Source organism: Zootoca vivipara, chromosome 13 (genome assembly GCF_965207765.1).
Source record: "Zootoca vivipara chromosome 13, rZooViv2.hap1.1, whole genome shotgun sequence".
NCBI classification, from domain to species: Eukaryota; Metazoa; Chordata; class Lepidosauria; order Squamata; family Lacertidae; genus Zootoca; species Zootoca vivipara.
In genome coordinates, this window is record NC_142596.1 from 44,350,407 (window position 1) to 44,409,283 (window position 58,877).

At 47.7% G+C, this 58,877-nt stretch overlaps 1 long non-coding RNA gene across 3 annotated transcripts; it reads right to left on the minus strand.

Annotated features, from left to right (window-relative positions):
• Positions 1-18,945: 18,945 nt before the first annotated feature.
• LOC148683712 (uncharacterized) lies at positions 18,946-30,882 on the minus strand. Of its 3 annotated transcripts, none has more exons than XR_015946757.1 (4): positions 30,722-30,882; positions 26,075-26,174; positions 25,640-25,799; positions 18,946-19,500 (listed from the first exon to the last, which is right to left on the minus strand). It is a non-coding gene; the product is annotated as an uncharacterized LOC148683712 (long non-coding RNA). The 3 variants fall into 3 exon arrangements; XR_015946756.1 differs by lacking the exon at positions 18,946-19,500 and adding an exon at positions 23,559-23,914; XR_015946758.1 differs by lacking the exon at positions 18,946-19,500 and adding an exon at positions 23,559-23,914 and having other exon boundaries at positions 26,075-26,241.
• Positions 30,883-58,877: the final 27,995 nt, after the last annotated feature.

A 58,877-nucleotide genomic window follows, 5' to 3' on the forward strand; every position in this document is an offset into this window, starting at 1 on the left:
CCTAAACAGGGCTGCCTTCAGCTGTCTTTTAAAAGTAAAATAGTTGCCTATTGCCTTGACATCTGCTGGGAGAGCGTTTCACAGGGCAGGCGCCACTACAATAATAATAATAATAATAATAATAATAATAATAATAATAATAATAATAATAATTTATTTATACCCCGCCCATCTGGCCGGGTCTCCCCAGCCACTCTGGGCGGCTTCCAACAGAAAAATACAGCACAATAATCTCTGCCTGGTTCCCTGTAACCTCACTTCTTGCAGTGAGGGAACCACCAGAAGGGAATGATACTTCATGATACTTCGCCATGTATCATGGATGCTAGCGCACTGTCACCCGTGGGCAACACACATCCTGCCAGGGAAACAAAATGTTTAAATGGTGTGAAGACTACGGGGTGTACCAAGAGAAACTCTTGGTCAGGCAGCTTCTCTTTGCCATCCTCTATCATCCTATGTGTACTTTCCGCAACCCCAACCTCTCCTTTCCGATCCCTGGCTTACCCCGGCGGGTCCCACCCTTTGCCGAGATCCTCTTTCTCCTCACCGCTTTTCCTGCCATTTCGAGACACGGAGCATTTCCTATCTGCACCGAAGCTGGCAGAGGACTTTGCAAGTTTTGTTTTCCTGGAAGATCATCCGTATTGCTTTGTCATCTAAAGGTTGAGCACCCAGTCCTGCTTCTCCATATATGCATCTCCAAGGCCTTGCAAGGTCACGTCTAATTAGGATGATAAAAGACCATCTCTCTCATTAGAACGTTTCAAGCGGGTAGCGAAAAATATACCGTAAGGCAAAAACAAAGTGCCACCATGCTTTACGTAAGGGTGTGGGGGCAAAGCAAAGCAGCTCCTCGTTATAAGGAATAAACAATATGTAGGGTATATGCTCCCCTTCATGGATCACTGCCTTGTCGTGGCGAAGGGGCTTGAATAACTCCAAGAAGCTATGAGCTATGCCGTGCAGGGCCACCCAAGACGGACAGGTCATAGCCGAGAGTTTAGATTAAATTTGATCCACCTGGAGAAGGAACTGGCAATCCACTCCAGTATTTTGCCAAGAAAACTCAATCAATATGAAAAAGGAGAAGCTTTGAGAAGAAAGTGGGCGTTTCCAAGGCATGCTGTGGTTCATGGGGTCACGGAGAGTCGAACATGACTAAGACGACTAAAACAACAACAACAACAACAAAGGGTATATACTACTCTAATTGTTGTTGTTGTGGTAGTAGTAGTGATAGTTTTATTATTCATACCCTGCCCATCTGACAGGGTGGCCCTGCCACTCTGGGTGGCTTCCAACATATATAAAAGCATTATAAAACATTAAAAAACCTTCCCTATACAAGGCTGCCTTCAGATGTCTTCTAAAGGTTGCATAGTTACTTATCTCCTTGGCTTGGGGTGGGGGGTGGGGGTCACATAACTCCATACCCTCCAACATTTCTCTGATGAAAATAGGGACGCCCTAAGGAAAAGCAGGATCAAATCAGAAACTGGGACGGATTCTGTAAATTTGGGACTGTCCCTGGAAAATAGGAACACTTCGATGGTCTGCAACAACAACTCTCCCCACTTGTGATTGTCAGCAGCCAGTAGTCAGAGACTTATTGCCTCCCACGGTGGAGGTGGAACAGCCATTGTGGTCAGTTAGCAGCTTTCTCCAAGCTCCCAGTGCAGAGCCTTCCTGAGCTGGGGAAATGGGAGATGGGCTCCCAAAACCTCTGCAGGCGTCCGCTTCCCCTGCTATCCAGAATGTGGGACCTTCTGCACACAAAGCGTGCTTTCTACCGCTAAGCTATGGTCCTGGAAATCCAAACATCACTGGCCCACCAAACCATGGGAATGAGAATTTACATCTAGGGACACTTCCAGACTTTTTTGGGGTGTGGCATTCCATCACATACTGGCAAATTCTGGTTGCGTGGTTGTCGTGCGACAAACCCCAAAAGATTGGACTCTAGAAATTTGGTCTCTGTGCGGGGAATTGGTGTCTCCCAACAGCCCCCTTGACAAACTACACTTCCCAGCATTCTTTGGGGAGGGGGGAGCCATGAGTCTTTAAAGTGGTGTCATACTGTTTTAGATGTACAGAAGGGGCTTCAAGTCTTTTCTCCCAGCTAAATATACCCAATACCTTAAACCTCCATTGGACTCATTTTTCTTCTGATTAAAAACCCCCAATACCATCTCATTTTTCTCCATAAGAGAGTCATCTCATTCTTGGGTGGTGGCAAAAGATAAAAACCTGATTCTGAGGTTGTGTTGGGTGTCTTTCTTCTCATGCTCCCCCCCCCCCCGGTGATGCCTCCCACTCACCTGCCTCACTGGTGGCCTTCTTGCCACATGTCCGCCGAGCGGCTGCCGCCCTGTAAATCTGAAGGAGCTCCTGTCACTCAGCGACGGATCAATAGCATCTTGACAAGCTTGCCAGTAGCAGCAAGAGACACCGGAAGTGTGAGAGAGCAGATTGAGGATAATGGAGCCGAACCGTGTCTTATCGATCCATCCAGGCGAGACGGATCTCCGGGGATCTGGCTGGTGGAAGAGCAAAAGAACAGCAAAATGATTCACCCCACGCTCAGCAACACCCTCCATTGTCCCTATTTAGCAGAGATAGGCCTAGTTTTGTTAGTGCCTGGCCAAGGCTGCCTTGCATTTGTAATTTTAATATTTCTTGTAAGCCACTTAAAGTGCTACATATAATCAAGATAAAGGTAAAGGGACCCCTGACCATTAGGTCCAGTCGGGACAACTCTGGGGTTGCGGCGCTCATCTCGCTTTATTGGCTGAGGGAGCCAGCGTACAGCTTCCGGGTCATGTGGCCAGCATGACTAAGCTGCTTCTGGCGAACCAGAGCAGCGCACGGAAACGGTGTTTACCTTCCCGTTGGAGCGGTACCTATTGATCTACTTGCACTTTGTCGTGCTTTCAAACTGCTAGGTTGGCAGGAGCTGGGACCGAACAATGGGAGCTCACCCTGTCGCGGGGATTCAAACCACCGACCTTCTGATCGGCAAGCCTTAGGCTCTGTGGTTTAGACCACAACACCACCCACATATATAAATTTTGTGGGGTGTTAGGGGTGTATGGGGAGGGGTGGTACCTCCGGTGGGGGGACGACACATTGTGCTGCTTTTGGGATAGTTTGCCCACCTTTGGTCCCCAACCTACACTCACCTCTCACCTGTGGCTTCTAGATGCTGTCAGCCTGAGACAGCAGCCACATCCTGGGAAACAGCTTCGACTGGGTTAGCTAAATCTGGTGAGGTTAGCCGATGGTAGTCTGAAACCCTCAGTGAGTTGAGGGCTTCCCCTGCATGTGAAGCTAGGCTCTGATGGATTGAGTGGATGAGGCCAAGAGTGGGTCCAATGGTCAAGAAGGTGGTTTCTGCATGTGCCAGGAGGGGCACATCAACCTGGGAAGCTAGCCTATCTAGGTGAAGGAAAACTCTGAACCTAAACCTTTGTGGGATATCTTCAGGAGATGAAAAGGCTCAGGAGTAAACTCTACACAAATCCAGAGTGGGGTCCCTAAGACTGTTGGATGGATGGCGTCTTCTTACATCCCTACTTCCGGCAAACTCGTGCAGCTACGCTGGTGCCAAACGTCTTGCTCTGCTTTCCTTTGGACTGCATCAGCGAGGCCGAGCATGGGGTCTTGTTGCCTGGGCAGCCCAAGACCTCCGTCCACACTGCCCAGACTTGCACCCCAGTGCTGCTAATGCAGCACACTCCATTGTTTCTTCAGACAATTGGATGCCAGCAAAATAAATTTTGTGGAGAATCCCAAAGGTCAGGCAGAGAGGCCTTGAGGACTTCATCTGGTCCTCAAGCCTGAGTGTCTCCATCCTTGCTGTATCTTTAGTATCAGAGGCTGAGTAATACCAATTGCTGAAGATTACAACTGGAAGAGGCCTATTGTGTTCATGTCTTGCACCTAGTTGGCCACTGTGAGAACAGGATGCTGGGCCAAGTGTGTCTTTGCTTTGATCCAGCAGGACTCTTCAAATATTCTCATGGATCCTGGCAACTCCTAACATGACCCCCCAGACTTTTGGGGGGTCTGGTCCAGTGTGGGGCATCCCTGGGATATATTGTTTAACAACAAGGCCTTGCAAATAAATATCGTTTGAATACTCAGAAGGAAATCAGTGCCCGGGATCAACAACAAATCAGTCTATGCTAATAATTTATTTACATGTACAGTTTTTCAGACGCCATAAAAATGTAGCACACCCGTTCTCGCCAGCTGAAGACTTCTAAAAATAGGGACTGCAAAATTATTAGATCATCTTTTTTAAAAATAAAAAAATTAAAAAATCCGTAGGCTCCGCAACAGATGAATGCCTTTCCGCTGCTAGTCTTCCCCAATAGCTTGTGCATAATAACTCAAGTCCAATTGTAGAGTGGAAATGATAACAGCTATAAAAAATGATAATGATGATGTAAAGGCTATTTTGATTTGACTTCGATACGCTGAAGCGGTTCTTGCTTTTTGAAAAGTATAGATGTCCATAAATGATCGTAGCTTCTTGTCATTATTATAAATAACTGAGCAGAGGCACCATCTTCTCAAGATGATTGAGGTGGCCTGACGCAACTTTCTGATGTCATGCATCATGAGGAGCCAGTGGATGGAGCCAAATACCCTCTGAATATTGAGGGGGCCCTCCCTTAAAAAAACACACATTAGTGTGTGTGTGTGGGGGGAGTTCCTCGGTCTCTAGGAGTTGGATCCTATGTAAGTGAGCACAATTTATTGCTGATCCCAGCGTTCGGTTTCTCGGGAGGTGTGGTGTTTTCGTGGGTTTGGTTTTTTTTGGACACAATTATTCCAAGCAGGGGTGCCAACTTGAATAAAATATTGGGGGTGTGCATGTTCCGCCCCACACAATCGATCACGTGATGCAGAATGCACACGCCGTTTGAATGGCAATGCCCGTCAACTTTGGGGGTGGGGTGGGGCTGGTCCCCTCAAATGTTTTATTGGGTGAGGCGAAAGGACCTCACCCCCTCGGAGTTGGCTCCTATGATCCCAAGCATGTTTACATCCTAAATAGCACTGATACTTGCCCTTGTCGTGACGGGCAGCTAGGAATGGATGTTTTTTCGTTTGCTTCAATAGAAGAAGAAGAAGAAGAAGAAGAAGAAGAAGAAGAAGAAGAAGAAGAAGAAGAAGAAGAAGAAGAGTAGTTTGGATTCGATATCCCGCTTTATCACTACCCGAAGGAGTCTCAAAGCGGCTAACAATCTCCTTTCCCTTCCTCCCCCACAACAAACACTCTGTGAGGTGGGTGGGGCTGAGAGACTTCAGAGAAGTGTGTTTGTTTTATTTCAGGGGGGGGGGGGAGATCCTTCCCGCTCAAGGGCCCAGTTCCCAGAAGGGCCTCACCTCTGATGGGTGAAAAATAAGGTTTGCATAGAGGGGAACAGATTAGTGGGCTGAGAGCTGGACATATTTTATTCGCATTTATTTGTAAGATTTCATACCAGCCCGTCACCATAAGGTCATGGGTTGTCCTGGACTGGTTGGACACAGAAGAATGGTGGGAGGTGCCAGTTGGGGAACCCCCAAGGGAAGAAGGCTCAGAGCCTGGGGATGGGTAGTGGGACAACCAAGGAGGAGGAGGAGGAGGAGGAGTTTGGATTCCACATCCCGCTTTATCACTACCCGAAGGAGTCTCAAAGCGGCTAACAATCTCCTTTCCCTGCCTCCCCCACAACAAACACTCTGTGAGGCGAGTGGGGCTGAGAGACTTCAGAGAAGTGTGACTAGCCCAAGGTCACCCAGCAGCTGCATGTGGAGGAGTGGAGATGCGAACCCGGTTCCCCAGATTACGAGTCTACCGCTCTTAACCACTACACCACACTGGCTCTCAATAGAGCATTCAGGGCCGTGTTTTATAAGTTGTGTGCACTTGCTTCTCAATTGGAACCTTTTACATGGTTTTGTATGTCTTGCCGTATTTTATGCATTGTGATTTGCTATTACGTATTTCTTTTTCTTTTTTATTAAGGGTTTTCTTGGTTTACAAAGATATGTGCAATGTCTCTCTTAGCATTTTTACGAATCAGTTTCATTTGTTGAGACATTGGGGAGGAGAGGGGAAGGAAAGTAGATGGGGGGAGGGTGGGGTGACAATGTTTCTATTTTGCTTAATAAGTGTGGGGGTTTTTCTGTCAGCGTTGCTTGTGTAGGTTCTCTGCTGTTCACTTGTTTCCCTTTGATGGTGAGAGATGTTGCGATTGGCCTAGGATATGGTTTTTCCTTTGTGGTTAGCTGTGGTGGTCTTTGTTTTGTGTGTGAGTGGGGTGGGTGAGTGTTTTGGGTCAGGTTAACCATATTGATTTGTATGCTGTTGGTGGATTTTTGTCATTGTCTTGTTGGGTTGTGTAAGGGGGAGGGATTATAGAGAACCCCCCCCCCATCAGAAGCAGCCTGTCTCCAAGCAGTCATGAGAGCGAAGGGTCTGAAGGGGTGAGTCAGGAAACGGAGAGGGAGTGCCATGGCTCTGGCAACACTAAAGAGCCCCTGCTCCATAGGCAGGAAGAGAGGGAGGTGGAAAGAGTGGACAGGAATAGGTCAGACAGAAGACCTGTCCCTCCGACGGCAGAATTGAGAAAGAGGAGGAAAGGGAGGCGCTTCTCAGTTCCGAGGCTTTTATGTTGGTCCAGAACGCGGAGGGGGGCAGTGCAGGAATCTGACTCGAGCGGGTAGACATGGAATCAGCAGTTCGTTACACTGTAAATAATGTGCACCAATAAAAACGTCTGAAAGACAAGCATGTGGAAGGTCGTTACTCAAGAGTAGTCACAACAAACCCTGACAGGTTGTGTATGTGATAAAGGGGAACCCTACTGGGGTGAAGCCGTCTTCTTCTATTTGTCCCCGTGCCAGTTTCAACTTATTGGTTAATTTTTCTAGTAAGGAGGTTTCCCATACTATTTGGTACCATTGGTCCATGCTTACTCCTGACAGGTCTTTCCAGTATTTTTTTGATGACAGATTGGTAATTCTTTATTGTGGCTGATAAGCGTTTGATTATTATTTGCTGGTGTGAAATTTTACCCGTTCACGATTAGATTCTGATGGAGTGTTGAACGTTGCTTTGTTTGATATAAGTTGTTTGTTTTAAAGTTATTGTGACTTTTTTAAAAATATCAGATCAGATTGTTACTACTTATGTTTGATTATGCTTTTATGTGTGTTGGAAGCCGCCCAGAGTAGCTGGGGCAATGCAACCAGATGGGTGGGGTATAAACAAACAAACAAACAAATATTCATCTAGAGAACGGGGAGGGAACCTCAGGCTTGGGGTCCAAATGCGGCTCTCCAGGGGTTCAGATCTGGCCCTCGGAATTCCACTTGGTTCTCCCCTCTTCCCCATGCCACACCCCTTGCTGATTCTCTTCTGCAACCTCTTCAAGTGTTTCTGCCTGTCTGGAATTTGCCCTCGACTAGTGTTGCTGCCTCTTATTTGCCTGGATGTGAGATTGAAAGGTGTGTGTGTGTGTGTGTGTGTGTGTGTGTGTGTGTGTAAATCTCTGTTTTTAGCATGGCTAGATTGCTGCCTATTGTGCACAGGTAGCAGTCAGGTTCATTTCTCTGCCCGTTTTTGCCTCTGGATCCACCTACTGCCACCTGCCTCATGTATTACACTGTTTACATACTTTTCAATCTCTGGCAGAGGAAAAAAACCAAGTCTTTCTGCTGACGGCCGTGTAAAGTCTCCCGAATTCATCCTGCCAAACGAAACATCGATAGCAATCCAGTTACGTTGTTTTTTTAACCAGGCTTTAACATGCAGTTGCCTTGCGTTAAGTCAATTTGGCTGGAGCTCGGTGGCAGGGGGATGGAGATAGGGAGCTATCAAGGGCATGAAATGGGTTCCTCTCTGACCTCCCCCCCAGCCAGCATTACCAGTTCCCTACATCTCTTGGAAGAAGGTTTAATAAGTGCATCAGAGATGCAAGCCGGGGAGGGCACGCAACCCAGAAGCATGAAACCACACATTAGCGTGGACGCTGGGAAAGTCTTGCGGCACCTTAAGGAGGAACAGACTTACTACAGCACAAACCTATGACTGTTTCACTAAATGCATCTGATCTAATGAAGTGGGCTCTTTGGTCCACAAATATTTCCACAGCACATGTGGGAATCCTTTTTCAGAAAAAGGGTGTCAGGAGTATGGGCAGGAGTCAGGCTCTGGGGCCTGTAGTGCTTTGCAGGACTGGGGCCTGCCTCAGCTTGTGCTGGAGAAGCAAGGAGTGGCCACTCAGGTGAGGCCACTTGATAACTCACTGCACCTGGTGGCAAGAGCTGGGAGAAAAAAAAGCTCAGCATTTCCCTTCAGCTCTTTGCCACAGCAACGCTATCTCTGCCTTGTTGCATCTGGCCTCCTGTTCCTTGATCCTTCACCTTGCTCCTCGACCCTTGGACCTTCGCCTTGCTGACATCTTGCTCCTCGACCCTTGGACCTCCGCCTTGCCGACGCCTTGCTCCTTGACTCCCAGACCTTCGCCTCCGCCTTGCTCCTTGACCCTGCGACAGCCTGCTGCTGGACCCTCAGCCCTGCACCTGTTCCTGCTTCTACACCACCATCTTGCCTCTGGTCCTGATGTCCTCAGCCAGGGCTTCAACTGCCCGCTGATTGGACCGTGACAAAGGGGGTTTGTGCGCCCTTCTGGTTAATATTCTATGGGTCACATGCCTATGCTGGGCAGGGACAGTGGGAAAGGTAGGTCTGGAAAGAATATAAAGTTGGGCTTTGTACAACTCTCTCTCTCTCTCTCTCTCTCTCATATTGAATTGTAGAGTTGGAAGGAACCCCAAGGTTCAGCTACTCCAACCCCCTGCAATGCAGGAATCTCAGCTAAAGCATCTGTGACAGATGGCCATCCAACCTCTGCTTAAAAACCTACAAGGAAGGAGAGTCCCGAGGGAGACCATTCCACGGTTGAACAGCTCTTACTGTCAGAAAGTTAAATAAAAAAATTCCTTCAGTAGCACCTTAAAGACCAACTAAGTTTATATTTTGGTATGAGCTTTCGTGTGCATGCACACTTCTTAGTTGGTCTTTAAGGTGCTACTGAAGGAATTTTTTTATTTTGCTTCGACTCAGACCAACACGGCTACCTACCTGTGTCAGAAAGTTCTTCCTGATGTTTAGTTAGAATCTCCATTCTTGTAACTTGAAGCCATTGGTTTAGGTCCTACTCTCCAGGGCAGGAGAAAACAAGCTCGCTCCATCTTCCATGTGACAGCCCTTGAGATATTTGAAGATGGCTATCCTATCTCATCTCAGTCTCCTCTTTTTCTAGGCTAAACATACCCAGCCCCTTCAACCATTCCTCATAAGGCTTGGTTTCCAGACCCTTGATCATCTCACCTGACCGCCTCTGAACAGGTAATCACCTCTCTCTATCCTTCATCCTCCCAAGCAAGCAAGATGCGTTATCAGAGGACCAGCCAGGCAAGATCATTCCAGAAGGCGGTGAAGGGCTCGTGGAGAGAGGGTGTGACCTTGGGACATTCCCAAGGGCCAGATCGACAGCCTAGAAGGCAGCATTCAGCCCCCAGGCCTGGCATTCCTCACCTGTGCTCTAACCACTCCACGCTGCTGAGGGTGCAGGCTCTTTGCATGTGCGGGGTCTTATTAAAATGACAGAGGATCTGAACCCAAAGATCCCCGTAAACTGTAGTTTGTTAAGGGTGCTGGGAATTGTATCTCTGTGAGGGGCTTGCCTAACAACTCTCAGCACCCTTAACAAACTACAATCCCCATGATTCTTTGTGGGAAGCCATGACGGTGTTAAAGTGGTATTATGAGTGCTTGAAACATATGACGTAGATGTGGCCAAAGTCTCATTTTCAATAGCATCACTTTGAGAGCTCGAATTAGGGCAGCTAAAGTGCTCTGTGTCCGTTTGCCTCCTCCCCTCTCCATTCCTGCTCTCTGCAATTTTTTTAAATTACATGTTCAGCAAGGGTTTTGCCTCTGCAAAACGGCCTTGTTAATTAAAACGTCGGGGAAGCGAGGGAGCCCCACGCCACCAGGGAAAACAGATGGTGACTTCTAGACTGGTGTCACCACATGTCAGAAAGAGCCAAGCTGATTGAAGGCCACACAAGAAGAGACCGAGAGGAGGAAGCGGAGACCAGGCAGCTCTCCGCGTAGGGAAGCCCAATCCCTGGGCAAGGTGCCTTGCTTTGTTGCCATCTCCACTTGCCAAATTAAAAGCTGTTTTACTTTGTTTAGGGTCCCCCCCCCCTTTGAATCTGACAGCGCAGTAGAATTGACAGCCAACTCTGTGGGGTTGGGGGGGGAATCTTTTGGCTGTCAATGTTTGGCTTTTGTGGCAGTTGCAAGAATATCTAGGGCAAGTGCTGGTTTTAGATGTTAAAGGAGGAATGAGGAATCTCAGACCCGGGGGGGGGGGGAGATAAACATCTCTATTCGGCCCTCCAAACCTCTCTGTTTGGCCCTTGGGACTCTCTCCCCATGCCAAACACTCTCCATAGCCACACCCCTCTCTCCAGGCCACACCCTCTTTGTACCCTCCTTAAGTTTTTGCCTGCGGGGAATGTGTCCTTCAACTCTGATAATGCTTCTTCTTTCCGTGCATGGAGGATAGAGAGGGGTGTGTGAGTACTGGTGGAGGAAGAGGGGTGCGGGGGGGGGAGTGCACTGCCCAGGCAACACGATCCTGGTGGGGTGCCATCATGGCTGCCCCCCCCTGTGCTGGGCACCATGCCCCCGCAGGTGGCACACCACACCATAGCTGCCAAGTCTCCCGTTTTTCGCGGGAAACCCCCGTATTTTAAACCGTTTCCCGCTGGCAGCCCGGATTGTGAAAACCACGCCCCCGGGATGCACGCCAGCCATGCCCCCACCTGCTCTCCGCCCCCCCGGTGCCGGAGCATGAATCTCCAACACTGCGTGTGAGTGCGGGATCTAGTCTACAAGGCAAAATTTACAAGTACTGTTCTGCCAACTTTTGCCTTTGGTCCTGCCCACCACTGCCATGTGCTCCCTGGAACATTGAACATGGCGCTCTTAATCTCAGGCTCATGAGTTCGAGCTCCATATTGGGGCAAGAAGATTCCTGTATTGCAGGGGGGGTTGTATTAGATGACCCTCATAGTCCCTTCCAACTCTACAACTCTATGATTCCGTAATTCTAGGACTTTAAGCTTCTGTTTGGTAAGTGCGTCTAAGAATCACCAGTGTGTTTCTAGGTCGATTCAAGATGCTCACATGAGTGTTTAAATCCCTAAAAGACTTAGGCTCCGGGTACCTGAAAGGCAATTTCCATCCCTAACAACTGTCTCAGCTGTTAAGATCTGCAAAGGGGATTCTTCTGGTAGTTCTGTTGTTGGAGTTTAGTAAATATATTGCAACAGTATGCAGAAATGAATAGTTTGGTAAGGGGGGGGGAAGGTAAAGGACTCCTGGACTCTTAAGTCCAATCAAAGGCGACTATGGGGTTGCAGCGCTCATCTCGCTTTCAGGCCGAGGGAGCCTGCGTTTGTCCACAGACAGCTTTCTAGGTCATGTGGCCAGCAGGACTAAACCACTTCTGGCACAACGGAACACTGATGGAAACCAGAGCGCATGGAAATGCTATTTACCTTCCTACCGTAGTGGTACCTATTTATCTGCTTGCACTGGCATGCTTTGGAACTGCTAGGTTGGCAGGAGCTGGGGCAAAGCAACGGGAGCTCACCCCATTGCAGGGATTCGAACCGCTGAACTTCTGATCGGCAAGCCCAAGAGCAAGGTTTATCTTGCCTGGGCCGGATCGGTTCCACGGAAATCCCGCTGTGGGCTGGATCGCACCCCCACAATTTTCGGCATCTGTGTAGATGCAATTTCTGGTGCTGCGGAAGCGAGTCCCCGCCATAGCTGCCAAGTACCCCGTTTTCCCCGGGAAACCCCCGTTTTTCCCCAGCGGTCCCCCGTATCACTTCGTCTCCTGTTATTCTCCCTTATATTCTCCTGCCGGCAGCCATTTTTTCCCCTGATTTGCCCATCTATGGGCACCGAAAATGGCCAGCGCTGGCTTCGAAAGTCGCATCTACGCATGTCCGGAAGTGCGTAGACGTGACTTTCGAAGCCGGCGCCAGCCATTTTTGGTGCCCATAGATGGGCAAAGCAACACTGGAAGTTGCGTCTACGCAACTTCCGGTGTCACGCGGCTGCCAGTCCCAGATTCTGCAGTCCGGGACTTGGCAGGTATGGTCCCCACACCGCACTGCACCAGTTTAGTACAGCACACGAGCAGGCAGCAGGGGTGGCTCGTGGCCCGGTCAAACGACCTCTGCAGGCTGCTTCCAGCCCATGGGCCTTAGGTTGCTGACCCCTGCCCAAGAGGCTCAGTGGTTTAGACTACAGCGCCACCCATTACTCAGTCTGGTAAGACTGCTGGTTGAAGAGATAAAGAAAACTTAGGGCTTGTCCATGCTTCCATGTACTGTGTCTAGAAAGCACGGGTCTGGGCAGTTTTCCCCTTGCCCCTGCTAACTTCTCTGCTACCCTTTTTGTGCCTCTTCTGGTTCTGGGATACCAGGAGAGAGGAAAGCTGAGGGAGACACCTGAGAAACTTCACCAGCCAGATTCAGCTCTGCCTCTCAGCCTCCCTCATCCCACCCTCCTGCTTCAGTTTCTGCCTCCGATTCTGGCCTTCTCTCTGCCACAGATTCTCCCTCCTCACTGAGCCCTGTTACCCCTTCAGCTTCCGACACCTCCTCTTCCCGGACTTCTCCCTCTGACCACTCATGAGAGGCCAGTGTGGTGTAGTGGTTAAGAGCGGTAGACTCATAATCTGGGGAACCGGGTTCGCGTCTCCGCTCCTCCACATGCAGCTGCTGGGTGACCTTGGGCTAGTCACACTTCTCTGAAGTCTCTCAGCCCCACTCGCCTCACAGAGTGTTTGTTGTGGGGGAGGCAGGGAAAGGAGATTGTTAGCCGCTTTGAGACTCCTTCGGGTAGTGATAAAGCGGGATGTGGAATCCAAACTCCTCCTCCTCCTCCTCCTCCTTGGTTGTCCCACTACCCATCCCCAGGCTCTGAGCCTTCTTCCCTTGGGGGTTCCCCAACTGGCACCTCCCACCATTCTTCTGTGTCCAACCAGTCCAGGACAACCCATGACCTTATGGTGACGGGCTGGTATGAAATCTTACAAATAAATGCGAATAAAATATGTCCAGCTCTCAGCCCACTAATCTGTTCCCCTCTATGCAAACCTTATTTTTCACCCATCAGAGGTGAGGCCCTTCTGGGAACTGGGCCCTTGAGCGGGAAGGATCTCTCCCCCCCCCCCTGAAATAAAACAAACAGATGACTTTCTTGACTTCCCTTGCCAGCTATCTGAGACTTGGGTTCCTGGGGTGATCCATCATTTGGCACACCAAAGGAAATGTCAAGAACAATTAAGAGAGACCAGTGGCTTTAACTTTATCAGAGTCAATATGTCTTCTTTAATGAAATGCTGGGGGTGGGGTGGAAAGTGCTGACGGTAAAAGTATTATTTCACCTCCCAGTCATTTGCAGCCTGCAGTTTTCATTCAGGGAAATGAACAGAAACGAAAGGACCTGCCAGTTTAGGGTCTCTCCATTTCTAACTTTTCCAGCCTTGAATTTAGTTCTCCACATTTTGCAGGAGTCTGCAATTTGGTGCTGTGTTTTTTTGTTTTTTTAATTGAAAACCCTCGTGGAAATTCATCAGCATATTAGTGCATTTTTTATAAGCAGTTTTGACTAATGTACAGATTTTTGCATATTGTAACTTTGTACCGTATTTTCACCAATAGTCTTCACTTTTTATGCATGCTAATATATATGCATTGCTGTAAACCTTGTTTGGTCGGAGAAATGCAATGCAAAGCTTTATATAAGCACAAATCATAGAATTGGAATGGACTGTGAGGATTATTCTCATCCAACCCCCTGCAATGAAGGAATATTTCGTTCATCGTGGGGCTCAAACCCATGGCCATGAGATTAAGAGTCTCATGCTGCCCCAACTGAGCTATCCCTTAGTTCAACATTTCAAAGCATGATTTGCTGGTTTTCAACATTGCAATATATCACCAGCTAGACATTGTGGGATACAGTGGTACCTCGACTAATGAAGGCGATCCGTTCCACGGCGCTCTTCGTAATTCAAAACCTTCGGAAGTCGAGGTACCACTATACTGATATATCACAATGCCTGAAATAAGGATGGAACTATGTAGAGACAAACAGTAGAGCTGGGCAATATCTGGTTTTCAACATCGCGATCTATCATCAGCTAAACATCACAATATACCAATATAGCACAGTGTCTGAAATAAGGATGGAGCTACGTAGAGGCATTGGCTGGCTTCATGGTTTTTTCCACATTGTGATTTTTTGCGTAGCACACACACACATACACACGGCTGGATTTAGGTTTGATGAGGCCCTAAGCCAGAGGTCGGCGACCTCCAGCCCATGGGCCGGATGTGGCCCATGGAGGCCGTTTATCCGGCCCACGAGCCGCCCAGTCACCGAGCCGCCCAATCGGCAAGTCCCCCACGTGCTGTGCTAAACCGCCGCAGCGTGGTGCGGGGACTCGCTGAGTGGTGCTGGAAATGGCGCCTGCACAGAAGCTGAAAATTGCTTCTGTGCAGGTGCCATTTCCGGCGTCTGCGCAGCCGCAGAAGCGATTTCTGGCACTGCGGATATGCGCAGAAGCGATTTCCGGTGCCCCGGACATGTGCAGTGCAGCGCCGGAAATCGCTTCTGCGCGTGTCCGGCCCATGTCCAGCCCACGGACGATAGTCCGTGGGAATGCTCCGGCCCACGGCCGGAAAACGTTGCCGACGCCTGCCCTAAGCCACTGAAGGTAATGGGGCCCTTTATATGCCCAGCTGTCCTTTGTCAACAACAAATTGTCGCTGTTTTTTGTGTTGAATATATGCTATATGGCAATTGATGGACCTAATAGGTATCTAAAGCTATTTGCACATAACAAATGCGCAAATAACAATTTGTGGGGCCCATTACTTACACCATAGGAGCCTACACAACACAAAACACTGTTGCTGTATGTAGGTTTTATTTTATTTGCTTTTTATCTTATATTTTGGAAATGTATATCCAGGTGGTTGTTTTTCCTTTAAATTTTTCGGGGGCCCCCTGAAGAGAGTGGGGCCCTAAGCTATAGCTTTTTAGCTTATATGTAAATCCGGCACTGCACCCACATAATGAATTGTGATATATTGCTAGGTCCGAAATTATGAAACCAATATCACAATATGGACTTCAAACCGGTTTTGGACGATATATCAATATGTCATCCAGCCCTAGAGAAGGTGTGGGCTAAGGAGCATTCCGAGAGTCACATTTGGATCCTGTGCTTGTCCTCCCCCCACATTCATGCTTTAAAGACTAGGAGTGGCTTTCTGTCTCTGCCTTGTCAACAGATCAAAAGTCTTTAATGGTTGCCTTCCAGGTTCCACATTCTAGAACAGGCATCCCCAAACTGCGGCCCTCCAGATGTTTTGGCCTACAACTCCCATGATCCCTAGCTAACAGGACCATTGGTCGGGGAAGATGGGAATTGTAGTCCAAAACATCTGGAGGGCCGCAGTTTGGGGATGCCTGATCTAGAACATCTCACTCAAATCAGGAACCTCAGAGGGGCTGACCTGTTGACCCAGCTTGCCTAACAAGGACGCCCGCTGCTCGAAAATGCCTGAGAGCCGTTTGCAGAGAAAGCTGTGAACGAAAACCGCCCTGCGCTTTTGTTATATTTAGCGCTTACAGATGAAATGCAATCAAAGGAAATATTTGAAGAGTGCGCGTTCTCTCTTAAAAGGAAGGAGAACCTTTCATTAAGAAGGAAGATGAGCTCTTCTCGGCTTTGTTCTCTACAAATGCAGTGTAAATAATGGAGCATCTTGCCTGGCAAATAAGGGAAAGAATCTCCTGTTTCTCCCCGTGATTAGATTCCAACAATAAAAGCAAAATTTGCCTCATAGAGTTGTAAAAATATCTCCAGGAAAGACAGTTTAGCTCTCAGTCCCGGTATTGATTGGTAAATGGGTTCTGTCGTAGCTCATGGAGTATCAAACCTTGTTTAATTTGGGCGCAATTGATTCCTTGAAAGGCTCTTGATGCAGAGTTAAGCGGCATGCTTTCCGTGAGGTTTTTTGGGGGGTGGGGTGGGGGAGAAAATGCTATTTTAAAATAAATCTAACAGGTGTTTGAGTATGAAAACATTTTGCACGTTGGCACACAAGGAGTGAGGGAGCAAGAGGACCTTCGAAGGAGGAGATGCTCTGAAATATTTAACAAACTCCCCTCTTATTCCCCCAACTGCATGTTTTATTTAGCGAATCTCAGAGAAATGTAATTTATATTCTGAGGGTTGCTCTCATCCCAAGGTCCTTGGCCTCAACAAACAAACAGGGCTGCTCAAAGAGATCCATTGTTGTCACTTCTAAATGCGAGGCTCATTAAAGAAAATGTCTGGATTATGGGGGGGGGGAGTGCTGGTGGAGAAGTGTTTTCTTCCTTTTTTTTCTTTTTTTAAGATAACAGCTAAAGAAAGGGGGAGATGAAATATCAGCCCAACATCCTCTTTCATCTTGGCATATGTTTTCATCCATGGCTCAACTGACAAAGCCATTCCTTTGAAAATGTTATTTGATTAAAGAGACTTCATTCAGGTGCTTTGGCAGTGTGTTCTAAGAACATAAAAACACTCTTATTGGATCCAACCCACAGTCCCACTTAACCTAGGATCCAGGATCCAAGCTCCCGAACTCACAGGTGAAAACCTAGTTGTTTCGTTTCATAAAATATATACACCGTTTGATTGCAAAAAGCCCCCCCCCCCGATTTACAAAAAGTATAAAGCAACTCTACTATTGCGTGGCGAGGCCCCAGGGCCCACAGTTCCCTTGGATAATAAACACATGGACACGGATATTTAGGTTAATGGCATAAAATAGGTCACAACTTTATTGGTTATAGATCTGAGTGGTTTGGCTTACGCCATAGCTGCCAAGTCTCCCGTTTTCCCCGGGAAATCCCCGTTTTTGCAGCTGTTCCTAGCTGAAAAAAACAATTTTTTTTGTTTTTCCCCGGTTTATTCTGGTGCGACGGCCATTTTGGAACTGGGCAAAGTAGCATCAAAAGTCACTTCTGAGCATGCTCCGCCCAGTTCCAAAATGGTGGCAGCGCTACTTCCGGCCTGCAATTTCCAGCCCAGTCCCTTATTTCTCTGACAGCAACTTGGTAGGTATGGCTTACGCATTGGGTGAAACCGGACTATATCCTGACTCCTGTCCATCTGCAGGGAGTTCCACTAAGGCAGTGATGGCCAAACTTGGCCCTCCGGCTGTTTTGGGACTACAGTTCCCATCATCCCTGACCACTGGTCCTGTTAGCTAGGGGTGATGGAAGTTGTAGTCCCAAAACATGTGGAGGGCCAAGTTTGGCCATCACTGCACCACCGGAAGGGGGATCCCTATGACATATGTCAAATTGGGGCACCCCCAGGGTCCCTGATGGGTTGTGGCATGGCCCTAGCCCACGACCAGGCTTCGGAAATGATCCACACCCCCTGATCCCTTTAGCAGGATACTCTTACTGAGGAGGGGCAGGCGGAGGCTACAACCTCCCCTCCCAAAACAAACGCTTACCAAATACCTAACCTTAGAAAGTTGTGACGATTGCAACAAGGTAGGTGAAAACTAAATGGCTGGTGCCAATTAGCCAAGTGGAAAAATTCCTACCTGGCCCCACCAATATGGCGGCCGACATTAGCCCATGGCTAGGCAATGCATAAAAAGAGGGCGGGCGGGCGGGCGGGCTGGGAGATCCGGCGAGGAGGCGGGAGTCCCGATGATGCGGGTGGCATCCCTCTGCCCTTCAGCCGGGTCACTGAGAAGTCCCGGGTGCCCCCCCCCGGCAACTGCCCACCGGGGAAGGTGAGCGGACTTCTATGGTTCTAAGTCATTGGCAAAGCCAGCTGAAAACGACTAAACATTAAAAAAAATTAAAACCAGCAATAAACTAAAAACAGACTAAAGCGCACTACATCTAGGCTTATCTAAACAAAACTGTTTTTAGCAGACACTGAAAGGGGTACAGCGAATGTGCCTGCCTGATGTCGGTAAGCAGGGAATTCCATAGAATCCCGAGTGCTGTCTCCCTAAAAGATTGATTTCTTACAAATGTGGAACGGGTATTATGCAGCAGCTGCTAACAGTGCCAGTTCCACAGATCAAAGTGGCTGAGTGGGCATATATAGGGGTAAGGTGATCTCACAGATAAATGGGACCTAAGTTAGGAATGAAACCAGTTTCTCAAGAAATGCTTTCCAGGGGCAGTAACATCATCAACAACAATGACCACAGAAAAAACTAGTAGTCAGTCTTCATTGATTCTAGAATATAATGTTGGCTTTATGCAGCAATGTCTAACATTCTTTGCTAATCCTCCCACTTCAGAAATGAACAGACCCTTGGTTCTACGCCCCAAATCGGCCAGAGGTCCATTAGTAGATCCCAGCTTTCCATAAACAGCGTAAGATCTACAGGTATAGGGAGATATGCAAGTTTAATAAATAATAATGAAGATGCTAGTCCACATGAAACCTCCGTGTGCCTTCCAGGCAGCTCTATCCGGGATCACGTGGTATCTGGTATTGCTTCCACACCCACCCTGTTGCTGGCAAAGGGATCAGCTAATTAATTAAGCCAAATACATGATTAATTTTCCGCAGCGCCGGTGATGAGCAGTCATTAAGAGCAACCGTGTAAGCTTAAGTCTCAGATGCCTTTTTGCCAAAAGAGGCTAATTACGACTTAATTGCTTGTGTAATTTTGATAGGACGGCATGACAGAGGAGGGGGGACTGCTCCTCTGAGAGCCCACGAAGACCTCAGGAGAGTGAGACCAGCTTTAATACGTCTTTATTGAATGCTTAAATTAAGACATTGGAGACATAGGGCGGCAGGTGGGCTGTATTAGAGATGGGTCCTCCTGGTGCATGTGTGGGAGCACATTTTAAAAAAATGTGCTCCCAGCTGTCTCGTGCTATCTGCGATGCAGTCATGTTATCTGCCAAGTTTCCCCATTGTTCTGGAGTTGTCACGATGTCTCTGTCGCTGCCTGCATCTCTGTGTATTTAGCTCTGAAAGCTGGCGACTCGGCTTGCTGTGCTGGAGTCATTACCCTCTCCCAACCTCTCCCATGTCCATACAACACTGTCCAAGCATCGTAGATGCAGCCAGCTGTCCTAGAGGCAAAAGCTGAACATGCCCCTGAGTTGTATGTGTTCAAGGGCTCCTCCAAACTCTCTGTTAGTGTCATGGAATGGCTGGATGCAGAGAAGTGGCTTCAGCGACTGTGGGAAAGCTTCAGTCTTCACGACTGCCTCCTTGGGGCAAGATTTACTGGGATGAGTTGCTGTGCTCGCTAGTGTCAGGCGGCAGACGTACCAACCCCCACAGCAGGCTGCCAAGAACGGACAAGACAAGGAAAAGTCCTTACCATCTGCTTTTATTCAATATTCACAGAGAGAGGCTTGGGAATGCAGCCACTCGGAACAATGGCGTTGCTCTGAGTGAATCTCCACCCCCTCCGTCTCTCCCACTTTCTCATGAGTCATGGCTATGGGTGCTGGAAAGTGCCCTCTGCCTTTGCGGTCTTTGCTCTCCTACTTTCAATGCCCGCCAGGTTCTGGGAGAGGGTGTGTGTCTGGAATGGTTTCTAAAGACACTTAGTCCATCAGCTGTCGCTCCCCTGGTGCTTCCTCGTCCTCTTCCTCCTCTCCCCTTATTTCCCAGCTTTCCCCCTCATCTGCCTCTGAGCTGTGACCTCCCTCAAATCCGTTGTAATTCTGAATGGTCTTCTTCTCTGGAAGGGTCAGGCTGGGGAGGTCATCTCTGTTGGGAGATTCACTGCCCATATGCAGTCATAAGCTTGTTGTCTGTCATATGACTGTATGTGTTTTCATTCCACAGAGTGGAAGTGACGTAGACAGGATGTTTGTCTTACTGTGTTCCTAAGTGGAACTGTTGTTCCTTTGTTCTTTCTCTTTGCTGTGTGATGCTAGAGAGAGAGGGAGCCATAATGAAGAGCTCCGAGTGTGTTTCTATGTAAATAAAGTAGTTTAGCCAAGATGCTGTGCTACTGAGTTCTGTTACACTACTGCGCAACCTCTGCGGTGTCTTCTGGCACCAGTCGCTGTGATGTTCGGGCTGGAGAATGTTTATGAAGCTCCTGAACGATCGCCTAGGAGGGGGAGAACATGCCAGCTGGGCACGTGTCTCTGCCAGGGTCCTACTCGTAAGTAGGCCGTTTCCTGACAATCTCCACCACTCCTCCTCTGCCCAGTTCCTGACAGCTAGGCTTGGCCTCCTGAGTCTGTTCCAAGGTCAAACAGCTCTTACTGCCAGAAATGTTGTCCTGGTGTTTAGTAGGAATCTGCTTCCTTGCAACTTGAAGCCAATGGTTCCGCGTTTTCCATCTTCCATGTGACAGCCCTTTAGCATAGCTGCCAAGTACCCTGTTTTCCCCGGGAAACCCCCGTATTTTCTTACCGTTTCCCGCAGGTGTCCCGAATGGCAAAATACCCCGTATTCCCCCGGATTACGGAGCTCCTGCCGGTGGCCATGTTCTTCTGGTGCCGTGCTGGCACCGGAAGTCGCTTCTAAGCACTTCTGGACATGCATAGAAGCGACTTCCAATGCCGCTCTGCCCATTTCCAAAATGTTTGCAGCGCCAGAAGTCACTTCTATGCATGTCCGGAGGTGTGTAGAAGCGATTTCCGGTGCCGCGGTGCTGCTGATCCCGGATTTTTCAATCTGGAACTTGGCAACTATGCCCTTTAGATATTCAAAGATGGCAATCATATCTCCTCTCAAGTCTCCTCTTACCCAGGCTAAACATACCCAGCTCCCTCACGTTTTGGTTTCCAGACCCTGGATCATCTTGGTCGCACTCCTCAGACTGTACACCTTCCAGCTTGTCAACATTCTCCTTAAAATGTGGCGGCAAGTACTGTACATAACATTCCACGTGTGGTCTGACCAAGGCAGAATGAAGTGGCACTATTACTTCCCTTGATCTGGACGCTATACTTCTGCTGCTGCAGCCTAGAGTAACATTAGCTATTGTAGCCAGGAAACTCCCTGGAATGTTTTGAATGAGTGAAACCAATTGGAGCCTAGACCCCCACACACAGTTGTGAGGGAACCAGGTGTACACACCCTCCCCCACAGGTACTGCTAGCGCCCAAGTTGGCATCATCTCAGCCCCCAGTTACAGCTTGTTTCTTTGACCTCCCATTTCAATTTTTTTTGGTAAGCTGATTATTGTCTCTAGCCCATTGTCTTTTTTATTTTTAGCGGCTGTTATTTGTGTGGTGGCATACATTTTGCGGGGTTGCGCTGTTTATTTTACAGCGTGGCTGCGCTCCTTTGGAGTCCTGTATCTGTGCCGATGGAGGGTTAGGGTAAAATAAAAAATAAAAATAATCATAATCATAATCATAATGTCACGAAAATCCAGATTGCGTGTGGGGCAGGGAGGCCTCCCTCGCATAGGTGCATAGAAGGCAGAATTAAATGCAGAGAACAACAGCGGTAATCCTAAATCGTGGATAATCTCCTCAAACACGTACATGATGTGTGTGGGGGGGCGGGGAAGAGACTAATAGCCTGCTAAGGGCACGTAATTGCTATTCATCATTGTACGTTTATTGTTCAGTATTCTGTGAAAGAGAAAGAGTTCTGCTGGGAAGAGAACGATCCCATGCCATTCACTATTTTACGGAAGGCCCATAGCTCGGTGGTAAAGGTCCCAGCTTTGTTCCTCAGCATCTCCAGGTAGGGCTGGGAGATGATCCTGCCTGGAATTCTGGAAAGCTGCTGCCAGTCAGTGTGGACAGTACTGAGCTAGATGGACCAATCGTCTCGACTCATTGTAAGGCAGCTTCCTGTGTTCCTGTGATGGCCTGGGACTCGGGCTCAGACTCAGAGCCGGAGGAATCGCAGCTTGCACCAGACCCTCTGCCTGGGACGTCGGCTGAACCGAGTTTGGGGCCTGATCTCGAGGAGCCTCAGTCTGCTTAGCCTCCCCTGCAACAAGCGTCAGCTGAGCCGAGTCTGGGGCCTGAGCCTGCCTTGGTTCCAGATGCAGGGAATACCTCGTTGCCATCAGCCGGGTCGTCACCAGCAGCTGGCTCACTGCTGGCTGGGGCTGAGGTCCAGTAACCCAGTGTTTCTCAACCAGTGTGCCTCCAGATGTTTTGGGACTACAACTCCCATCATCCCTAGCTAGCAAGACCAGTGGTCAGGAATGATGGGAGTTGTAGTCCCAAAACATCTGGAGGCACACTGGTTGAGAAACACTGCAGAGTAACCCACCGGCATCTCCTGAGCTGCAGAGACTTCGGGGCTGATAGAAGGAGGGACCTGAGTACTCACAGGAGGAGTGCTCGCCTCCAGGCGAGGCGAGGAAGTGAGTGGCCAGGGGATCGGGGCCGTCCATTACCCCGTTCTAGATGAAAGGCGGCCAAACCCCACCCTAGGTTGTGGGAGCAACATTGTTGGTTGCTAGATCCTGCCAGTGTTCCTGTCTTGCTTCCCTGCCTGCGATCCTGACCTGCCTTAGTTCCTGGACTTCGTCCCTGTTCCTGACCTCACCTGACACCCTGCCCTGCTCCCAGCCTCGGCTTCTTTGGACTGTCTCTACCCTGAACCTATGAGCCATGGACCGGACTTGGACTTCCCCTCTTGGGTAACCCCCAGGACCAGCACAGTTCCTATGTTCAAGGGAGTCAAGAGCTCATGTGAACCACAGTGTCATAGGAAAATCCTTGGGCTCACTTGGATTGCCAAAGACACCATGCAACAACAACAAAATCCCCTGCGTTGCAAAACAGAACAATCTGACAAACATAAAACAACACGTAGGCTAATAGTATACTAACAATATTTATATAACACTATCGAACTGTTTCTTGATTCACAATCAGAAAACATACAGTATGTACATGGAGTCATGGACTAATAAGAGTCAAGTAGATATTCCATGAAAGGAAATGATCAAATTAGTATTTGACTGTAAAGAATCACTGAATTTTGAGGCTAAACGACTCCCAAAGTTAATATCCTCTACAGAACTTTGCCGAAATTTTTGATTGTGAATTAAGAAACAGTTCAATAGTGTTATATAAATATTGTTAGTGTACTATTAGCCTACGTGTTTGCTACAGTGTGGTGTAGTGGTTAAGAGCGGTAGACTCGTAATCTGGGAAGCCGGGTTCGCGTCTCCGCTCCTCCACATGCAGCTGCTGGGTGACCTTGGGCTAGTCACACTTCTTCGAAGTCTCTCAGCCCCACTCACCTCACAGGGTGTCTGTTGTGGGGGGAGGAGGGGAAAGGAGATTGTTAGCCGCTTTGAGACTCCTTTGGGTAGTGATAAAGCGGGATATCAAATCCAAACTCTTCTCTTCTTCTCTTTATGTTTTTCAAACAAAGACACCAGCCAGGAGTATAGGAGCAAAACAGCAGCCTGTAGGCCTGACCTTTATTCAAAAGACTGTTGCAACAGGACTTCCACCCACCACATGGAAGAAGCAGGAAGAAGCCCCAAACAAAGGGGTGCTCCCTCTTTTATAAGTTTTCCCTTTTCCCCATAAACACCTTTGGTGAAGCATCATGCATACATCATAGATACATCATACAGGGCCGTCTCAAGCCGGTCGGGCGCCGTGGCGCTGTGACGCGGAGATCGCTTTGGCACCCCCACCCTGGTGGGCGGGCGCAGCACGCAGCATGGCTTCCGTGCGGCTTTGCCGCGCAACGCCCTCCTGTTGGCCCGGCACCCTGGCGCCCTGCAGGCAGTGGTATACTGTAGTGGTCTGTGGTCATGAGAAGTCAAAGAACCATTACTATTCCTGCCTTAGGGTCCCCATCTTCAGCATCTTACAGCCACCCAATCGCCATGAAAGAGGAGCTTGTCAACCACTGTGTTTTTTTTGGGGGGAGGGGGGACCACCCCCTACCCTAGAATTTGATAAATTGTAGGATTTTGATTACTTGGGATATGGATGGAAGTACAAGCTGCAGGACTATGCCAGACAAGGAATCCCTGGACTGGCTTATGCAAACCAGCCTGGCTGGTCTTGTTGTTGTTTAGTCGTTTAGTTGTGTCCGACTCTTCGTGACCCCATGGCCCAGAGCACGCCAGACACTTCTGTCCATAGGTGCCAAGGACCGAATTTTAAAAACCGGGATCAGCAGTGCTGCGGCACTGGAAGTCGCTTCTAAGCACTTCTGGACATGCGTAGAAGTGACTTCCAATGCCACTGTGCCCATTTCAAAATGTCCACAGCGCCAGAAGTCGTTTCTACGCAATTCCGGACATGTGTAGAAGCGACTTCTGGCGTTGCGGACATTTTGGAAATGGGCACAGCGGCATCGGAAGTTGCTTCTACGCATGTCCAGAAGTGCGTAGAAGTGACTTCTGGCGCTGGCGCGGCACCAGAAGAACATGGCCGCTGGCAGGAGCTCTGTAATCCGGGTGAATATGGGGTATTTTGCCATTCGGGACATCTGTGGGAAACGGTAAGAAAATACGGGGGTTTCCTGGGAAAAACGAGGTACTTGGCAGCTATGCTCCTGTCTTCCACTGCCTCCCACAGTTTGGTCAGACTCATGTTGGTAGCTCCGAGAACACTGTCCAACCATCTCAACCTCTGAAGAGTTTTTGAGCAAGGGCATCTGCGAAGAAGAAGGAAGACTTGGGGAGGCTGGCTGAAGGCTGGCTGGGAGAGATGCCTTGGACTCCACAGCTGCCCTGCTGTGGGGAACTAACCCCTCTTGAAATGACCATGCTCTAAGATCTGTTGTATTCCCTCCATGCAGACTGAAGGTGTAAATAGGGGAATAAACCATGATTCCTTACAGCTATGACAGTCTCTGCCGTGTCTCAGTTCTCAGTTCTCCAAAGGAAGACCAACCCTGAGTGAGTGCTGGGGACGCCCTGGGCTCTTGCCAGCACTTGGCAGAGAGAGGGGGAGGCACCCAACTTTTGTAACCGTATGTCCCAAATGCTAAGCATTTCGGAACACGGATAGCACAAGACAGCTGAAAAGCAAATTGTCCAAGTTCTCAAAACCTGCCCAAATATTGGAGAGGGCTACTGCTGGTCAGGGGGGACCCAGGTGGCACTGTGGGTTAAACCAGTGAGCCTAGGGCTTGCCGATCAGAAGGTCGGCAGTTCGAATCCCTGTGACGGGGTGAGCTCCCGTTGCTTGGTCCCAGCTCCTGCCAACCTAGCAGTTCGAAAGCACGTCAAAGTGCAAGTAGATAAATAGGAACCGCTACAGCGGGAAGGTAAACGGCGTTTCCATGTGCTGCTCTGATTTGCAGAAGCGGCTTTGTCATGCTAGCCACATGACCTGGAAGCTATACGCCGGTTCCCTCGGCCAATAATGTGAGATGAGCGCGCAATCCCAGAGTCGGTTACGACTGGACCTAATGGTCAGGGGTCCATTTACCTTTACCTTTACTGCTGGTCAGAGCCCACAATATTGCCTTGGGACGACTTTGAAATGAAAAGTGGTCTGCAAATAAACAATCACATAGATCAGGGGTGGAAGATGGGCAAACCTAGGGGCCAAATGCAGTCTTCCTGCCTAGTCGCTCAGAACTCTACTCTGTCCACCCTCCTCACTGGCACTGCTTCACACATTTCTTGAGTGTTTTTGCCAGGCTGGGATGCATTCTTGAACTCTTGTTTGTCTGGATGCAGGGGAGAGAGAAGGGTGTGTTCCTACAGAAGCTAGCCTACTGTGCCAAAGAGAAATGAATATTCTTTGCTCCGCCCATGTTTGCCCCTGGCTCCGCCCACCACCAGCATGTGGCCCTCAGAATGTTGCTCAGAAGGGACTCCGGCCCTCAATTAGGAAATAGGTCCCCCCCATTTCCCAACACAGATGACTGACTCATGTCATGCCAACTTTCTAAGTTTTATCAGTTCCCTAATGCCCAGAAGGGGTGTGATTTTTTTTTTTTACCAAAGGGAGTGCCGTGCCTTGCGATGATGGACACGTAGGAAACATTGAAGTCTAGCAGAAGAGATGACAATTGTCTTCCAAAGCAGTTTGAGGATATCGCCTTTAATTATAAAGAGAAAAACGCTCGTTGCCATCTAGTAGGAAGGAAGTCGCAGGGGAACAGAGATCTTCCGGGTAAGAAAAAAAAAGTTAAACAAAACTAACCAAAGTTAATTAGTTTCTTCATTAGGACAAAAGTCTAGTCCTTTCCCTGTAGCACAAAGTGAGTGACAGCTACCAGGAAATGAGATTTGTCTCAGGGATGAAGTGTGGCATAGTGGTTAGCCTGCTAGCCTGGACTAGGGCCTGGGAAACAAGGGTTCAAATAGCCACTCAGCCCTGAAGAGTGGTGACCTTTGGGCCAGTTACTGTATTTCAGTCTGACCTACCTCACAGGGTCGTTGTGAGGATAAGACGGAGACAGAGAGAATCATGTATGCCATTTCATTTCACTTTTAATTTGTATACTACCTTTCTATATCACTATACACAAGTCGGTTTACAGCAACAGAATATACAACGAAGAACATACACCTCATAATACAGTCATACCTCAGTTTAAGTACGCCTTGGTTTGAGTACTTTCAGTTTAAGTACTCCGTGGACCCGTCTGGAATGGATTAATCCACTTTCCATTACTTTCAATGGGAAAGTTTGCTTCAGGTTAAGTACGCTTCAGGTTGAGTACTCCGCGGACCCGTCTGGAACAGATTAATCCACTTTCCATTATTTTCAATGGGAAAGTTCGCTTCAGGATAAGTACGCTTCAGGTTAAGTACAGACCTCCGGAACCAATTGTGTACTTAAACCGAGGTACCACTGTAATCTGATCCAATGCGAAAAGTCAAAATAAAACGTAACTTGAAAATGGAATGACTTATATATCAGATAGAGTAATATTCAATAATCTATTAGAACATAATAGTGCACAATAAAATTAACTCTCAAAACATCAGCAAATAATAAACAGAAATTCACTCTTAACAATTACAATAAATAATTACTAAACTATGATCAATAAAAATAACCGCAAGTCACAATGCAAAAAAATTGCGTATTTTTTGCATTTTTGTAAAAAAGCTCAACAACTTTTGGGATTTCCTTTTGAAACATGGCAACCCTAAAATTGAGAAACAAAGACACACAACTTATAAAATTATTATTATTTAAATCCCCTTTCTTTCAGGGATCTAAACATGCAGGGCACAACTCACTCACCTTGAGTTCCTTGGTGGGATATAAAAATATTGACGACAACAACAACAACAACAACAACAACAACAACAACAACAACAGAAGATAAAAAAGAGGCAATGTTTTATGATGCCATCGGATTTGTGCATAAATCAGCAGTGGAAGCTCAAGTAGGGGAGCACGGGTGTCAAAAAACAAGAGTTGACAACGCTTCCTAGGGCTCCCTTCAACATTTCCCTTGGCCCCAGTTTATCCCCTCCCTGCTCTCGGGGAGCAGAGCCTGGAGTTTCACATAATTACTGTAAACCACACTAAGCCTGCCCCATGGTAATTAATAAAATTATTAAGCGTGCTCTTTCAGATTCCTGGGTTACAGGCTGTTATATCCAATCCATTTTCATTGGGCCGGCCAGCAAGTTCTGCGGCAGAAAGAGCAGGGTCTTGTTGCCTGCCTGCCCCCCCCCTCTTGCTCCCAGCTCCAAAACGATCTGATATTAACTGAAATGCACCTTTCACCCTCAGTCGGCATATGGCTCTGGCTTTAAGGAGGCGTAATCCCCTTTAAACAGCTTATTCTTGTTAATTACACAAACACATGTTTACAGCTGTCCATGCTTCAGGGGTGGGTAGATGTTTCTTTTTCCTTCTTCACCCCGGTACTTTGTTAACACTAGGGTTTTTTTTTGGGGGGGGCAGAACTTGCCGGAACGTTACGGCAACTCTCAGGTCCTTGCCATTCTAAGAGAACGAGGAAGGTGTTCTCCTGGTGAGTTCCGGAACCGGCACCTCTTTTTTTAGAAAAATAGGTCTGGTTAACATTATTCTTCCTAATGTCCCCATTCTGTCCCTTTTGATTTTAAAGGGATCTCTATTCAAATCACTACAGTTAGAACTGGATATGGAACAACTGATTGGTTCAAAATTGGGAAAGGAGTACGACAAGGTTGTATATTGTCTCCCTGCTTATTTAACTTATATGCAGAATTCATCATGCGAAAGGCTGGACTAGATGAATCCCAAGCTGGAATTAAGATTGCCGGAAGAAATATCAACAACCTCAGATATGCAGACGACACAACCTTGATGGCAGAAGTGAGGAGAAAGTGAGAGGAGAAAGTGAGAGGAGAAAGTGAGGAGGAATTAAAGAACATTTTAATGAGGGTGAAAGAGGAGAGTGCAAAATATGGTCTGAAGCTCAACATCAAAAAAACCAAGATCATGGCCACTGGTCCCATCACCTCCTGGCAAATAGAAGGGGAAGAAATGGAGGCAGTGAGAGATTTTACTTTCTTGGGCTCCTTGATCACTGCAGATGGTGACAGCAGTCACGAAATTAAAAGACACCTGCTTCTTGGGAGAAAAGCAATGACAAACCTAGACAGCATCTTAAAAAGCAGAGACATCACCTTGTCGACAAAGGTCTGTATAGTTAAAGCTATGGTTTTCCCAGTAGTGATGTATGGAAGTGAGAGGTGGACCATAAAGAAGGCTGATCGCCGAAGAATTGATGCTTTGAATTATGGTGCTGGAGGAGACTCTTGAGAGTCCCATGGACTGCAAGAAGATCAGACTTATCCATTCTGAAGGAAATCAGCCCTGAGTGCTCACTGGAAGGACAGATCCTGAAGCTGAGGCTCCAATACTTTGGCCACCTCATGAGAAGAGAAGACTCCCTGGAAAAGACCCTGATGTTGGGAAAGATGGAGGGCACAAGGAGAAGAGGATGACAGAGGACGAGATGGTTGGACAGTGTTCTCGAAGCTACGAACATGAGTTTGACCAAATTGCGGGAGGCAGTGGAAGACAGGAGTGCCTGGCGTGCTCTGGTCCATGGGGTCACGAAGAGTCGGACACGACTAAACAACTAAACAACAACAATTCAAATCACGGGTTTCCCCAATGTCTTTTGAACTCCCGGCTTATAACTATAAAGGGTACAGCTGCAACCTTTCCAATAAGGTCCAAGAATGGCACATTTTCTCAGGGCGAGGTGGAAAGTGTGTGTGTGTGTGTGTGTGTGTGTGTGTGTGTGTGTGTTGCTTATAACTGACAGCCTTGCTGTGAAATTCTCCACTTCGCTTTTGAACCTATCTCGGAAATTAATGAGCCGCTGTCTTCAGTAGACAATGCTTCATTTGCAAGCGCGGCAGAGGATTTGCACATTGGGGGCTGCGTTTGAGTGGCGTAATTTGGCACGTCAACTCCGTCCGTGTCAGAGAAAGCCGAAACCACATTTCCCAGACATGTTATATTTGTTTGGCAATATTAGCGTTCCTGAAAACAAGCGAGCAGCCCTTGAGCAAATCTTGTCCTGGGCACAAAAGGAAGAGAAGGAGGAGGATTCGAAGCAGAGAGACCTAATTCATTACATTATTTATTGCATTTGTATCCCATCTTTTCTTCCAAGGATCTCGGGGGGGGGGGGTTACATGGTTCCCCGCCTCCCCATTTCATCCTCACAACAACCCTGAAAGGTAGGCTAGGCTCAGAGACAGTGGTTGGCCTAAGGTTGCCCAATGAGCTTCATGGCTGAGTGGGGATTTGAACCCTGATCTCACAGGTCCTAGTCTGACACTCTAACCATTATGCCATACTGGCTACAGCCATTCAATGTCAAAGTACCATACTGTTGCCTGCCATCCCAATCTCTGAGCAGTGTGAGATTCCAGGGATTCCGGGAGCTGACACAGGGTTCCTGTTTCCTTTTGGAAAGGAGGCACGACAGAGATGGTGGTTTCTTTAGGACAGGGGTTCCCAACAAAATTTTCTCGAGGACCCCTCATCGAGCCGCTATTGTGACAAGGACCCCCATTAATTCCTAATCCTAAAATTAAAAAGTGAGAGCCAAATTAAGAGTCTTTTTATATTTTATATTTATACGTTTTTTACAGTTCTTCCTCTTCATCTGTAGGCCTTTGTCGTTTTAACGAACCACTTTTTAACCAACAGTCCATTTTTAACTACGCGAACTGTAGCTTCCGCGAAAAACGCTCTGTTAACAAACACTACTGTTTTGCAAAGAGGCAGCTCGCGCCAGGGAGGAGGGAGGGGAATGGAGAAGACAGGGTACCTGCGCACAAATGAAGCCGACGCGCGCAAAGCATCTTGGGGAGGTGAGCATTAGTAGAATGCGCGCGCTGCCTCTTTGCAAAACAGTAGTGTTTGTAAAGCGCCACCTAACGGCATACAGCAGAACTACTGCCTCTATCTAATTCTAGTTTTGCGCTAGACTCTGCTCATGCAGGAAGCGGCCAAAACAAAAAATCTGTTATCATACGAAATATATTTAATATATTTTTTGTTCTAATAGCATCTTGCAGACCCCTCTGGCATAGCTCGCGGACCCCTGGGGGTCCCCGGACCACCTGTTGGGAACCACTGCTTTAGGATATATGATTTATACATATATACAACCTGAGCCTATGATGGAGGGGCTCCAAGAGGTTCTTGCTTCTTCCATGGCCACAGTCTTGGATGTCAGCACAAATCAGCCATGGCTCTCTGACCCTCTGCTCCAGCTTGCTGTGTTTAATGGACGGCCGTTTTCTCTCTCTCTCAGCTCACTTCCCAGCCAAACTGCCATTCTAAACAACTATTCTCCTTCCAAATTTGGCCTTTGTCCTGTTAACTAGCTCAGTGCTGAGGGAAAGGTCCTCATCTCCTGGCTTCTTCCTAGGTTTTGTAAGAGTTCATTACCTTTTCTTTGTCTTTGGTTAATGGCTCATCTCCCATATGATTTCCTGAACAATGGGAAACTGGTTTGGCCTGTATGTCTTGTTGAGTCGTTTAGTCGTGTCCAACTCTTTGTGACCGTATGGATCATAGCACACCAGGCACTCCTGTCTTCCACTGCCTCCTGCAGTTTGGTCAGACTCATGTTGGTAGCTTCGAGAACACTGTCCAACCATCTCGTCCTCTGTCGTCCCCTTCTCCTAGTGCCCTCCATCTTTCCCAACATCAGGGTCTTTTCCAGGGAGTCTTCTCTTCTCATGAGGTGGCCAAAGTATTGGAGCCTCAGCTTCAGGAACTGTATAGTGGTCTTAAAAAATAAAATAAAAAATTGGCTCCCATTTGGGGCATCTGCCATCAAGAAATCTGATTTACTGGTGTCATTCTGCCTCAATTTTCATTTTCCTCCTCCTTTGCCCTCACTTGCTCCTTAGTTTTAGCGGCTGCGGTGGCCTGTTTTTTTGTGTTTTGTTTTTAACACTGATTATGTCATGATGCTATTTCTGATGGGATAACACCACAGGTACTTATGAGCAAAAAGTGCAGTGGGTTGCCGCAGCAGGGATGAAATGGCCATACAAGCAAATGAGAGCAAAAGGAAGCAAGGGGGAATAAAGGGAAAATGTGTCAAAAATAAAATGCAGGCACAAAGGGCACGAAACAGCGTCAAAATGACAAAACAGTTCAGTGAGAGGAGATTAGGGGTGGGGATGTAATCTCTCTCTCTCAGACACACATTGTTCAGTTTATCTGCACAGATCAGTGAGGGGTGGGAAACCTCAGGCCCGGGACCAAATGCTACCCTCTAAGCTTCTCCAAATGCTCCTCAGGACCCTCCCCAGACCACACCCTTCACTGACCACATGGTTTTTGCCTGGCTGGAATGTGTCCTTGAGCTCTGATGATACCTCTTGACAGTGGCATAGCATGGGTTGCCAACACCCAGGGCCATGTGAAGGAAGGTGAGGGTGTGGGAGGGACATGGATAGAGCAGCGTTTCTCAACCGCTGTTCCGCGGCACACTAGTGTGCCGCGAGACGCTGGCTGGTGTGCCGCGACGTGCGGCGACGAGAAGGGCGATTTGCATTGTCACGTGCCTGGCGGCCGCCAATAATCGGCACTAACCCGCCGGAAAGCAATATTTCTCCTCCTCGTTCCCAAAGCTCAGTGCAAACGAGCCTGGCGGCCGCCAATACACAACGCTGACCAGCCGGAAAGCAATATTTGGCAAGTGTTTCTTACAGTCATAATTCTAATATAGGGCGGCACATAGTTAATTTTTTAAACTTTTTTAATGGTGGTGTGCCTCGTGATTTTTTTCATGGAACAAGTGTGCCGTGGCCCAAAAAAGGTTGAGATACACTGGGATAGAGCATGCATGCGCATCCCACTGCCTTACGGCATCCAAGTCAACCAGGAGCATAGCTGCCAAGTTATCCCTTTTTTAAAGAGATTTTCCCTTATGCTGAATAGGCTTCCTCGTGAGAAAAGGGAAAACTTGGCAGCTATGACCAGGAGATCGCAGCTCCAGAGATAAGAAAAAAAGAGTCATTTTGTCGTCTGGAGAGGTCACTTCCTGATTCGCATGGAGAAGCCATTTTCAATGGAGCTCAGTGACGGAAGCGGGCAGCCATATTGAGGCAGCAACGGGGATTGACATTTTGAGCCTCCTAAAAATTTTGCGCCCAGGGAAACCACCCCTGTGGCCCCCAGTATGCTACTCCACTGCTTCTTGGGTGCAGAATAGTGAGCTTTGTGTGGAGAAACGATCCTACTTGCCAAAGGCACCATTTCTACCCGTTGCTCAACCCAATTTTGCCTCTGGCCCTGCCCAATGATAATAATAAAAATAATAAAAATAATAATATGACAAACTCGGGCACTGGCTCTTGACATTGCAGTGGAAATAATGACCAGCTGAGGTATAAGCAGTCCAGGCAGCCTGATGGTAGGACTAGGTGACAGTTGAGGGAAGGCCAAAGACAGGCGATCTCTCAGCAAAGGTGACGAAGTAGCCTAACCCTGATTTCCTGCTTATTCTGACAGAGTGGCATCCTGCTGAGATTTCATCCTTCCTCAGTTTCCCTGGGGCCCTCTTTTTGGTATATGACAACAAGGGAAGTGCTTAAAAGTCAAGATGCTTCATATAGTAGCAATGAAAGGAGATACTCTGCCTGCAGGCCTCTTGAGGGGTCGAGAACCCCTGACTCATAACGTTCTGGCTTGGGACTTTTACAGCCGGAAACTGGCACAGCCGTGTCAGCTGAGATATTGTTAGGAGCAATTAAACTCGAGGTATTGGGTATTCATTTCCAGGGAGATTTGTAAGGAAGCACCTAGGAGACTTCCGTAAGCAGCTGGGTGGGTTATGCTGGGCTTGGCTTTTTCCACAGGTCATTGGGTCCTCAAACCATCTGCCTTAGGCCTTGGCAGTCCAACCCTGTGTACGTATATTGACTCAGGATCTGGTCCCACAATATCCAGAGGGACCTTATTCCCAGGAAAGTGTGATTGCAGCATTTAATGCTGCTTTTTCTGCAAATAAGGGGTCCCTTTTTTAAAAAAAGGAGGAAATACATAATAATAATAATAATAATAATAATAATAATAATAATAATAATATTTATTATTTATAACCCGTCCATCTGGCCGGGTTCCCCCAGCCACTCTGGGCAGCTTCCAACAAAATATTAAAATACAGAAATCCATCAAACATTAAAAGCTTCCCTAAACAGGGCTGCCTTGAGATGCCTTCTAAAGGTCTGATCATTGTTGTTCTCTTTGACCTCCGGTGGGAGGGCATTCCACAGGGCGGGTGCCACTACCGAGAAGGCCCTCTGCCTGGTTCTCTGAAACTTGGCTTCTCGTAGCGAGGGAACCGCCAGAAGGCCCTCGGCGCTGGACCTCAGCAAAAAAAAGGACATAAAATTTGCATATAGGAACTTGTGTGCATAGATGCAAACATGGAAATAATTAGGATAATTTAAAGAGAAGTGCGACACATCACACCCTCGTTGGGAAAACAGTGACAAGCTGGCCTGTTTTTCTGTCTGCTTAGTCTGCAGCTTCAAGACTCTCCCTTCTGATGGTTCTTTACCTTTAAACTGGATTTGCAGCAGCAGCCTAAAGGCCATTTGTGCCAAGAAGTATGCAAGGAAGTGGAGACATTTCAACTCCCTTTGAGTGCAAAGAAGAGGATGTCTTTCAGAAAGAGCACCGAGGCATTAAGTCCAATATGCACTCAGGTCTCCCAGCTGCCACACAGCAGACAATCAGCAACATTCAAATCTGATATTCATTTGGTGAACCAAATGAGTCTCTCTCTCTCTCTCTCTCTCTCTCTCTCTCTCTCTCTCTCTCTCTCTCTCTCTCTCTCTCTCTCTCTCTCTCTCTCTCTCCCCACAGACCTCTTTCAGTAGCAAAAATTAATGGCTGGAAGCAAGCTGTGGGTTTAGCAACAGCATCACCTGTTTGCATTGGTGGACCTCTGATACAAAACAAGTGATGTAATGAGTAAAGCACCTTCAAGCATGTGCAGAGAGCTTTCCGGCAGAGTAGCTACAACAACCCCACACAGATCTGGGTTGAGGAGAAAAAGGCATCATAAAACCAAGGGTGAAATTCGCCAGGCACACTCAGGCCCAAGCAGCTCCCAATTTCTAAAACTACTGTAATGTTTTTAGGTCACAAACATTGGTTCTGTTAGTCCAGGGGTGGGGCAACTTTTTAGCCCAGGAGAGCAGATATTTATCTGTCCCTACACTCCCAGGCCAATTTTAGCAGGTGGGTAGGACAAACCCCCAGCCAGTCCTTGCCACATCCCTCACACCCCTCTGGCTCATTCTGGTTTGCCTCCGAATTTGGCCAAAAGTTTTCACAGGAGTTTTAAAGGATGTTTAAAATAACATTAACAACAAAAAACAAAAAAATAATTGGGAATTATAGGGATTGTTGTTGTTTAGTCGTGTCCGACTCTTCGTGACCCCATGGACCATAGGATGCTAGGCACTCCTGTCTTGCACTGCCTCCCGCAGTTTGGTCAAACTCATGTTTGTAGCCTTGAGAACATTGTCCAACCATCTCGTCCTCTGTAGTCCCATTCTCCTCCTTGTGCCCTCCACCTTTCCCAACATCAGGGTCTTTTCCAGGGAGTCTTCTCTTCTCATGAGGTGGCCAAAGTATTGGAGCCTCAGCTTCACGATCTGTCCTTCCAATGAGCACTCAGGGCTGATTTCCTTCAGAATGGATAGGTTTGATCCCTGCTCTACTTTCACAATTCCTAGTCTTCATTTCCTTCAGAGTCCAGCAGGTCCAGCAAATGGGACGAGAGGAATGAGCAGGATAGCTAGACAGCTAGACTAGCAACCTGAGATGTGGACTCAGGAGGAGAGGATGGGGAAACAAGCTATCAGGATGGTGGCAAAAAACGGCACATTTTTTAAAAGAAAATCTGCTTACAGGGTCTCAAGAATAGATCCACGTGGTGTGTTCACCAATATTTTTAACATGCTTCCTGAGGGGACTTTCTGAAAGCACCAACGCAAAGCATTATAAATAGGACTGAGGCGAAACGATGTACTAGCTTTCGTTTCCCATTTGAGTGAGGATCTAAAACAGGGCGGCCCATGGGACTCTCCATAGACTGCAAGAATGACCCATACTCCAGCCATTACCTCACCGGGAAGCTAGCCTGGCTAGCCTGAATTTCAATTCTTTGCCAGATCCAGGAATTAGAAGGGTCTCGACATAGAGCTTACCCCCCCCCCAACTCATAACAATATTGTTTCAGAAAGTGTGAATTTATAGATTCACCTCTCCTCCACACACTACTCACAGGAGAGGGGGCTTAGAAACCCTCCTGTTGTTAATTTGCCCTCCTGGGCTGCAAGGAAGGGGTGGCAATGAGGTAAGTACTGGACCCCAATACATAATTGGTTAGTTGTGCACCATCAAGGCTTGTCCACACTCTTCATTTCTCCCGTGTTTTCTAGGCACAAATCCGAGCAGTTTTTCATTTGTCCCACCACTTTCCCCAGGGAAACCTGCTGTTTACTGCTGAGAATCGGTACAAAGTCAATCCGCAGGAAAAACTGATTGACTTTTGATCTGATTCAGCAGTAAACAGCGGGTTTCCCGGGGGGGGGGGGGAAGAGCGAGCAGAGAGACAAGCGTGATTGTGGATCCCCGTTTCTTCTAGATCTGGCTTGTGCCTTCACAATCATGAGAGCTAGCCACTTGACTTTTACAAACCTGAGCTGTCGAACTTACCCGAAACAAAACAGCCTCCTGACTGTATACCTTAAGGCGTCCGATGAAGTGTTTCTGCCCCAATCAGCACAGTGGGTGGGAGATGAGGCCAGTGAGAGAAGATAATAAATGTGTGTCATCCCTTGTAATATAATTAAGCCAAAGAGGAGATATTTCAAAACTTTTTGGGTCCCTCGGAGGGAGTGTTTTATTCTTAGCCTTCCTGGGAGCTGTGTGGCAGCTCTATTAATTACGGGCGCCTTCTTGCTGTGACAACCTCCCTTCTGAGAGCCCACAATGGTTTTATCATCCTGACACCCGGAGTTTATTTCGGGCAGGCGGCGGATCGCAACGCAGAGTCTGGCCATTTGCAGACTATTTGCCCTCTTTTTTTCCCCCATGGGGCTTTTCAAGACTGAAGGAATGGTGGCTTAATTATTTTTTTAAAAAAATATATACCTAAAAAGAAGGTGCAAACTCAACTAATAAAATCATTTTGAAACAATCTGTTTATTTATTAGGTTTCCGCTTTTCCTCTAAGGAACACAAGGTGGCTGCCTCCATGGGTTCCTCTCCTCTCCCCATGTTATCCTCACAACGACCCTGTGAGGTAGGCCAGTCTAAGAAACAGTGACTGGCCTGAGGTTGCCCAGTGAGCTTCACGACTGAGTAGGGATTTGAACCCTGGTCATCCTGTTTCCTAGTTGAACACTCTAACCACTTCACTGGAAATTTTGGTTGACGGCTATTTTGGTCCCTATCCTATTTTCTACATTCTGGCATGTATACTGTACATTCTGGCATGTATACTGTATAAAACTACTTTTTAACCCAGGAAAATCTTCTCAAAAGTTGGGGGTCATCTTATATGCTGGGTCGTATTTCTTATACAGCGAGTATATCCCAAACTCTATATTTTAACTGGAAAAGTTGGGGGTCGTCTTATACGCCCAGTCATCTTATATGCTGGAATATACGGTATTTATTTTCTCGGAGGGCAGGTACAACTTGTAAGTGCTGTGCTTTGTTCAGAACGAGTCACTTCATCCACCAAGGCCTTTGGCAATTTGATAGGAGACTCATAACACTTACTTCCTCCATGACTAAGGATGGACTTAGACTTTACTGGAGCACATATGTGTGCTTATTACACAGAAACCTATTTATTTCCCCAACTCCTCTTCTCTTTAGCATTGGATGGGGAAGGGGAACCTGATGTCATCCAGATGTTTCTGGCCTCCACCTCCCATCACCGCTAGCCTTTGGCCATGCTAGCCAGGGCTGATAGGACCAACATCTGGGTGTTACCATGTTGATGATCTCTGCTCCTGACTCCAGCTGCAATCCAGTGTGGTCACCAGCCAGGGATGTTGGAATCTGTAGTCCAACAACAGCAGTACGTTTCCAAGCACAATTCAAAGTGTTGGTGCTGACCTTTAAAGCCCGAAATGGCCTCGGCCCAGTAGACCTGAAGGAGCGTCTCCACCCCCATCTCCAGCCTGGACACTGAAGCCAGCTCTGAGTGCCTTCTGGCGGTTCCCTCCCTGCAAGTGAGGTTACATGGAACCAGGGAGAGGGCCTTCTCGGTAGTGCCCCCCCCCCCCGTGGAACGCCCTCCCATCAGATGTCAAGGAAATAAACAACTATCTGAGTTTTAGAAGGCATCTGAAGGCAGCCCAGTTTAGGGAAGTTTTTAATGTTTGATGTTTTATCGTGGTTTTAATATTCGGTTGGGAGTCGCCCAGAGTGGCTGGGGAAACCCAGCCACATGGGTGGGGCATAAATAGTTTATTATTATTATAATTATTATCTGGGGCATAGCTGCACACCCCCCCCCAAATCAACTAAGCAATTAAAAATACTTAACTAAGAGTAGAAATAATCAGAATATTTTAAATTGAAATGCTTGCTGAAGTTGCTTAGATGATGTTGCGGTGCATTCTAGCAACACAACTGGCAACCTGGCTGAGCGATAAGAGTCAGAGGATGATGACAGGTGGGTGTCTAGCCCCTCCAACATAAATCCTGGTTACGCCCATGTCATAGGTCCCCCATCCCCGACACAGACCCTTACAATTTCAAATCATGTGTAAAATATTGCTTTCAAAGAACACTGGTATCTCTGAGTGTTCTGCATGCTGTAGCAACGATTAAAGCATTCAGGTGGGGAGAGGAATGGGGAGACTTTAATGCAGGGAGGGGGAGACTCAGGCCCTGAGTATAATAATAGTAATTTATTATTTGGAGACACTTCTATTCTTAAAATGAAAGGCAGAAAAATAGACCCAGAAAGTGGAGCACACATCTGGACAATGGGGACACCAAAACTTATAGCAAAACTCTCTGTTCCTGGTTGCTTTCTACAGTTGGCTGCAAACCTTTGCTAGGAGCTGGCTCATTCCTGACAGGCACATAGCCTCGGGCTTCCTTCTTCTCAAAAATGAAGTCAAGACATTCAGTTGTGATCCTTTGCCCATTGTGGAAAAATGATGTTGTTGTTGTTGTTGTTGTTGTTGTTGTTGTTGTTGTTTATTTCCATCCACTATTGTTCCAATGATGTAGAAGCCACCTGAGACCCGAGTTCCAAATACCCTCACCATTCTGCTGGCTTGGCATGCTCAATTTTTTATGTCTCCTTGAAGGAGATTCAGTCAATTCAAGGCTTTGCTACCCCATACATAGTTTTGCTATATCCATAAGTAGCATAAAGAGACCAATTTGGGTCAGTCAAACTCACAAAGCATTCATCTTGCTTCCCATGGGAAGACCTTAGCAACACGAGAAAGTATCTGCAGACTCTTGTGTTGATCAAAGTGACCCTCAAGAGGAGCTGGGTAATTTTGCAATATGATGATATTGAAACTCGATAGACCCTAGAAATGCTATTCAAATGAAAATAAAAGCAGTTATTGGGGTCACTGATAGGCTTTGAGAAGGACACGTCTTGTGCATGCCATTCATAGGAACTGCCTTGCTGGAACAAGCTATCCCAAATCCTGGAAAAGTGCCTGGAACATTTGGAATGTTACACTGCTCGGAGATTGGGGTGATTTGCAGCAATATTAAGACAAAGTACCCTTCTAATGATGAGCTTGTACATAGCCCAAACGGGTCCACTGAAAAACAAGGAGCAGGTAACAGCATGCTCAGGAAAGTCCAGGATTTGCAGAAGTACACAAAATTTTAGAAAACCCAACGAGGACTTAGCATAATGCAGAGCATCTGTTTTGGGATGGAATGGAGCATGGCTGCCTTGCTGGACATCTCAACAGGGAAGCCCCACATTGCACTATTGTACTGCAGGTCCTTCTTGTAAATTGCAATACAAATGCTTATTGACAGCAATTATACATCAATCCATCTTGCATTAGCCATAGAATCAGTTTTGATGCCAGATGCCATTTCAAACTCTTGAGGCTGCTGTTTTCAAAAAAAAATAAAAATTACAATCAATCAGTCAATCAGTCAATCATTCATATCTTTAAAAGAGTTCCGTGGCCTGAGATGAGTTACTTAAAAGCTGTAAGAGATGGAGTGGAAGGTTCTGGTCTCAGGTGAGTTGCTGCTAGTTATCGGGAGGGGTGAGGTGGCAGGCAGGGTTACACAAACACATCAGCAGGAGCAGCACATCTGCAGTGCACCGACCTTGTTGCTGCCTCATCCTTCTCTCTTCTAGGAAGAGGCAAGGACTCACCTGCTGGGAGGTCAGGTAAGCACCTCTGCCCCTTCATGTCTGCATATAAGTATCTGTGGCTGATGCTCCACAATAGAATCATAGAATTGTAGAGTTGGAAGGGTCCTCAAGGACCCCTCTAGTCCAACCCCCTGCAATGCAAAAGTCTCAGCTAAAGCATTCATGGCAGATGGCCATCTAAACTCTGCTTAAAAACCTACAAGGAAGGAGAGTCCACCACCTTTCGAGGGAGACCGTTTCACTGTCAAACAGCTCTTACTGTCAGAAAGTTCTTTCTTATCAGGGACTTTCTGATTATATGATTGTGGAATCCTTTGTGTACTTTTGCATTCCCATACCAGAAGTATGAGTGCCAACCGAATCTGTTAGCATGTCCTTCTAACTCTATTGCCTCCTCTTTTTCCAATTTAATTCAATCCCGAATCCAAGTAAGGCATGCTGCTTCATAGTAATTTAATAAATTATTATTACCCCTAAAAATATGTGTCCCAAGCACTCAGCTGGCTTGCTTGTGGTGTTGTGTAGTTTGTGTCCATCACTGCCTCCTGTGGGCATGAGTTCCGCAGTTTCTTCTTTGGCGATCACTCATAGCCGAGTAAACTTGTCTTCCATAAACACAATTTTAACAATGAGTCCGTAAGTGACTGTGGAGGCCAAGTCTGGATCCACACGTCCTTCCACAGTGGAGACATTGGTTTCTGGGTGGGAGTTGATCCCGGTGTAGATTTGCCAAGTGTGCCTTCCTCTTACCATGTTTCTCCCTTGCGCCCTGAGTTTGAGTGTCTTCAAAGCCCATGACACCTTTGGTAAAGGCTGTTCTCCAACTGGAGCGCTTGCAGGCCAGTGTTTCCCAGTTGTCAGTGTTTAACCTACCTTCTTAAAGATTTGCCTTGAGACAGTCTTTAAACCTCTTTTGTTGACCACCAGCATTATGCTTTCCATTTTAAAGTTCGGAATAGAGTAGTTGCTTTGGAAGACGATCATCAGGCAACCGCACAACATGACCAATCCAACGAAGTTGATGTTGAAGAATCATTGCTTCAACACCAGTGATCTTTGCTTCTTCCAGTACACTGATATTTGTTCGCCTATCTTCCCAAGTGATGTTTAAATTTTTTCGGAGACACTGTTGATGGAATCTTTCGAGGAGTTGGAGATGGCGTTTATAAGTAGTCTATGTTTCACAAGCATACAGTAAGTTCCGCAGTTTAATTATATGCTGAGATCAGGTCCTGTTGTCTGGTCTCTCTTTCTCTCTTTTAATTAAGAGAATCCTTCCCAGTTTTGGCCATATCTCCTTCTTATGGGCTCTAGTCTACAAAGAGCTGGAAAATGTTAGGTATTTGCCAGCCACAAGTGCTTGCAAACTCATCATGGTACCAGAGCAATACTCAAGCTCATTAAGGGAATTATGATCTCGTTGGTGTTTTTGGATCGTTGTTGGAAAAGGAAGTGAGAAATATACCATTACAATAAACCAAATGACTTCTGCTACTCGGATACTCTAATGGCTTGTTCTTTGGAATGCGGCGGTTGTCTCCAGCAAAGAGAAAACAAGGAAGGCAATTAATATTGCATCAAGCAGCAACCGAGATGCACTCAATCTAAAACAAACAAGCCAAGTAATTTTCTTTTTCTATTAAAAAAACACTCCTATGCATTATGATGGATATGATGTTAGTCATGTGCAGAGCAGACCCATCAAAATCATTAGACCCAAGTTATTTAGGTCTATTGCAATTTCACTGGGTCTACTCTGTGCACGAGGCTTCCTGACAGTACTCAGAACAGTGTCATTTTACCTGTGAACATGTATTATCCAGGAACGTCCAGTTAAAACCACTCTCTTCCCCATAGTACAATTTCAGTCCTCAATTGGCAAACATCTGAAGCAACACCTCAGGCTGTTTTAGCCAGGCTAGGAACTTCTCCGTGAGCTGTCCTTGGTTCTGATCCCTTGCCACTGCAACTATTTGAGCTGTGTAATGCTTGAGTCCTTATATTTGGCTGATTTAGGAAATGTGGGTGCCCCCCCACCTGCCCCTCTTCATTAAAGTCCAACACCTGGGACAGTGAAAGATCCGGGGAGATTGTGGGACCTGGAGACAATTCATCGGGCCAGTTCATCATCACACAGAGCACCAATATAGTATGAAGGTGAGAGAGCTGGACTAGGAGAAAAAAGAGCAGAGTTCAAGCCTTTCCCAGCTGCGAAGCTTCATGGGCAATCACTGCTTCTCAGCCTAACTTATCTCAGAAGGTTGTTGTGAAGATGGAATTCTGGGGAGGAAACCATGTGCACTAACTCTTGGGCTCATTGGAGGTATAATTGAAACAAGCCAAGCTCACTGGGTCCCTATTTCTCAGCCTAGTCTATTTCACAGGGTTTTGTTATGCGGAGGAGGTGTGGAGGAAGCACCCTGATCTTTTAGGGATAGAGAAGGAGACAGGATACAAATACAGCAAATATCATCTGTGCAAATCCTTTCTTGATTGCTCCTTGGTTTCCAGTTCTTTAGGACCTGCCGCTTAAGGTAGCTGTTTCCTAAAGTGACATGGCATGCTTTATGAATAAAGATAAACTCGACTTGGAGGTTTGGGAAGGGAGGTTGAGGGTGGGGAGGGAAGAGAAGAAAGGAAACCTAAAGCAAAATCAGAACAAAAAAGCGACTCTCAGAGAAGAGATACTTGCTCCAGCTCCCCAGGTGTCCCCTAAAGGGCTTAGATAATATGTCTGCGCAAAAGAGCTTTCGGGTTCCTCTCTGACTGTTTTGCAACTAATGGCTCAGCGGCAGGTCGAGTGGCTCTTTGAGGAGATTCTCAACCCCTGGCAAATCGGAAAGACAATTTTGCCCATTGTTTGTCACTTGGCATCTTTGGGAAAGGACGAGGAGGGACGTGGAGTTAACCCTTGACCCGGAAACAAGGCAGCGGCTTCTCCCTCTCTCATAACAGTAGAAGACAAGGGTGTGTGTGTGTATGCCAACCAATAAAGCAGATTTTGTGGGAAGATTCAGTGACAGGAGCAAGCCAGCAGTAAATCACATTGTGCACATTGGAGTTAACACTTTATTAGCAAGGACAGGATATGCACAGACTTGGAAGAGTGTCAGGCCTAATGAGCACAGGAACTCATCCCTGATAGGTCTTGCCTGATGGATCAGTTGCTGAGACTAAAGGTCCCTGCCTTTCCACAGCTGGCTGTTATCTCCTCTCCAGGGCTTTCCCCAAGCAATTGAAGACTAAGGCTGCATATCTGTCTTTGCTTCTCCCACTTCATGCCTCTACTGGTTCTGGGAGACCAGAGGGGAAGGGAGCTTGTTGCAGCAGGAGGGGGAAACACCTTTGACTCTACACCAGCCTCTTGGCCTTCCTTCTCTCCTGCTTCAGCTTCTCGGGTTACAAACACCTCGGGTTACAAACACTTCGGGTTACAGACTCCGCTAACCCAGAAGTAGTACCCTGGGTTAATACATTTAAAGAAGAGTGGAAAATATTTATTGAATATATGGAAAAGCATTGTACACAGCTGAAAACGCTGGTGGCATTGAGATGAATTCAACAGAGTAAACAATATTTGATAGATGTAAAAGTTGAAAATCGAATTGAATGGTTATAGTAAAATATGCAGGAATGTCATGTGAACAATGGAAAGAGAGGAAGGGAAGTCATTGGATATCTTAGAGTTTGCAAAATGTTTATTTTGAAATGTAAAAAACTGAAAACTCAATAAAAAGTATTAAAAATAATAATACCCCATACACTGTTGACCAACTCATTCACAATTCCCATATCAAAGCTATCCTTGTGACAGTCAGATTCTCCGTAGGCCTGAGGTAAACTTGCATGCATTCTCTTAAGACCTATATTCATACGCACATGGCAGTGGTGAGAGCTGGCTCTTTCTGACACCCTCTGTTCTTCTTACAAAGGGCTTTAGTTGGGTACTGCCAGCTTCATTTACAATTCAAGTAGACCTCTCCTCGTGTTTGATAACCTCACCCACTTTACAGCCAGGATACAAAAGGGAAGCACGTGTTTTTCACTGAACCTCTAACAACCACAAGAAAGCAGCCCTCTTTCCCCCCTTGGGTATTGCTTTTTCCTTCAGCTGAGGTCATCTTCTCAGCAGGATAACCTCTGTTGCCTTTCATTCCATTGGCTGGTGGACATGCTGGATCCTTGGGGTCCAGACTGCTGGATCGGTAGATCTGAAGGAGGATAGTTCTGTCCTTTGAAAGACAACAACACAGAAGACTTTATTCCTACCACGTTTCTAAGTTGCAAAGCAGAGGAGGCTAACCCGTGATCCTTCATAAGTTGTTGGAGTCCATCTCCCATCTTCCCTGACTAACTGCCATGCTGGCTACCATTGATGGGCATCAAGAATCCAACAACATCTGGAGGACCACAGTTTCCCCATCTCTGATGTAAGAGATGGTCTTGCCTTGCTCTTCGCCCCTAGCGGAGGAATGGGGATCCTGTGCTTTTCTAAATGTTGCTGGACTATTATAAGGGAGCTGAGGAGTTGTTAGGAGACCATAATTCTCCTTTCAGAGCTACAGTTCCCAGTGTTTCTTGGGAAGAGGGATTAATTGTTAAAACCACTCTAGAAATTGTGGCTCTATGAGAGGAATATGGGGGGGGGTCTCCTAACACCTCTCAGCACTGGTGCTTTTTTCTGGGGGGACGCAGGTGTCAGGGTTGTTGCGACTACTCTTGAGTAACGACCCTCCACATGCTTGTCTTTCAGAAGTTTTTATTAGTGCACATTATTTACAGTGAAGTGAGATGCTGGTTTCATGTCTCATCAGTCTGAATCAGAATCCGGCACTGCCCCCTTTCGTGATCTGGACCAACATAAGAGTCGCGGGACTGCGAACCTCCTCCCCTTTCTCCTCCTCCTTAATTCCGTCGTCGGGGGGGGGGGGGAGGTCTGCGGCCCGTCTGAGTCCCATCCTCTCTTTCCTCCTCCCTCTCTTCCTGCATGAGGAGCAGTGACTCTTGGATGTTGCCAGAGCTCTGGCACTCCCTCTCCGTCTCCTGACCTTCCCCTTCCGACCCATCGCTTTCATTACTGCTGGGAGATGGGCTGCTCCTGATGAGGGGGGGGCTGTTCCCTATAAGCCCTCCCCCTTACATACGGGGTACACATACCCCTAAACATGTTGTCAATCTAATGGAAGCATAGTGAATCTTCAGTTCCTTTCCCGTGTTTCCTGAGTCTCAGACGGAAGTGAGTATTTAATGTGTGAAGCAGCGTGGAATGCGAATGTGTTGTGTTTTAGTGATGAAAGTCGGGAAGATGTTAGTATACACAACCTCATGCCAATGTGGAAGTTACTGTGAGCTGTCAGCTGTGTATTATGAGGTAATGATTCTTCTTTGTACTTTTGTCCATTTGCGTGTTCAAACCTTTAAACCTCCCCCTTCAATAAATTCAGACAAGACTCAAATTTTGGTTTGGTTTTTGGCAGAATTTAGGTCGCAAGATTATTGATTACAGCAAGTGAGTTGTTGCATAGGCTCTGCTTCGACTAGCTCCCTGCACCGTTGCAGGAGGGACCCAGGTGGCACTGTGGGTTAAACCACAGAGCCTAGGGCTTGCTGATCAGAAGGTTGACGGTTCGAATCCCTGTGACGGGGTGAGCTCCCGTTGCTTGGTCCCAGCTGCTGCCAACCTAGCAGTTCGAAAGCACGTCAAAATGCAAGTAGATAAATAGGAACTGCTACAGCGGGAAGGTAAACGGCGTTTCCATGTGCTGTTCTGGTTTGCCAGAAGCGGCTTTGTCATGCTGGCCACATGACCTGGAAGCTATACGCCGGCTCCCTCGACCAATAATGTGAGATGAGCGCGCAACCCCAGAGTCAGTCACGACTGGACCTAATGGTCAGGGGTCCCTTTACCTTTACCTTAGGCCGCAAGATTATTGATTACAGCAAGTGAGTTGTTGCATAGGCTCTGCTTTGACTAGCTCCCTGCACCGTTGCAGGTAGCGCTGACCCAGGGCACCAGCATAGGTCAGCCTAGGGTGAACACCTGGATGGGCGGAAAGCCAGGAACAGGCTATGCCCACCACCCAGATGTCCCCCTGGACTCAGGCACAGGCACAACCCCCTCTCAGGGGCTGACCAAACCATTGAGTCCCTGGATTCGTTTATTGGAATACTCTTCACATAGGGATGGCGAGAGTGTTCCCCCATCCCTATCACCTGAACCAGAGCCTATCTGCAATGTTACAAGTTGTGACAATTTGCTACGCGGCAGGCGAAACCCAAATGGCACCAGCCAATCAGCCAAGTGGGGAAAATTCCTGCTGTGCCCCTGTCCCAACGACAGACGACACACGGCGGCATAGCAAGGTCAAGCGCAAAAACCCTAAAAGTAGGGAGAGGTGGGCGGGTGTTCCGATGCACTCACCGAAAGAAGAAGCTCTGGGTCATATATAGGTCCCTTGATCCATTTAGCCTGCATCCCATTGGCCTGATTGAACTCTGCATCGAGGGACCTTCCAATTGGGTGTTGTGGCTATCCAATCATACCCACCCACAACACAGGGTTTGGTTGCCAGGTCTCACCGCAACATGTGCCCTCTTTAAGGGAGGACCCGATTTACTGTCTTTATTTTTCCCAATTTGAACTATGAAATGGTGATTTTCTTGAATCAAAATGAGAGTACTCCTAAACATTTTTTTAAAGAAAAAAAGCACTGCTCAGCACACTATACAAACTACAGTTCCCAGGATTCTTTGGAGGAAGCCATGATTCTTGGAAGTGGCATGAAACTGTTTTAAAAGCATAGTGCAGACAACGGCCTTCGCTTCTGAGTCACCACGCTTAGGATGGTAGAGTTGATTTGCAAGGCTGGTCATCATGGTCCTGTTCCCAGGATTAGGAACCGCAACCCCATTTGCGATGATTCTAAGGTGGCAGGAAGCCCGAGGAGCCAGGCAGCTTGCCAGTTGCTCAGCCTTCCTGCACAGAAGCAGAAGCCATGGAGACCGCGATGTTCCTACGAACAAGCCCCTCCATCCCTCTCCTGCCACAGCCGTGAGATCACCCACGCAAGTGGCTTTTAAGGCATCAGATTTCGCCTGGAGGGGGGAATCTGAGCAGAAAAGAAGTTCACACCCAGGAAACAGGGGCACATATGCTACTCGGTGTCTACTGCTCCCTGACAGCGGAGCCTCCGACAGGACTGGACGTGGAGTTTGGCTCCTGTCCCAGTCAAGCCTTAGCTCCTGTTTACATAATCAGTTATCCTGGGACAAGAACCTCTGGTCTCATGTCAGCCTGCGTAAAAACAGTCCTAAGGTATGGGGCTCTGTTCATGCTGTCTGGTTTATATTATTTTTTGGATAGCACCGGTTGGATCATGTCCGTTTCTTAATTTGAATGTGTTAGTTTTTTAGGGAATGCGGTTGCTTACAAACGATTGTGGCAATATATGGTTACTGACGCTCACTTGACGTTTGTTTAAAGGCGAATTGGGGTGTGTGTGTGTGCAGTTGTAAAATCTAACCAGGTCTAAGAGGAGCCTGGTACAATCAGTGGCGCTGCTCTGCTAGAGGAGTGCAAGAACCTCTTCCCAAACCTTCTCTCTCCAACAGCATATTCATCCTGATTTGATGCCCCAAAGTTTGCAGGGAGGCTGGAAGTTGGCTGCTGTACACACAAACATCTGAAGCACATTCAAGGGACATCTCCCCTCTCAAAGAATTCTGGGGCCTGTAGTTTGCTGGCAAATGTACCACTCTGAGGGGTAAACTACAGTGCCCAGCAGGGCTGGTTCTAGGGGAAGGCTGGGTGGTGCGGGGCGCCAGGGGAGCGCCGTGCCGCCAGGGGGGCGCCGCGCGCTGCACCCGCCCACCAGCCGCGGCAAGAAACGGGGCGGGAGTGATCTCCGCACTACGGTGCCAGGGCGCCCGACATCCTTAAGACGGCCCTGGTGCCCGGAATTCTTTGAGGGGGGAAATATGCTCTGAATTTGCTTTAAGGGCACAGGCAGTGCTCTCCTTTCTTCTCATGCAGAGGATTGTTCATAGCAGGGTAGGAGAGCTGGAGGGGGGCAATTACCTCTGGCAACCAATAGTACATGCGTAGATGATGATGATGATAATTTATTATTTATACCCCGCCCATCTAGCTGGGTTTCCCCAGCCACTCTGGGCGGCTCCCAACCGAATGTTTTAAACACAATACAGCATCAAACATTAAAAACTTCCCTAAACAGGGCTCCCTTCAGATGTCTTCTAAAACTCAGATAGTTGTTTATTTCCTTGACATCTGCTGGGAGGGCGTTCCACAGGGCAGGCGCCACCACCGAGAAGGCCCTCTGCCTAGTTCCCTGCAACCTCACGTCTCGCAGCGAGGGAACTTCCGGAAGGCCCTTGGCTCTGGACCTCAGTGTCCGGGCTGAATGATGGGGGTGAAGATGCTCCTTTAGGTATACTGGGCCGAGGCCGGGGCACAAATTTTCATGGTAGCCCTCTGGCTGCTATGGTAGCTCATTTACCAGAAATAATGCATTCAGCATCAACTCTGGAAGTATATTCTTGATTCTGGCCAAACCTAGACTCCTGATTTATATCGTGCATGCTTAGGTAATCTCTCAGCCTCGATGGCAATGTTCCCCCTCCACTATCGGAGGCAGCACACTTCTGAAAACCACAGGAAGAGAGAATTCTGCTGTGCTCAGGTGCCGCTTGAGAGTTCCCCACAGGTATCTGGTTGGCCACTGTGAGAACAGGATACTGGACTCGACAGACCACTGGCTTGATGTTCTTATGCTCACGCACTGCATGTATTTTTGTCCTGGAACCTTTTGGGGCTCCCTCTTTTTCTCCACAACCTTTACCCCTAAACCTCCAAATAATTATTTTTTAAGCCGTGTGCTCATTACCAGCACCAAGTCTGTGCACAGTGGTGTCCAAACTTTTTTCAAAGAGGGCCAGATTTGATGAAGTGGAGGGCCGTGAGGGCCGACCAAAGTTGATGACCTTTTTTTAGGGTTGGAGTTGTTAAGTTTTTTTAAAAAAAGGATTTTACCCCAGGAAATAAACTGCCTCAGGGGCCAGATTAAACTGACCTGCTTACTCTGCATACACTGGATTCAGAAGCAGTGCATGCATAGCGTAAACCACAACGGTCGGCTATCCTACTATTCCTTAGGAAATAGTGTGTTCTGATGTGCTTTCCCCTCTCATTCCCAAACAAGGTTTCATTGTGTCAGGATTGTTGTGACTACTCTGAGTAACTACCTTCCACATGCTTGTCTTTCAGAAGTTTTTATTAGTGCACATTATTTACAGTGTAGCGAGCTGCTGGTTTCATGTCTCCTCATTCCGAATCAGAATCCGGCACTGCCCCCTTCCGTGATTTGGACCAACATAAAAGCCTTGGGACAGTGAATCTCCTCCCTTTTCTCCTCCTCCTCAATTCCGGTGTCGGGGGGGGGGGGGAAGGGTCTGCGGTCTGCCTGATTCCTCTCCTCTCTTTCCCTCTCCCTCTCTTCCTGCCTGTGGAGCAGGGGCTCTTGGATGTTGCCAGAGGTCTGGCACTCCCTTTCTGTCTCCTGACTTTCCTCATCCGCCCCTTCGCTTTCATGACTGCTTGGAGATGGGCTGCTTCTGATGAGGGGGGGCTGTTCTCTATAAGCCCTTCCCCTTACACATTGGAACGGAAGCAAAAGAATCACCTAGCTGCATTTTAAGGCGGCAACACTTTCACAGCCTAAAAGCGATCACAGCAATTCCTTGGAATTCTCCACTCTGCCCTCTCTGAGCCCACAAGTGATCCAAGCCTATTCCCGTGTCTGAGGGGAAGACCAACCCATCACCCAACTGCCTTCCCTGAGGCTGTGTGTCTGGCTGTCTCAGGTGAATGTCACACAACTCATTATAAGAGTCATCCTGCTGGTCAGAAGCAAAATGTCACCTGGAGACGGAGGATTCCATTTGCCATTTGAAACGAATAAGGGATACTTTTCTGGAAAGGAACCCCCGCAGGGCTCGCCTCTGCAGCTGGGTCATCGTCTTTAGAGGAACAGATGATATGCAAAGTTGGGCTCCGAGAGACTGTTGCATTGGGATCTGGTGGGGGGGGCAGCAAAAGAGGTTGCAATTGAGCCGTCTCCAGCCATGCTTGGCTGCAATCCTAAATGCACTTACCCTACTTGATATTCTTGTAAAGAAGCTGGTAAAATGCGGGCTAGACAATGCTACCATTCAGTGGATTTGTAACTGGCTGACTGACCGAACCCAAAGGGTGCTCATCAATGGCTCCTCCTCATCCTGGAGAGTAGTGACTAGTGGGGTGCCACAGGGTTCTGTCTTGGGCCCAATCTTATTCAACATCTTTATCAATGACTTGGATGATGGGCTTGAGGGCATCCTGAGCAGGTTTGCAGATGAGACCAAATTGGGAGGGGTGGATAATACCCCAGAAGACAGAATCACACTTCAGAATGACCTTAACAGATTAGACAACTGGGCCAAAGCAAACAAGATGAATTTTAACAAGGAGAAATGTAAAGTACTACACTTGGGCAAAAAAAATAAAAGGCACGAATACAGGATGGGTGACACCTGGCTTGAGAGCAGTACATGTGAAAAGGATCTAGGAGTCTTGGTAGACCACAAACTTGACATGAATCAGCAGTGTGATGCAGCAGCTAAAAAAGCCAATGCAATTCTGGGCTGCATCAATAGGAGTATAGCATCTAGATCAAGGGAAGTAATAGTAGCACTGTATTCTGCTCTGGTCAGACCTCACCTGGAGTACTGTGTCCAGTTCTGGGCACCACAGTTCAAGAAGGATACTGACAAACTGGAACGTGTCCAGAAGAGGGCAACCAAAATGGTCAAAGGCCTGGAAATGATGCCTTATGAGGAACGGCTTAGGGAGATGGGTATGTTTAGCTTGGAGAAGAGAAGGTTAAGGGGTGATATGATAGCCATGTTCAAATATATAAAAGGATGTCATATAGAGGAGGGAGAAAGGTTGTTTTCTGCTCCTCCAGAGAGGCGGACATGGAGCAATGGATTCAAACTACAAGAAAGAAGATTCCATCTAAACATTAGGAAGAACTTCCTGACAGTAAGAGCTGTTCGGCAGTGGAATTTGCTGCCAAGGAGTGTGGTGGAGTCTCCTTCTTTGGAGGTCTTTAAGCAGAGGCTTGACAGGCATATGTCAAGAATGCTTTGATGGTGTTTCCTGCTCGGCAGGGGGTTGGACTGGATGGCCCTTGTGGTCTCTTCCAATTCTACGATTCTATGATTCTACTTGAAAAAGATGTGGGATGTAATCCATTGGAGCAGTCAAATGCAACATTCCTTATTTCCCTAGAGTGGGCACAAGCAGGGGGACATCCAGTCAGTGTAACTTCCCTTTCCACTGGTCTGGAGCTTCCTCCCCCTGCATGTGACCTGGGAGGTGGGCATGGCCTTGGCTGACTCCATAAAAGAGTGGAGTCATGCAGCTATTTTCTCAGTCTAGTTTTTGTCTTGTTTTCTCTTTTGCTGCCATGCTGCTCTCCTGCAGCCATTCTGTTATCTTAATGTAATTTTGCTGTCTCCCTATGAGATGAACTCACAGTTTGTTGTTGTAACCACTATGCAAAGCCTGCCTTTCAGGGATCAAATAGTGAACTGAAATGTGAGTAAACTTTTTGTTACTTTACTCAGAAAAACTCTCGTGTCTTTATTCTTTTAAGAGGGATTAAAGGGGATGCCAGGAAATAATCTTAACTAAGAGATTCAAACGCATCTGCAAACTAGCTTCCAGCTATGTGGAGGGGAATCTGCTCTGCTACATCACTTACTAGCGCGAGTGAAGGAAGGATAATACTTGTTCAATATATCCTTTCCTACAATCCTTAACATTCCCACAAAAGAGTAGGGTGAGGCCCTGTGGGTCACCTGATCATGTGCCCAGAAATCCCTTTCACAGGTAACAACGGTCTTTTCTCCATGACAGCAGGGGAGCCGTCACACTGGGCTCTATTATACCCCTCTCTGTTTCTTGGCTTCTCAAGGTCAGCCACCTCGGTCTCAAGAGAATGAAAATGTTCCCACCCACAACTTCCGCCTAGCAGACAGATAGCCGCACATGTGATATTCTATACAATGCAATGGACAGCCTCTACATTGCATTAATTTACCTCTAAGCTTGGTACAGTGGTACCTACTACTTATGAATTTAATGCGTTCCGAACGCACATTCGTAAGTCAAAAAAAATTGTAAGTCGAATCCCATAGGAATGCATTGGGAGAAAAAAATCGTAAGTCGAAGCAACTCTATCTAAAAATTTGTAAGTAGAAAAAATCCTATCTAAACCGCATCCAAGATGGCGGACGGAGCTCCGTTCGTGAGTAGAAACATTCGTAAGTAGAGTTATTCGTAAGTAGAGGTACCACTGTATTTATTTGGTCGCTAAGAACTTGCTCAGTTGCAGAACTCCCTTGTTACCATGACACTTTGTCGCTGGGGTTGAGCCATGGCTTCATCCGAGACTCCCCTCTTGGTGGTGGAGCGCCTTCCCTTGCTAGGTTGTTCCAAATTTGCATCCTTGGCTAGCTTCCTCCAGCTCCTAATGCAACTACGTAGTCATAGAAGGTCCTCATTTGGAAAAAAAACACAAGAAAGTGTGGGTCAATTTCTGGGCTAAACCAAATTCCAGTGAGTAGGAATTTGAAAGAGGGGGTAGTCTTGGCTCAGTTTAACCCCCTAGGAGTGGGGAGTAGACAATGGGTGGTGATTATTTAACACTGTGCAAGATTTTTCTTAAAACCAAAACTAGCATTTAACTGGGTGGTTTTTTCCTACTGAACTTGTAAGGGGGGGGGAGGTTACAGAGAAACCCCCCCTCTCATCTGAAGCAGCCCGTCTCCAAGCAGTCAGGAAAGCGCGGGGTCTGAAGGGATGAGTCAGGAGACGGAGAAGGAGTGCCAGGGCTCTGGCAGCATGGGAGAGCCACTGCTCCAAAGGCAGGAAGAAAGAGAGACGGGAAGAGGGGACGGGCAGAAGGCTGACCGTAGACCCTTCCCCCAACACCGGTATTGAGGAGGAGGAGAAAGGGGAGGAGATTCACTGTCCCGAGGCTTTTATGTTGGTCAAAGTCGCGAAAGGGGGCAGTGCCGGATTCTGAATCGGAATGAGGAGACATGAAACCAGCAGCTCGTTACACTGTAAATAAGGTGCACTAATAAAGACTGTTAAAAGACAAGCATGTGGAGAGTCGTTACTCTGGAGTAGTCGTAATAACCCTGACAGAACTGAATGGAGCTGAACTGAACTGAACTGAAAGCTGAAACTTTGGACTCAGACTGAGATTTACCATTTGACTTTACCTTGTATGCTGCACTTAATAACATTTGACTGGACCTACCATTGTGCATGAGGCTTTATAAAAGTGCAAGTTGCACTGTAGTCGGAAGCTGTAACCATAGGTTCCCCATTCCAGAGCTACAGTAAGATGGCCTTCTCCCTCACATGGCGGTTCCAGTAGGTTGTAAAATTGCCTGTTACTATGAACCAGAGCGAGTTACATAAAGTATTTACTGTATTGCCTGCGACCGTCTTGACAAGAAGCCAATGGGATGATTAGGTGACGTTTGCTCGTCCCGGGAAGGATTTCACTTGAGAACATCTGCTCCCCGCTCCGGTGGCCCGAGGTATTTTATGTAAGCTCCTGGCAGGAGTTTTACGCAGTGGAGTTGGTTTGTGCGTGGATGTGAGAAACAGGACCTCGGCCAACTTTCAACCGTCCTGCGTTCAGTTCGGAGGGACAACCTTCCCTTCTGTCACAGTCTGGGCCTCGAGCTTGGAGTCTGAGGAGGAACACAAGCTGGTCAAGTCTGCCATTGGCCAAAGAGATCTTCACTCTGATCCCGCTAAGCCAGAGTCTGCAGAAGCAGCGTTGGACACCCACCCATCATAAGCAACCTTTGCTTGAGCCTGAAGGAGCCAAATGTCTCCTGCACCAGCACACCTGCTCGTTGGTCCAGGGTGTGTTCTGGGCGGGAGACCACAGAGCACAGCAAGAGTATCCATCTCCGTCCTTGGGGCAAGTGGATGGCACAAAGGCCACAGGGCACTTCCAGCCTTTGCCAGAGCATGGTGCTCCTTCAGATATATTTGTGCCACTACATAGTAGACTCTTGGCACAGCATGGCACAGCTGCTGAGATCTACTTAGGAGAGCTTGGAGGCTTCATTCAGCTTAGAATCATAGAGTTGGAAGAGACCACAAGGGCCATCCAGTCCAACCCCCTGCCAAGCAGGAAACACCATCAAAGCATTCTTGACATATGCCTGTCAAGCCTCTACTTAAAGACCTCCAAAGAAGGAGACTCCACCACACTCCTTGGTAGCAAATCCCACTGCTGAACAGCTCTTACTGTCAGGAAGTTCTTCCTAATGTTTAGGTGGAATCTTCTTCCTTGAAGTTTGAATCCATTGCTCCGTGTCCACTTCTCTGGAGCAGCAGAAAACAATCTTTCTCCCTCCTCCATATGACATCCTTTCATATATTTGAACATGGCTATCATATCACCCCTTACTCGACAGCTTACTCCACAGCCATCTCCCCTTAGGAGGAGTGGGGAACCTCAGGCCCAGGGGCTGAATGTGGCCCTCTGGGCCTTGCTGCCTGGCCCTTTGGGCTCTCCTCAGGCCACACCCCTCTCCTCAGGCCACACCCTTCAGCAGATCGGCTCTAGCATTTTTGTCCAACTGGCAGGTATCCTTAAGGACCAACACCCAGCCTCACAGTCCTTCCATACAAAGAATCCTCTCTTGATGGCCCTCCTTCCACCACCCTTCTCTTCTTTCATGGATGCTGATGCTGATGTAGCATCTCATGCTCTCCACCTCAAGGCTGCGCCTGCTAATTTCAGCTCAGGGTTGGACAGCTGCCCAGCTGGAAAGGCAAGGAATCCTAGCAGCTCACTTGGTAGAGCATGAGACTCTTAATCTCAGTGTTGGGCAAAAGATTTCTGCATTGCGGTGGGTTGGACTAGATTGCCCTTATGGACCCTTCCAACTCTGCAGTTAGTTCCATGATTTGCCGCATTGCTTGTGCGAGGTGCAGCTAACACGGTGGTGGTGGCAATGGGCAGGGAAGGTGGATACAGCAACAAAGGAAGCTCCACTCATTACTCTCATGGCATTTACTTAAACCGTCGGTGGAACAGGCGGCTGTGCTTCTGCATCAGAAATTGGGGCATTGGAAGGGAGATACTGGAATTGCACAAGATAGACTCCTGCTGAAACTCTGATGAGTCACTGCCAGTCAGAGTAGACAACACTGAGCTAGGTGGACCAATGGTATGATCTGGCATAAGGCAGCTTCCTATGTTTCTTGTAACCTATGGGGAACATAGGATTATAGAAGGGATCTTGAGGATCATCTAGTCCAACCCCCTGCAATGCAGGAATATGCAACTGTTCCATATGGGGATCGAACCTGCAACCTTGGCATTATCAGCACCACGCTCTAACCAACTGAGCTAGGAAGCTACCTTATACTGAGTTGGACCATTGGTTCATGTAGCTCAGCATTGTCTGCTCTGACTGGCAGTGGCTCTCAGGGTTCTGGCAGGACACCAGAGGTTGTGCATGCAACACAGGTGCTCCGCTACTGAGCTAAGGTCCTTCCCTTAACGCTTTGCATGTGAAAGTTTCAAAGCTTGGCATCTCCGTTAAGAAGACTCAAGTAGATCGAAAAAGGCCTCTCCGCCCGAGAACCCTGGAGAGCAGTAGGGTATCTGCAACTCATCTTTTCAGCGGCAGCCCCGGGAATGTGCACTGCAGTAGTCTAACTGAATCTGATTCTTTATTTTGGAATAAATGCACATTCTTTTCTTGCAGCCACTCATGGACATTAGCATCAGCATCCAATGCTCTGGGATCCATCATCTCGTTGCAATACATATTATAGCTACCAAGTGTTGTGACGTAGGGAGAGTGGCAAGAAACACAAGTTATTTCCTTTCTGCCCAGAATTCTTCACTGCTTGCATTGGAAAGTTGACTTGAGTCCCAGCTGGCATTTTCTGGGCTGGCATAAGGCTCGGGCACCACATTCCAGTGAAAGGAAACTCTTGCATCTGCAGCAAGACCTTCTGGATGCAAGGCCCCAGCAAAGCCAGGTTAAAAAAGGCAACAGATGTACCCTTTGTACACCCTAAGGTTCTTCCATTCCTTGCCTTGCACACAGGGTGCCCTTAGGCTTTCAGCCTCTGCCGTGCCGGACACACTGACAGGTTCTTGGTGGGTTCACGCGATGCCTCTTGGTGGATTCACACGATGGAGAGGACAAAGGATCGTGAATCCTTGGTGGATTCATGTGCAAGCAATCATTTCTGGTTGAAATCAATGCATGGAGGGGGGGGCGTCAAGGTCAGCAAACTGGTCCCACAACAGCCTTTTGTTGTTGTTGTTTAGTCGTTTAGTCGTGTCCGACTCTTCGTGACCCCATGGACCATAGCACGCCAGGCACTCCTGTCTTGCACTGCCTCCCGCAGTTTGGTCAAACTCATGTTCGTAGCTTCGAGAACACTGTCCAACCATCTCGTCCTCTGTCGTCCCCTTCTCCTTGTGCCCTCCATCTTTCCCAACATCAGGGTCTTTTCCAGGGAGTCTTCTCTTCTCATGAGGTGGCCAAAGTATTGGAGCCTCAGCTTCAGGATCTGTCCTTCCAGTGAGCACTCAGGGCTGATTTCCTTCAGAATGGATAGGTTTGATCTTCTTGCAGTCCATGGGACTCTCAAGAGTCTCCTCCAGCACCATAATTCAAAAGCATCAATTCTTCGGCGATCAGCCTTCTTTATGGTCCAGCTCTCACTTCCATAATCACTACTGGGAAAACCATTTGTCATGGACAAAGACAACAGGCACAACAGCCTACATGCATGCAAACCAATGCTTGCCCAGTGGCTGTCATGGCACTGGATCGTGCATGCTGGTCGGAGGACTCAGAGGACAGAGGGGAATGGGCGCAGATGAGCGTTACAGCCCCTCCTTTGCATGCAGAAGGTTCCTGGTTCAATCCCTGGTACCTTCAGGCAGAGCTGGTGGAGACCTGTCTGAAATCCTGTTGCCAGTCAGTGTAGACAGCACTCAGCTCAATAGACCTGTTATACCCTACCTTTCCTCCAAGGAGCTCAAGGTGGTGGATGTCTCTACATTTTGACCCCACAGCATCCCAGTAAGGTAGTCTTCTAACTAAAGTGTGTGTGTGGGGAGAGAACTTGGGGGCGCTCTAGACCTGCATGGTGCACATTAGCCATACCTATTAATTTCAGTTTGTCTCCTAGTAGGAGCAGCAAAGGGTACTGCTCAGGACCAGGCCCGGCTCTACGTAGCCCCCCGGTGGCGCAGTGCACCAGGGCGGGGGGCTGGTAAGCTGGGCGCCGGCCTGGTAAGGAGGGTGCCGCGCGGCAAACCCGCACGGAAACCAATTGCGCCCTGCGAGGGCGGGGCGGGTGGCGGAGCGATCTCCGCCCCTCAGCACCAGGGCGCGCGATCTGCTCAAGACGGCCCTGCTCAGGACTGCAATACCTCAAGGACCGTCTCTTTCCATGTGAACCTACCTGGACCCTGAGATCATCTTCTGAGGCCTTCCTTCGTGTGCCTCCTCCTCCAGAGGTTCGGACAGTGGTAACACGAGAATGGGCCTTCTCTGCACCTTTAGGTGCCAGGCAAAAACTTTCCCTTTTAACCAGGCCTTTGATTCATCAGTTTGACATCCTATGCAATTTTAAAATGTGGCTCTTTTCGGGTGGGAGGGGGATGTTATTGGGTTGTTGCTTTTATTCTGATTACAGTGGTAGCTCTGGATGCGAACGGGATCCGTTCTGGAGCCCCGTTCACATCCAGAGCAGTATGGAACTTGAAGCGCCAAATATGCGCATGATCGCTGCATGATTCGGTGCTTCTGCACATGCACATGACGTCATATGTGCGTCATATGTGCGAATCGTCGAACCCGCAAGTAACCCGTTCCGGCACTTCCGGGTTCGGCGAGTTTGCAACCCATGATGTACGCAACCCGCAGCGAACGTAACTAGAGGTATGACTGTATATATGTTGTGATCTTTTCTGTGAATCACCCTGAGACCTCCGGGTATAGGGCGGTATATAAACTCAAATAATAATAATAATAATAATAATAATAATAATAATAATAATAATACCTTCCTGAGATCTTCATGTGAAGGGTGGTATACAAATAATAATAATAATAATAATAATAATAATAATAATAATAATAATAAATTATTATTATTATTAATAATAATAATATACAACAACAACAATGCAACCCACAGTAATGAAAGCAGGTGGCTCAGGTTGAGACGGAGACTAAGTCTACCTAGAAGTCAGCCCTATTCAATTCAGTGGAGCTTACTCCCTGGGAAGTGGGGTTAGGAATGCATGCGAAGCCACCCTTAGGTGTACCCTATTTATCTCTTCCACCATCTGATGTGCCCTTTCTGCTATCAGACAGAGGGCCTTCTCGGTAGTGGCACCCGCCCTGTGGAACGCCCTTCCATCAGATGTCAAGGAAATAAGCAGCTACCCTATTTTTAAAAGACATCTGAAGGCAGCCCTGTTTAGGGAAGTTTTTAATGTTTAATGCTGTATTGTTTTAACACTCGATTCGGAGCTGCCCAGAGTGACGGGGGAGACTCAGCCAGATGGGCAGGGTACAAATAAATAATAATAATAATAATAATAATTATCATCATCATCATCATCATCATTGCCAGTGACAGAGCCCTCTCCTTCGCCACGAATTTGCCTGGTCCCTTATCATACACCAAACGAGTGTCTCTCGTCATTATGTAAGAGAAAAAAGACTGAGGGAATCTATCGATCGTCGTTTGGCCGGATAAAT